This window comes from Centroberyx gerrardi, chromosome 1, assembly GCF_048128805.1.
Source record: "Centroberyx gerrardi isolate f3 chromosome 1, fCenGer3.hap1.cur.20231027, whole genome shotgun sequence".
NCBI lineage: Eukaryota > Metazoa > Chordata > Actinopteri > Beryciformes > Berycidae > Centroberyx > Centroberyx gerrardi.
Genome location: NC_135997.1, coordinates 7472606 through 7533553, shown reverse-complemented (window position 1 = coordinate 7533553; position 60948 = coordinate 7472606). Strand labels below are relative to the sequence as shown.

The 60948-nt window shown below is 41.3% G+C and overlaps 1 protein-coding gene across 1 annotated transcript; it reads left to right on the top strand.

Moving 5' to 3' along the window:
- The first annotated feature begins 1305 nt into the window (after positions 1-1305).
- uacab (uveal autoantigen with coiled-coil domains and ankyrin repeats b) lies at positions 1306-45436 on the top strand. Its single transcript, XM_071915700.2, is given in 20 exon segments — positions 1306-1474; positions 24891-25021; positions 29337-29425; positions 29618-29682; positions 31230-31287; positions 32925-32995; positions 33214-33320; positions 34295-34476; positions 34759-34796; positions 35517-35573; positions 35824-35931; positions 36518-36550; positions 36728-36820; positions 37148-37178; positions 37297-37346; positions 37802-39970; positions 39973-40521; positions 40985-41137; positions 42070-42135; positions 43153-45436. Coding segments are annotated over 20 exon segments (4170 nt in total). The 5' UTR covers positions 1306-1426; the 3' UTR covers positions 43225-45436.
- Positions 45437-60948: the final 15512 nt, after the last annotated feature.

Here is a 60948-nt window from a genome sequence, read left to right as displayed (position 1 = left end):
ATAATGCTGCAGCATAAATAAGTAATTCTCAATTTGGGACTCTAGACACCCAGGGATCCTGACAGGACTGAGATGAGATATATTAAGGAATGTAAAAAAAAAAAATATATATATATATATATATATATGTCTAACCTAATCTTTGGTATAAATGCTTTTCCAATGTAAAATAAGTTATAATAACAATTTTTGGAGCCTTTTACCTTCCACCAATCAATGACTGAGTAACAATTTCTGATCCATACTGTATATATTTGTATATGTCTTATTGGTGTGATTTATTTTGTATTGATTAAAGTGTGTTTTTAATACAGGACTCTTGGGAGCATAGAGATCCCAATAAAAAAATCAATTCAAATCCCTGTACTGTCAGCACAGGGGTAACAGGACAGGTGGTGAATTGATTTGTTGATGCAACTTCTGCATTCTATTCTATTCTATTCTATTCAACAGTCATGTGTCCTGTCCATGTGTCCTTGAGGAAGACACTTCACCCCGAATCTTCACTTACTCCCATCATTTCTGCCTTCCACACCATGCTGTTTTCTGATTGGTGGATAGTTTTTATCCTAGGTGTTTATTCTAGGTAGTAGATAGTTAAGTAAATAGTTTTTTTTATTCCAGGTGTTTATACAAGGTAATAGATGTAGATAGATGAGGTAGATAATTTTTATTCCGGGTGTTTATTGAAAGTAGTAGATAAGTAGGTCGTTGTTATTGTTTGTATTAGGTAGTTGATGTAAATAGATAAGGTAGATCATTTTAATCCAAGTGTTTATTCCAGGTAGTACAGTAGATAGTTTATACTCCAGAGGCTTATTCCAGGTAGTAGAGAGTTAGGTAGATAGTTTTTACTACAGCTGTTTATTCCAGGTACTATACACTTTGTATTCCAGGTGTTTATTCCAGGAAGTAGAGAGTTAGGTCATTTTTTACTCCAGGTATTTATTCCAGGTAGTGGATTGGTAGATAGTTTGTATATTCCATGTGTTTATTGTAAATAACGGCTACATAGTTTTTACTCCATGTATGTATTCTAGCTAATACAGAGTTTGGTAGATAGTTCTTTCCCAGGTGTTTCTTGCCCTCAGGTAGGCCTGACGTCACGCCGGGCTTTCCTGCCTTGTCCCAGGATGTCTCCAACAACTCCCAAGTACATTCAACAAGGAAGTCCCGCCCACCGTCACAGCCGATTGGTTCACAAGTAAAGTCGATCGCGCATATTGCAGTTCGATGGGCTCAGCGGGTTGTCAATCACTAAGTGGGGGACCAGAGTTTGTGGTTAGGCGTCAGGTGAAACTCAGCCAGTGCGGGGGGGGACAGATAAAACTTATTTCGCCTGAACTTTTTTCTGTGAAGTAATCACACTGTTTATGAACATTTTTCGCCATACGAGAGCGTCAACATCCCGAAACATTACGTTACAATGAAGAGTCTCAAGTATCGGCTGAAAAAGCACGAAGTTACCATCACAGTAAGTTGAATTCTGTTTTATATTTCTAAGGACTTACGTTAGTTATGGTAATAGCCGTGTATTGCACAGTTGAGCTAATGTTGCTAAACGATGCTAATGCTAGATGTTGTGTGTTAACGTCGGAGGTGTGTAAACAATAACCCTGACCTCTCGTCGTCAGCCACCGCGTTAACCGACATGTTCCCACCGCTGCTGTGGGCAGTTTGAAATTATATTGTCAGTTGAAGCACCTGCACTTCTGCGTAAACGCTTGGATATGGACTGACCGTTTATTACTGTACTACGTGAATTCAACTGTGTATGTCCTGGCCTAAAATAGAGAGTGGTTGACTGTGTTGTTCAGCGAGTCGTGAACTGAAGCATGCTCTGTAAATCAGTGCAACAAAGTGCCAGGTCCTCTCGTTGTTATCATCAGGGACACTTGGTCACTCCGGGCCTCTAAAAAATCTATCATGTGCTGTCTGAGTGATATTCTTTTGTGAACCAGCCTGCGTTTAGACACTGGTAATAACCATGCGGGGCCCTAGCACTTGGTCTGTCTTCATGTTTTGACTTGCCGGGCTTTGAATGAAATCGCCTACCACCAGCAGAGATTTGAGAAACCCCCTGTTGTCTGGATTCAACGCTCAAAGCAAATATTGGCTACCCTATAGAAGAACTATAGTTGTAGTACAATTTATAGGGCTACTATACAAATACCACATCAAAACCACAAGGTCCCATAGGAATATATTGAGATAAAAGAGAAAACAAATACTATAAGGACACAATAAACTCCGTATTGAGTACCACAGACACACTATAAGGTCCTACAGGAATGTTATAGTGATTTTTCACTAAGTCTTCATGTGTTACAGCATGACTCACTCCATATAATTACATTGCAAACAGTATTATTTGACCTGTAATGGAGGCTATCCCATAAACGTTTTAAGTAACCCAGGGTAACCTTGTCATGGGCCTAGTCTACAATTAATTCTTCATAAACCAGCTATGGGCTATGAACCTCGCTAATAGACAGCCATTACAATTCTGCACAGTTCAACATGCGGTGGGTCTTTTGGCACTGAGCTCCGTTTTCAGCTCCCAGCAATTACCATGAGAAAGGCACAAAGCCAGAGGAGCTGTCTGTCTGTTGGGTAGAGTCTCTGGCCCTCTCCAGGAGAGAGAAAAGCCTTTTAGGAATAAAATGGTTATTGTGTTTGCATAGACAGTTCTCACTCCCTCAGTCAGAAACTCAGATAGCTGTTTAAAATTCAAGCCTATTTGGCCAATAAAAAGCCTGTTTTTGTTTTTTGTTTTTTGTTTTTTTTTTGCCTTGCAGCTGTTTCTGCAAATCCGCCATTTGTTTGTAACTTAACTTTTAGATCACTTCTGGAAAGGTTCGACGTAAGCCATGCGGAGGAAACGCATGCATGACATTTACACAGGTTTGAGTGATGATTTTACGGCAGTCCCATTGAATTCCATTGTGCAGGCAGACGTCAAAGCCCTAGATACAAGCTGAGAGATGGCCACACATTGCAGTATGTAGGTAATATAAGTGTTATGATTTTAATTACAGACAGCACCTCTGGTCTAGAGGGAGCTCTGCTAAAATGAGATAAGAGAAGACATACCTTGCTTTTTTATTTTTGTGTTTTTGCTAAAGGTGAAGACCTAGTTATCAGTTCACTGCAGACTGGATCATCACCACCTGTTCAATTTAAAGTCCGCCCTGAAGTGTGTTTAAATCTAGTTCATAGAACATAATATCAGTTAAAGGGGTATTAGATTTGCCGAATTGTACATGTTTGAGATGTGAGCATCCCTTCTTCATTGACACATTATACAGTACCAGGGTGCTATGCTCAAACACTTTCCTGTTATGATGACTAATTAAGAAATAAGGTAGGCTAATACATCTACATTGTCACAGAAAGAGAGAGAGAAAGAGGGAGTGTGGGGGAATTCAAGTGAAACTTACTTTTGGCATGTGAACAAAAATTAATTCTATCCAAACCCAGTCACTTGAAGATATCTTCTTTCACTCCTTGCGCAATGTAGCTATTTTTCTTCACATTCCTTGTCTTTTTTTCCTCCTCAAGTAAGAATTTAGGGATTTACTTTTAATCTGTGAAACAAAGGTGGTCATGAACTGCTTTTTTTTAGACTCTAGCCTACTTGACAGACATTGTCTCAGAGGGATACGTTTTTATTTTATTGTATTCTATTCTTCTTCTCCCCCCTCCCAGGTTTGCTTAGTAACTTTTGGCAAGAAGTATTCATTTGTTTCAACCAACAAGGAATGCTAACTATGCTACCAAGCCATTTTAGGGTAGCTGGAAAACAAATGCTGAAAACTGGCAGACCAAAATCAAACATGCCAAGGCATTCTTTTAATACCAGCCATATATCAAACCCAGAATGAGGTCTGTTAGTTTGGCCGATGCAGCAGGCCGGGCTCCAGTTCCTCTTACCTTTTTGTGCAGAAAACGATTTGCTGTCAACACTGTTCCACTGCAAGGCTCTCTATGACAGGGATTGTTATAATTGTGGTAAACCCACCCCTCGTGGAAAGAATACAAGACTAGGTCAAAGCTGAATATTTTGTTATACTGTCGGAGGGCCAAATGTGTTTGTTTTATGGCTCGGCCAATGTTATGTCATTTCATAAAGTTTGTCAGGTTCCCAAGACTCAACTCTCAAGAGTTTTAGTTGCATTCTGCTCACTTACTCGCACATGAACAGGCAGTTCCATCATGTAATTTTGAGGAGTATTGATTCCCTATGTTTGCGTGCGCGACAGTGTATTGGAGCGTATTTTGGACTGTCAAATATCATTAAATCATCATCATATCATTAAACTTACCAGCCCAAAAGGTTAACATTTTCTCCACTGTGTGTTTGTGCGCGCGTGTTCTTGTATTTCTGTACTTATGAGGACCAAATGGCCCCACAAGGATAGAGAGATGAGGAAAATCCTCCAAAGTGATGGTATTTTGCCAGTCTTCAGTTCTTTTAGGAAGGTGTTCAGAGCTTTGGTTTAGAGTTAAGGTTAGGATTAGGTTTAGGTTAGGTTAAGGATTAAGTTTGGGCATGGGTTATGGTTGGGGTTATGGGTGAGGAATGAATGTGGTCAATGAAGGTGTAGTATAATTATTTAGGGTTAGTTTTTTGGGTTAGGGTTAAGCTATAGTTTATTCAAGTATAATTATACAAGCCTATGTATGTGTGGCGGGGACAGTGGGAGGTTGGGGTTGGTTGTTATAAAAGTCATTCAATGCCACACCTCAAACGGACTGCTGGTATTTGGGTTAATCATCAAAGACATGTTCTAGTGCTGCACACTATATGGCACAGAAACAATCGTCTATGACAGCTAACTGAAGATCTCTGATCACCGTGGCAAATTGGAATGATCAGGTTTCCTTATTATAATAATATTAATGTGAATTGTTATTGATCCCAGTAGGGAAATTCATTTTGTTTAGTGCCCCTGAGCACCCTGAACAGCACCTCTAGATTTTAGGGTCTTGCTCAGGGACTCTGCAACAGGGTGGAAGCTTTGAACCCGGGACCTCCCACTTGAAGGATGGTGTCTCTAAGCACTAGCCCTCCCTGCCACCACCCTGCTGCCATATTCATATAGTGAGGAAAATATACAGTGAAGTGTTTAGATGAGCTAGAGGGTGTAGGATGTATGCTGGCATCTTTTTGGTGCTTTATGAACTCTGCGTCTCCTTTGCAACATTAAAGTTGGAATTGCACAATTTTGCTTACGTTATCATCTATTCTATCATCGATCATCCACAGTTGCTGCAATTCTATCCATTTGAATCTAGATAGTGTGAGTTGTTTTTGATTGTCAGGCACAGTTATGCGTCTCATGGGAATTCATGTGGAAGTCATGACTTGGCTTTCAGCGATTCTGTGACTGAGCCAAGAAGGGATTGCTGATCAGATGTTAACAAAAGATAAAAGGCCACACGATCCCCAGTTTGATTGAAGACTTTGCTGGACTGTGCTCTGCTTTTTTCATTTTTGACGGAAGTTTCAGTTTAGAATTAGTTAGGCTAGTTACCAATTGTTAGATTTTGTTAAATTAAAAGGGTTATCAGCGAGTTCCTCATGTTTTTTTTAAGCGCTTATTGCTGTGGTGTTTTTGCACTGCACTTCCTTGGGATCACTTGTCAATTAAACAACACTCTTTTCTTTGTCTGCTCAGCCATGGTGGATATTGCTGCTCATGCTAACTACCTAGTTCTCCTATTAATCCAAACAAACCGCTGTTGCAGCTGCTGGAAGTGTAAAATGCATCACTTCCTGATATTTCCTGGGCAATATCTACCTGACACCAAGTGTTTAGAACAGCAAATATAAAAGCGTTCATAAACTGGTTGTATGTTATCTAACTTTTGACACTGTCCTGCCACCATGCTACACATGGTATACAAGACATTATACTGTCATGGTGGTGTGTGCGCCTTTGTGTGTGTTTGTGTGTGTGTGTTTGTGTGTGTGTGTGTGTGTGTGTGTGTGTGTGTGTGTGTGTGTAGACACACTTGTGAACACATAACTCAAGAACAATACATGATAGAAACTTCATACTGACACCACAGGTTCCCCTTATAAGAGCAGATGACCTGATTAGATTTTGGAGCACCTTGCTGCATAAATTAATCTCATCTCATCTCTGCCATCATAGTGATGATGGCAGCACATTAGGCAGCTCAAGTGCTTCTTGTTACCTTGGTTATAATGCAGAGCATCTTTTCGTTTTTAGTGACAGAAAAACACTTAATACTAATAATAATTAACCTACTGACTTGTTTGTGGTGTACTAGATAAAATGTTACAACATAATAGTTGATAAGCTGCATCTATAGGAAACAAGTGTAAAGCATTGGCTGATGACACATATTTGAATTAGGAATTCATGTCCCTCTGTCCCAAGTAATTTGTATCCTAATCATGAACAGCTACAATTACTGTAATTTATCTCAGCAGGCAGATGTGGGAGGCATTCATCATTAATTAGCCTTGGCTTCTCGGGGCAATCAAAGTCTAATTCCAAGTATTTTAATGAACTTTCTAATGTATAGGCTACTTTCACAGAAGGAATCTTTGTTGGCACATTTGCTTGTAGTGCTTGTTGTGAAGCTTAATAGTAAAGGTCATGCTGATGAATGTGCCAGCTATTTGTAATGACAGATAACAGAGAAAAGTATTTGGGCTGATGCCTCAAAACACAGCATTATGAATCAAGCCTGCTATTCTGAAAATGCCCTTGCACCAACTGCTGCCTCAAGAAGTTACGTGTCGCAGCTCATATTTTGCACCCACGTGGATGAATTTTATAATCAATATCTTGGGGGGATACTTTGTGGTTCAGTGAACTATGGTGCATAAAATTTCACAAAATCATGGGATTGACTCTTAACTCATGACCCATGTCACATGCTAGTCGCCTCTCTTCCCCTCATACATTGCTGTCTCATAAAGTAGAAATACTTGACCAATGATCCTCAAAAATAACTTTCATTTAATCCAGGTGATTGATATTAGCTAGCTTCTAAACGTCTTTTTGTGGTTTGCACGATTGGGCTTCATTTACATTGTGTACAGTGAAGGTTGGAGTGGATTTCAAACCTGATTCTAATATTTTTAAGTTTAAGTTTAAGTTGGTAAAAATAGGCCTAATACTAGGAGGCACAGTGTAATGAAAGGGTGAATCAAGGGAGAAACATTCATTAAGCTTTTGTTGTTTGTTCTGCCCTCAAGCCCTGAATGTAACACGCTGAGCAGCCTGTGTGACACATTTGAGAGTCATCTTGAGTGAATAAGGGCTAAAGGACTGTAATTTAATTCTAAATGTGATGTTATTGTTGTTGTTATTGGTGTTGCTCAGGGGGCATCAATCCTCAACCTAATATGACTCGACTTGTGTGAGGCCTACCTTTCTTCCTGCCTCTTCTTTTCTGCCCACAGTGAAACATCATATCCCTTTCTTAAGGAAGTGATTTATTTTTTCAGTTATTTATTTTCAGGACTTAAGGTTTTTGGACTTAGAACTCCCATTCATTTTTAATGGGAGGTTGCTGTATGCCTGCATTTTTCCCCCCTGCTCCTTTGTGTTCCTGATCACACCCTGTCTTTCTTTTCTCTTCTCCCCAGCGGGCATGCGCTTTATTGACGAAATGTTAGAACCTCCCTCGCCCTTGAAGTGGTGTCGTTTTACAAAATATAGAGCAGGGCTGGAAGGTGTTGATGATGGCATTTTAGGGTAGAGGGGGCGGATGGAGTTGGAAGGCATTGTTGGGAAGCAGAAACATCTCTTATTTCAGGGTTGTTTTGGACACATAAGATGGGGGTTGGTGGAGGGAGGGGGGGCATGACAGCTCCAAGCCCTCGACAATTATCTCTATCTGCTGTTTTTAGTTGTCTGTGTATTTGCTGATAAGATTCTGAACTTGCAGCAGTACCCGTAAGATATGATGAACACAAATTACAGGTTGAGGGAATTTGCTTTTACAAAACTCTGTTCAGACATTAGGTGCTGAAGTGGAGTTCTTAGTAGGGCTGCAACAATAACCACATTACTGCCATATGGTGGTATTAGGAGGCTTACCGCAGGGTTGGGAAAATTACTGCCATAAAAGGTTGTTGTTGTTGTTGTTTATTTTTCACTTTTATGTGGATGAACACAACCACAACCTCTGCTATGTGATCAGAAATAAATTAATTATGAAAACAATAATTGAAGAGTTTTGTACCAAAATCACAAGGGGTAATAGTATTGAAGTTAGGAGTCATCTAAAGACATTTGCTTATAAAATATATAGCGTTTTGTAGTGAAACCCTTCCTACTGTCTGCTACGGTGTGCTGAGGCTCTTTTACAAAGTTGCGGGCCACTGTTGCTCTTTGCGGAGGTGTGTAATGGTCTACTAGGTGTAGCCAAAATGGGGGAATAGTTTGAATGTGTTAGAATATCCTGGCTTAAGTAGGCCTTCTTGTGATGACTAGAGATAATATTGAAAGACTATTGTAAGACTGTAAGAATGTAATCAAACTGCTTTCAGTCGCAGGAGTATAATCCCTCTCTTCTAGTCTCCCCAGAAATCCTGTTAGAAAACTGTTGTTAAGCAATACACAGTCTCAACAACATCTCATATCTCAGCAAGTGGTTGAGATGGCTGTGTAGAGCTGCACAAATGGCTGCCAGAACAAAAGAGACAAAAATACACATGCGCATGCACATTTTAAAATGAGTCAATTGAATCAAAGAATTTACTTTTTTAAAACCTGCAGTTTGGATATTATGACTGCCTTAGCAGAGGATACATTGTGCTTCATTTGAGACTGCTTTCACAAAAATTCACAGAAATGGCAGTGTCATGTGAATATAATGTCTGCTGAAGCTGAACCAATATCACCAAAACTGAAATGTTATAGAAGAATGAGGGAGACGTTGTTTTTTGTTATGGGAGCTACAGGATATGAGAAAAGATCTGTTCACTGAACATGAAGACAGCGTGGATTTTTACATAAACATTACCACAGTGTGGGAACATCTCTGTTTTTACAGCCCGGGTGCTGCTGTAGCCCTGCTGGTAGCCTCAATACCTCCTGAGAAATCTTTCTCCAGCAGTTGAACAGCCTTTAAGACTCTGAGTATCGACTGCACGATATCAAGTACAAGTAACCTTCAACAAGTTTAGAGGCCAACTTGGTGAACTTGCACACCCAGCAGGCATTCCTACCCCACTGTTGCTGGAGGTGAAAAAGTTATGGAATTTAAGAAATGCCTATTTCTCCCTCCCTCTTACCAAGGTGTGTGTGTTTGTCTGTGTGCTTCTTGGTTTATGCGTTGACGTGAACTGAATGTTGGTTTTGAGTTAAGCCTAGGTCAGACTACAAGACTGTTCAACTGTACTAAACTACTGGTCTGCTTACCGTCCCATTGGGAAGCTGTTCACACTACGTGACGGGACAAAGATGGAGCCATCACACACATGGAGAAGAGGGATCACTAACCGATTTTTGTCATTCAGAAACATTTTCAGTTCACTGTAAATATAATTTTTAAATAGGTGTTCTATCATTTATTGCTACATGGTACATAAGTTTACATTTCCTATGTAATTTGAAGTGACAACATTGCAAGGATAACGATGAAGAATTTTGTATGAGACTTCTTTCACTTAATTTGTAGTTTCATACTTAATTGAATTTCCAGGCAGGTTGGCAGATTTATTCTCCCAAATAAAATTGTATAGCAACTAGGGCTGAACAATTAATCGAAATTTTATCGAAATCGCAATATGGCCTACTGCAATTTTCAAATCGCAGGAGGCGCAATATTTGTTAAAGGCAAAATGTGTGTCAAAATACCATTTTAAATTAAATATTGTCGTGCTGCAGAGATGTCCTGGCCTGCACATCATATTCTACAGAGTTAAGAAAACATCTTTGTTTGGTACAGATCCCCGCAAAAATCACACCATAATCATTTGAATACGTTTTTCAATGAAAATGAGAATAATGATGTAAAAATTATCATTCCCTCTAATATCGCAAATCATATCGCAATTGCAATATCAGTCAAAATAATCGCAATTAGATATTTTTTCAAAATCATTCAGCCCTAATAGCAACTTATCATTAGTGGAACAAGTGGAGCTGGGACTCGTACTGGTAACTATCTACATGAGTGGATGTTGTTAAACGTGACTTCTCTTCTTCTTCTCTTCAAATCGTGTAGTTTGACCCTTGCCTTTAGTGTGACAGACTCAATAGACTTGAGAGAAGTGAGAGCCATCTCGTCTTTCTACACATCAGAAACCACCTTGGCGCTCTGCCCCATGGCCGCCTCATTGAAACGCTGGAGAAGCCTTGGTTCTTACTCCCCTTTGTGTTACCACATGGAATGACAACGAAACTACTGTATTAACTCAAGAATTCTCCTCATCACCTTGCCAGCACAGCTCAAGTACTCTCTGAACAGACAGTAATCCCTTTACTGATGTTAATCTGTGTCTCCGAGATGCTTGGGAAGTGAATTAATAAATTGTTATCTCACAGAGTTTGAAGTTTGACTGTTTTAAAATACTATTTTAAAAGACTGTTCTGAGCAGAGAGAACTAAAGCAACAGCCTTAGTAAATGGGCTGCTAACTTTTAACAGGGATGTTTGTTTTGAAGATTTCAGCCAAGAAGACTGGTATAAAAGGAATTGAGCTAAAAACTAAATATTACTCCACAGATGGCCTATAAGGAACTGCAAACCAGAGGGCACAGAACCCAGGTAGTAAAAAACAAAGATCGATAATGCCATAAAAACTACACAGCAATTTGGTTGAGGTAGAAGTAACAAGGCAAAGTGCAATCTTCAGTTCTCCAAAAGGCAATTCAAATCAAGACTGTCCTGCTAAAGAAGACACCATCACAGTTTTACATTTTGTGTTTCTCCAATATATGTTTCTCCAGTTTACTCATTTCTTTTCCATTATTGAAAGATACGACCTGAGATCACCTTTGTAACCACAGTTTTGCATAGAAACGCAGCACCTATCAAAGAAATATTTGGGCCACTGTGGGAAAACAATATGTTCTTGCTTTTTGCTTTGTTGTTGCTCTCCCCATAGGCCATTACAGGTCAAAACAAGCTAAATTCTGCATTATGTCCAATGTAGCCTAAGTATCTGAAACAGTTGCCTGGTTAAAAATTCAACTAGCTTGGTCAGCAAGCCTGAAATATGTTTCCGCAGCAAGTATAAAATCTTCTAAAATCTTGCTCCACATTTATTAACCTTGTGGATTTAAGGGCAAACATTCATGTCTCTGCTTCTTCCTTGAGGAACCTGAAAGGGTAGATTTGCATTTTATCATACTATAAAGCAAGGAATCTCTGTCTGTATGTGTGTCCTTCGCATATCTCGAGAACCGTTCGTCCAAACTACGTCACACTTTGCAGGTGTATTGCTGGGGACCCAAGGACGTGCAGTGTCGAGTGTGAAGTTGTTTGGATGAGCGGTTCTCAAGAAAGCTGCAAGCAGCAATACCGGAGGCCAAACAATCGGCCCGTTCCGAACAGGCATGTTTTGAACGGGCACTGCACTAGTAATAAATAATGCAGGCTTGTACAAACTGGTTGGCTATAACTCGATGTTCTGCACAGCTTCCAAGTTTATACAGTGCTGCCACTCACCATCAGGGCTACAGGAGCACTGACGGTGACATCCTGCGGACACAGTAGTTCATACTGCTTCATCTGTCTCCACTCTACATCACTGAACTCCCCCAGAACCCCCCTGTTCCCACACAATCCTTGCTCCATATCCTTATCCAAAAACACCAGGTTGCCAGGGGTGCAACAATTGCCTGCGTTGTCTCCTTTCCAACAGATTTACCAAAAGTAACGCCTGAAGGATAGCATTTTGTCATTTCAATAGAGATGGGCCTATGGCTGCAACAAACAACATGATGCGGTAGTGCAGAATCATGACCCAAGAATAAAAAACCTCTGATTTCCACAATTCTTTCTGGATAATCAAAATAAGTACTTATGTAAATGAGATTATTATGGGAAGTTGCCAGTTATGCAATCATGTAACCGGCTTAAGCAGACTATTGCCTTACTTGCAGTATTGGCAATAGTTGCATTATTGTGCACATAAATGTAGTCAGTGATACCACCAAAATAAATAATTATTTGAAGATCTACCAGGTATTTATTTTATTGGTCAGGTCCCAATAGTTGCACTATAAACACCACAACAATCTAAACTTCATGGCTATTCTCCTAATATGAATATAGCCTTGCTCATCTGTTTAAACACATTTTAACATCTAAACTCAGCTTTTTGTTGTTTTTTTTGTTTATTATACAGTTCAAAGTAGAGAGGGGCGTCATGCCCACATGGCATGAGCCCTAGACCACTGAGCCACCAGGATGCCCTAAACTCTGCTTTTTGCTTTCAGAAAATAATGTATATTTAAACATGTTCATGAATTATAAGATTTACACAAATCTCATATCTGAGAACTTATCAATACAGTTCTTGTGTGAACAGTTTTCTGTGCAATTTCTGCACAAACTGATTCATATTTTGCTTGATACGTGAGGGCAGTGTGAACAACAATGCCAACAACAAAAGTATTTGAAAGAAAGTATTTGCAGAAATATACTGAGGCTAAGATTATTTCAAGGTTTCAGGAACAATTAAGTCTACCAGTACAGTATGATTGATGCACCAGCATTGCACTGCAAAAAGTCTCTGAAATATACAAGCATCTTGTATTTGTTTTCCTTAAGTCTGCAGTTTGTTCTACTTATAAGTGCAGTAGTTCCTGTATACATTTTAACATCAAAACTTGACTTGAATCCACTGTGATATACTGTAGGAAGTAAACTCTCAGATAAGATCATCAGAAGTTTGTTTTAGCCTGGAGGTTGTGTTGGCTGGAGAGTTGGTGGTAGCGTGACGGTCTGTGTTTTTAGGATTAACGTCTGGCTCCATGGGGATAGCCATGAGGTCATCTCAGCAGTGCTACCCGTCTGCTTTCCCATGCTGCGCCAGCTCAGGCCCACATGGAGCAGAGTGCTCGCTCTATGGAAGAGCCGGCAGGGAAGATCAGTGTGTGTGGGTGCATAATGCTTTGTGCGTGTGTCTTTGTATGTATCCTGGAGTTGTGTGAGTTAGGGGGACTCTGTGTGTGTGTTTATGTTTGTTAGTGAAGGGATTACCAATCTTGGGTGAGGTTGGCATGTAAGACGGGGGCTGGGGCTTATTGACTGACTTTGGGTGGTCTGCAGCTGACCTCAGCAACACACACACACACACACACACGCACACAGAGTCAGGCATGCTGAGCAACAGGAACCCACGCAAATACGATTCTGCTGATGGGGGACAAACCGCTGTGGAAATGGCTCAGACTAAGCTTTATCAAGCTCGACTGGGTGTGTGTGTGTGTGTCTGTGTCTGTCTCTGTGCAGACTAGTCAAGTGTCTCTCTGCTTTTGCTGAAACTTCAAGTCATAAACACTTTTTGGCGTTTTATTACTTTTGCAAAGTCATAGTGCCCTCAGTTGGACAGATGAGAGACAGTGAGAGAGAATGGAAGTGATTGAGTCAAATTAGTGACTTTGTTTTCAACACCTTTTTGCCTTCAATGTAGTCTATGGGTTGTCACTAGACAACTGAATTTGACTTATGCACACTAAATTTGTGTGTGATTCTTGAAATTGTTTACTTGTTTCAATTTCAGTTTCTCGATATTCAGTTTCAATTTACTTGGAAAAACAATTTCAAAATGATTGTTCTCTACTGTACACATTTGCAAGTTTGTAAACTGCCCTCCAGCCAATCAGGAAAGAGAGTGCTACAATTAAATCTGTTGCCCTATTTGTTTCTGATCAGCCAATCATAAGAGCATCTCTCAAGGCAAAGCAATGGCTAACGAAATTCCCCACCAACCACCATTTACCATTTACCATTTATTTACCATTCAGTAAATAGAATGACAGTAGCCCTATTCACTCTATTAGGGATGCACCAATCAGGTTTTGTGGTGCTGTGTTTTTTGGTGTTCTCTTTATTTATTTATAGTGTTCTCTTTATTGACAGTGTGATTATCTGGTGGTCACCAATCGGATGATGATGTTCTCATGGCTACATGACTGGCCTAACCGTCACAGTGTGTATCCAAACATAGTTACTACATGTCAATGTGTGCGCTTGATGACTGAGGTGCTTACTCGCCTCCTGCTGCCAGAACTACATGAAAAAGATTGAAGATTCATTGAAGCAGCATAGGCTATGCCTTCTGTCTAATACATTAAGCTGTTTCTAATCCTATAGGCTATGAAATTCATAACACATCAGAAATGAATATGTGAATTGTCAGTTTGTATTGAAAATAAAATATAGCAAATGAAAATAGCAAATTAATACAATAGTTAAGTACTCCGAAAGGAGCAAAATCGAATGACCAAGTCTCTTTCTGTGCGCTCTCCCATTAGTTGTGAAATAATAACAGCAGGGCCACTTATAGAACGGATGGGCCCATTCTCTATTAAAAAAAAAAAAAAAAGCCTTCAATTACTTGGCTAGCTGATGAAGTAGCATTGACAAGGAAGCTACAAATACCTAACAAAATAAATAATAGAAATAATAAGCCCTGGTAAGTGAAGTGTAATTAAACTGTATTTTAAGACACAAAGTGTATTGAAAACAGGATTCTGGAGGCTCTGTTAATTATTTTTTTCTAGCATGGCTCAGGTCATTTCATCCTCTGAAAGGTAAACTATGATAAAAAAAAACAAAAAAACATTGTGGCTGATCACCTGGATCCTACAAAAGACTGAAATTGGATCTCAACCCAACTTTAACTGTGGAGGAACTGTGGTCGATCCTGGACACCCTTGGCCAAATCTGGCCACACACTTTGGAATTGTTCCTGGGCTTTTAGTGTGAATTGTTCGAATGGCAAGTGAAATCATACATATTTAAGAAGCTAAATATCAAGTTTTATATGCAGATATTTACATATCTAAAGACAATCAGATACAAACTTAAAAAAAAAACAAGAGGCACAAATCATTAGATTGCATTTTGGGTGACTGTGTCTTCACATAGAGGATAGTCTGTTTCTCTCCCCCAACCACTTCAAACCCTAACTAGCCAATGAAAAGATTAAAAAAAAAAAATCAATCAGTAGGTAGAAAAATACAATCTCTGAGAAAATGGTGGTGTTCAAAAATGACATCTTGTCAACACTTGAGTCTCATAGTGAGGACTATTGATTTCTAGACATTTTTATGACATTTGTAACTTAATGTTATGTGTGCACAAATAATGTCATTTATTTTTTAATGTATTACTGTTATTGTTAGCGTTACTACTATTATTTAGATCAAGCCTAATACTGAACTTGATGTTTATTTTTTTTTCTGCTTCCTCTTCCTGCATATTTACTATAGTGTGATTTTTGTCAATGAATTGACAAATTGAAAATTTACTTAAAATTGCCTGAAATGGTTCACAGTTATTAATATCTGTGAAGACTATTTAAAAAAAGATCCATCTAAGATCCAGCATTAAGTGGATCTTGGAAGAAATCTAAGAAATTAACCATGTCAATTCCACACCATTCAGCAGTTGTTGCTAAGCGCTGAGGACCTCCAATATGGATGTCAGAAGGTGCGTCAAGAGTGCTCTGTGTAACTACTGCCATGACACATAACGGCTTTGATGGTTGCTGAGGCATTTTGTTAGCCATTGCTTGAGAGACTATCCTATTAAGCTGCATCACACCAGCCAGAGAGAGCCACAATAAGAACTATGGCGATTTTTGCCTTGCTTCTGGCATACCAGACATACCAGACATACCAGAAAACTTAGAAGAATGTCTGGAAGTCCATTTTAACCAATAGCAGTGGCAGAATTGTCCAGAGCCCTGCTGGTGGATTGCAGATATAGTTTGACTATATCTGCAATCCACTGCTTTTCTAAGGGCCCCATGTTGCTATAACCTGAAAGCTTTTGGAGAACTGAATTTGAAATTGTGACTTAGTTATCTGTTATTTCTGAACTGCATCTGGACTGATAATAAACATGTGTTGTACTTTTTTTGGTGAGAGACTTTTCCAGAAGACCTGTTTAGTCAGAGTTTGGTCATAGTCAGGAATGGGTGGAGCATTTAGCTTGTCTAAGGGACAAGTTTCCACCTGCTCTGTATCTTACTCCATTGGAATGCAGCTTTGCTGATATGGGGAATTGGCTGGCTTCCCTATCACTACAGCAGCTCATCTATGTCATTTACTGTAACTCCAACATGATTTTAGTCCACTCATCATATGTCATGTTTACATGATGGGAGTGGCGAATGCGAATGCATGCGGATGTTTTATGGAATGCATTGTATTGCATAACGCGTGGCATATATAATGACTTGGATACTTTTGTAACCTCCGACCAATAAGTGTGTAGTTACAGTGAATTAAATCTAGGTTACACCATTGAGCTACTTTTGTTTAAGACGTCCGTTAAGATTGTGGGAAAAATGGTTTCCAGGGTACACAGGGTTTCTTAAGACTAGTCTTTTTGACAGAGCCTCGAATCACATTCTTTGCCCTTTTGTAGTCTGTGTGTGATGACTTGTAAGTGCTGGCCAAACAAGCATCATCACCAACATTTGTGCCCAAGTACCAGCATGCCTTGACAGTTCCTAGTTTGACCAAATATGGACATGGAAGACAGAAGGCTCCTGTGGTGTGGTGTTTTCCCTAATGATGCCGCATCCTCTTGTTGTCTGAGATCAAAACCCCAGCTCTTTTACCAGGTACCATTGTCACAAGCATCAGCAGGTAGTGTAAACTCCACTCTATTTGTCTGCCTCTCCCTTGCTCTTTCTCCCTGTGTCTCAGTTTCTCATTGTGTTTCTGTAGCTCTGGCTGTTTTTAATAATCCCTAATCATTAGGGAACACCACGACAGTCTTTATGAGTATATTGTCATAGATAACATGCCCAGGGATCAGCTTGTGGCATTGAAAACGCAAATTGCAGTGTTTTGAAATTTTATAGAACTTCAGAAAGAACACTACCTTGAAGTCATCATAGTTTTCCTGTGTAGTGACCTTAATAGTTCCTTACTGGCTAATTGGAATTCAGCTTGTGGCTCCATGGCTCTCTGTCTGCCCTCTTTTTTTGGGGCTATCTATCACCATATCATCAGGCCAGCTGGAATAATACCAGCCATACCGGCTGCCACCTACAGCCAAAAGCAATAACCCTGCTTGTTTTTAATACTCTAACTGGGGAACATTGTTATTACAATGATGGCTAATAAAATGTGTGAGTGAGGCTGCTGACATTACAGATGAGGGCTGTTTTCTTAACCCTGCACTAAGGCTACAGAGCAAGCTGATAACCCTGAAATGCCTTCACAAAAATCCCAGAAATTTTGCCCAGAAATTGTTGTGAAATGTATTAGTTCTTTTAATTTGGCACCACACTTTTGACCTCACTACATGGGATTGGGTTTTTGCAAAACATATGTGTTTAGATTAGCTTGCTTGTTGGTCTTTGAAAAAAGTGGATTTGGGGATTTTTAGGAAATGGGAAGAGCACAAAGGAATTGCATGAGAAAATGAATGGTGAATTACAGTTTAGGGTAGAGTGAAAGTCTTTTGTTTTGGCTTTGAACCAAATGATCTTCTCTATCCCATTTATCTTTGTTGAAATTAAGTTTAAATATATGACTTCCCTCCTCCTCTCCAAAGTCATTTGTATAACCGACATTTACAGTGAAGTGAAAGGAGATCACTAGATGAGATTTATCAGTTTATTCATGTCACTCACATCTTATCTGCTCTCCCAATATAACAATGTCGCTATGAAACTGCAATATCCAATATATCCCCAGATAAATGGATTTGGAGGCTTCCTTAATTTCAGGGATAGGAAACTGTGTGCCATGGAGTGCCGAGAGTATGCAGGTTTTCATTCCAACCAAAGGCTAGCGCAGCTGATTTCACTGATTAAAACACCTTCAACCAGAGAGGAGGAACTAATCAGGAAAATCACCTGGTGTGCTCTTTGGTAGGAATGAAAACCTGCATACTCTGTCTTCCTCAGTCTTTTTACTAATTGCATAATGTTCCCTTTGAATCCCCTTTGAAGACGTTTAAATGTCCTTTATTTCTAAAACAACATTTTACCTCTGAAACAGTTCTTGAATGAGTTTGAAAAATCTGTTTAAACACATTAGGGGTAAAATCTCCTAAAACCATTGAGGATAAAGGCAGTAGAGATGAGTAAAGCATTAGCTTAACAAGGGTTTTGTCCAGATTCAGCAATAGACATTTGGATTTTCTGGATTTGATGGTAGATAAGGTTGATACAACCTTTTTCTTGAAAGAAACCAGTGTTCACCAGAAACTCAGTATATTATGGCCATCCTGATAATCCTGTGCTTCTGCCACTACGTCTTCATAGGGTAGTTGGCAGGGGTAAAGGTCGGGGTTGGGGCCACCGGAAAGCTGATCCCGTGCCCTGGTGGTGGCTGTCGGAAGTAGAAGAAAATAGCAAGGAAAAGCTTTGCCCTCTGGGCCACAGGTCATCTAAAAGAGTGTGACCCAGCAGCTGGCCAGACTAGTCTCCATTTTAGATTTATAAAGGCTCCACGAGTGAGGATATGTTGAATGGCCAACAGGGAACTACCAAAGTTCCAATTTACCTCAAGGGTTTTGCTGCAAATGCACTAATGGACCCAGACTCTACTCAAATATCTTAAAAGAAATCTATATTGGGTCATTAGCCATCTGTTGGGGTGTTTGTGTAGACTAGACTAGTTACAATTCTGGCCTCATTTTCTCTTATTGGAAGGATTTACCTCAGACGGCATACAGCAGTAAGCTCAACTATGACTATTATTGAAGTATGTTAAAAGAGAGAGTCTAGATTAGAGACACCCGTTCTTCCCCTCTTGTTCTGTGTCCTAGGATACAAATAGCATTGGGTGAAAGAGACCGGCCTTTTTTCTGTTCACCACCAGGGGGTGTGTATGTCTGTCTGAGAGGGCCGCTTGCATTGAGCCAGCTCTCTGCCCAGTGAGAGTGGTCCCTTGTTTAGCAACTATCCAGACATTTAGCTAGTGCCTTGTTTGCATACCAAAACAAGAGTGTCTCTTTCGTCCCCTGGACACTTGGCCTGAACCATCAACAGTGGCTTGTCCCACTCCAGGGGAGCTTGCAAATTAAAGCATCAATTTACCTGTGCCATAATTGACTGCAAGCTTGCTGTTTCTTGTCACTTTCTCACCTTTCCACTCCCTTCTTTTGCACCTTCGCTCATCTCTCTCTCTCTCTCTCTCTCTCTCTCTCTCCCTCCCTCCCCCTGAGGTTTCACTTACATTCTACATGCCCAGACAGTTGCACACCACTCCAATTCACAAGTCTCTGTGCACTACCCCACCTCACAAGTCCCTATATGCCCTATATCTAGGAGGCTGGAGGCTAAATAAATGACTATCCCCAACCAGAACTACAAAGGAGATATAAGGTATCGATCGAAAGCTGCCACTGCTTCCAGGAACCTAGAATTTCTCCCATCAGCTGTTATCAGCTGCTGATAACGTTTTCCATAACAACCTCTGTGTCTCCCGTTGAATCAATAATAACTGTTTTTCAGTAACAGTTATTTTAAAAGAAAGAGTTTTATATTTCACAAGAATGATGGCAGGGGAAACTCTTCCCTCTCTCAGCTATGTAACCAAAATGAAATATGTTTTGGATGGATAATCATTAACAGGATATCCCCCCTGCTTGCTTCGTGTTCAATTGTTTTCACTTAATGGATAAACAGTCTGAATAGCAGAGCAGTATGTTCCAGCGTTTGTTCTTAAATTCCCCATCTCAGTTCACAGCTGTGACTCACACATAATTTCTAGAAATCTCTGTGGCAGAGTCACTGGTATTTGAGCTTGTACTTACGGCTCTCATCACTGCTGATGCAGCTCGAGTTTTGGCTATTCGCTGCCAGGGGATATTCCACCAATAAATCAGCCCGTCAGTAAGATATTCAGATAGCATGTGGCTCTGTTAATGTCACAAGCCAATACCTAGGAAGATAAATGGAAAAATATGAACATTTGGCAGCCCTGTTTGGGCCTGTTCACAGGCCACAGGTCAAGCTTTTGTGTCAAGTGTTGAAAAGTGATATGGGTTGTCACTCAAGAGTTCATATCTCTTAGGCTGTCTTCTCACCTGTAGTTCCTCTTAATTGGTCTAGAAGTGAAATTGTTACTTTGTTGCAGTTTTGTAATATTGATGTAATAGAATAGTAATAGGTTTGCAATGAATGCTTATTTTTATAATAGTTTATTCTGACATATTCTAGTGACTAATCGATTAACCGGCTCAAGAAGAAATGGTGCCATTGCGTAATCATCGTCACGCTAGGTTATATTAACTGAAACTAACATTATCGTTATTACTACCACATTTTAGCCTATGATAGCACTGTGCTACTTGTTGAGAGATCTGCAGTGCACATTAGTCTTTTGCTTAACCATTAAGGACGTTTTCTTAACATAATAAAAATATTGCTTCAATAGTTATCTCAGACAACGAGCACCAATGCTAACACTGTGCTAACATAACGGATTTACATTTCCTGTGATCTTCCGCACTGGGATTTTTTCTTTTCAAATGCTGGAGTAGAAGCATCAAGATAGCAAGATGTGGCGAGAATAAGACTGCAAGTAAAGCAATTTTTAAAAGAGTAGGCTACACTTTGTCACTTTTGGTACTGGAGCTTTGATTCTATAGCCTGTAGGAGCTAGGGGCAGTTGTTCCAAAGCTATGGGTTAACTTTTTCAAGAACTCAAGAACTCGATTTACAGCCATAGTAAGACAAGTCGATTTTGCAGTGTGGATACTAACACATTCCTTAAAGTGTTCCCACACTTTACTGTACTTCAGTCTGTTTTGAAGGCTTGCTTGAGGGCTCATGATCATTCTCAGAAGCAGTGTGCAGCATGCATCAGCCATTTTCAAAAGACACATGAAAAGTGAGAGAGTAAGTAGGGTTAAGTATCTTTGATGACCAGTCGACAATGGGAAATACTATTCGATCATTCGACATTGTTGATAGTGTCGAATAATCATTGCTGCCCTATATAGGCTAGTAATAGGACTATACTACTATTAGGTGGTCCATTTCACTGTCACACATTTATTATAAATGCAATTCAGTACGCTATGTGATGTGCACAGTATTCATTTAATATTCATTTATTCAATTTTATTTCAGACAAAGTAAAATTTAAAAAGGGGAATGAATGAAGGAGTGGGAGAACGTCTTCAAAATCTACACTTTGCTGTTTTCCTGTCTTTAGTCAATAGTTTGGTGTTTATCACATGTGGTCACCTCATCAAAAGAGCCAAATTAAGGGGATAAACATTTCAAATCAGCTGCACTAAGAAAGTTAGGTGTGAAAGTGCCCTTCTTTCTCCCAGGGTCTCTCATCCCTAAATTTAAAGTATCAAACGAAAGGAGTTGTGAGCACTGCAAAAAGGTCTGTCCTGTCTACTGAGGACAGGTTCCAAATACCTATCCAGTTCTCCCACATCTACAAATGCCAAAGGTTGAATGTTTCATGACATGATGTAAGTCTCTTCACAGATGTCTCCTACGATCACTATCGTCCCATAGCCATAACCCTATGAAACCAAACGGATACATGCAGTTTGGCATGAAAGTCCTATCACTTCACACATTGGCAAAGAACTTGATGTTTTGGTCTTGAAGTTCGTCAGTTCACTGCTTTTAGATGGCCAGCTAGGTATTTCCTACTGGTGATTTAATCTGTCAGGGCATTAGAGACCTATTAGTCTGCCAGGGTCTGATGGCAGCTAGGATACAGACGTGTCGTGATGAGCCACAGCCTGTAGAAAGTGATAGAAAATCTGACCTGAAGATGATACGAGGCACTAGCTGAAGTATTAGTAGACACCCAGTATAAAGATGTGGACAGGTAGAGGCCTGACCTGGCTTATTGAGTGCCAGGGGATGTTTTGCTCTGTGTAAACAAGGTCAAAATGTTAGGTTGGAAAGTTTGGGAGATGTTTGCTTCAGTTGCATTCAACCTACAAATTAAATGGAATTCATCTCATGAATTGCATTTAACTCAATAGTTTAAAATAAACTTAACAGCTTTTTTGTTTGAGCAGGGTCATTTTCCGTGCTTGAAAGTGAGTGACTTATCTTGACTGGATACTACCTAGAAGAGATATGGTTGCTTCTCAGTGGCAACACTTGCATGCTAACTGCCCAATTATAAACCAGTGCATGAACAGATTTCCAAACAAACACACACACCAACACACCCGTACGCGATATTTACGTGACTGATGTACAGTATGCCCTGTGGCCAGGTCCCAGTTTGGCGCCTTTGTCTCCATGCGAGGGTGAGCAGTTTTAGTAAGTCGACACCCACTTCTTCATATGACATGTCATGTGGAGGAGGTCTTTTTGCATGTTTGTGAATATCAGCGCCGCTCTGTTAACGCCAGTCTGGCAGCGGACAGTAACCCGAGCCCACAAGGAGCTGACGCAGGGTGTGTAAATTAAACGGGTCCCCCCTCTACCTCCTCCTCCTTTCCCTCCATCTCTGTCTCTATTCCTTTTCCTCTGATGTTTTACCTAATAAAAAAGTGACAGTGACGTCTTCCATTGGAAATAGGACTAGGTAATCTTTTGCAGTGTTTACCACCTAAGTACAAGCGTAAGTGGAGAGGCAGTGTAGTGGATGTGTGTGGTGGGACTGCAGTCTCAGACAGCTGATTGTAAAAGGCTGACACCTAATCTTGCTACCGTGCAGCTAGGATCAGGGGGGGCTTTGGTGCCGCACCACCCAGTTTAGACGGATGGGTTAACAGCAGCCTTTGGCCCAGCAGCGTCCCGCAAGGGTCAGTGCCAGGACCACTTCAAATGTGCAAACCATAATCCCCCTCTGACATTAATATTTTCAGATGGAAGCAAGCAGGGAGCATGGTGGGGGATGGCAATGTAAGCAAGGTCTTTTTGGCTGGCCTTGTTTCATGCTGGCAGTGGTGATAGACACTAAAGCTATTACTCACGGTGCAGGCATCTCCAGAATGTATTCTTAGCCCCTGTCTTCCTATCAGTCACTGCAGAAAGGTTGGAGGGTCAAAAAATAAAGAGGTAACCAGTCTACAGGGCTGTCTGCACCACCGCTGTTTACCGGGGAGGGGGTGATATTTTAAACCTGGGAGAGCTCACATATTTACCCCAGTGGGCTTGACTGACCTTGCCATTTGGCGGGGCAAAGACGATTGAGTCCAGTGATAGAGCGGAGAAAAGAGAGGAGCAAGTAGCTGGCAGCTTCAATAGAAAAAGGGATAGAAAACAGATCAAGAGTCAAGAAGAGAGGAGGAAGAGAGAATCAAAACTGCATAGGAGTCAAAGACGCAACGATACAAAAGAGGACTGAGCAGAACTGAGGGTTTGAGGATAAAGGGGAGGATACAGGGAAGGACACTTTGGGGAGGAGAGAGGTAGCCAGGCTGAGCTGACTTTTCCCCAGAGGAGGAGCTGCAGTAGCCGGCCAGGGCTGGTCCCAGGGCTGGCAGGGCTGGCCCTACTGCTTCTCCACCTCCATTCCCAGCTCCTCTTGTCCTCCTCCTTCTCCTCCCTTTCGCCCTCAACCAAACTGCTGTGCAGTGATGAACTTACAGGCAGAGCCCGTGAGCGACAGGGGAATGCTCAGAAAACGCTTCCGAAACAACTTCTTCTCCTCGAGTGAGGAAAACTCCAGAGGTTAGCTCCAAAAGAGGACCTCCACTGCAGTATAAACTGTCACCCTGCTGTCCTCTCATCCAACATTTTTTGCACTCACTGGCTGAGTGCATTGAGAGGCTAAGGGGAATTTTTTATATATATTTTTCTTCATTCATTATTGTTGTTGTGAACCGGAACAGTGGCAACCTTTGCAGTAGCACTGTGCAAGGACCAGCTCCACTCACCCAAGATGAGCCGCTGGCTGAAATGCACCTCCATGTACTTTGTAGGTATTCTTTGTTTATTTTCAGCTTGTGAAACTAGCAGACCATCACCAAATGCAATTTTTATGGATAGGATTTTTTCTGTTTTTGTTCTTTCTTAGACTCAAGACTCTAAGACTCAAATTGATCGAAAGCTGTTTCTCAGTGTTAACCACATGGTAACCCAGTGAATTCTCCTAGGGGGAATATGGGAACTGATTTATTATCTCAGAACAGTTTTGTACTTGTTGTCAAGCAAGTATGCACTGCTAATTTCAGTTCTCTGTAATTTTGTAAATGCTATGGCTTGTGGTTGAATCAGAATGGAACTTTTATTTTGTGCTTGATATTGAGGAAGATTATATAACAAAGGCATGAATGTCTTCCATTCATTTTGGACCATCCAGTTTAAAGTTCCCACTCAAGTGTGTGCTGCCCAGAAGCTCATTCTTGCCTTAAGAGTGCTCTGTTCCCATGCTTTGTGTGCAAGCACTCATGGGTATCTTTAGTGCCGCTGCAGTACACCACATTCTTGGCAAAATTGATTTGAGGTCTAACTCAGTCTGTTGTTGTATTCCAAAAGGAAATGGCACTGGTAATGTCTCTATTGTTTGGTTTTGTGTCATGACTTGTGTGAGGGTGTGTGTGCTCATATTCACTATTATTTAATTTAGTAGCTAATGGAAAGAAGTGGAAATCTGATTAAAGTTTTTACCCACTGCACTGTTACACTATATCTCCAGACAGTAATAATGTCGTTTAATCACATCGAAGAATGACAATATTTTTCTTCAACTCGATCTGTTTGGTTTGAGAAACCTTAGTGTGTGCATATGTTTGACACTCCACTATCATCATTGTCAGAACACAGACTGGAACAAGTATGATGATCGGCTGATGAAGGCAGTGGAGCGCGGCGAGGTGGACAAGGTGGCCGCGGTCCTCAGCAAAAAGGGCATCATTCCCACCAAGCTGGATGTGGAGGGACGCTCTGCGTGAGTATACACACAAGTATACATAGTCTACATACACACGACGTGCAATACATGCAATGCAATATGCATACTAGTGAAACTTTTGCATGCATATATATAGGCTACTTATGTCCTCTCTTGCATGTATATAACCATGCCAGTTCTCTCTTGCTCGCTACTGTCTACTATGCTGTGTTGAATAGTTGCATATCTAAAAATACTGAGCATCTCTAATTCCAAGCATTTTAGCGGTGTCCCCAGCACACACTCCTGACCCTTTTGCCCAGATTATGCCTTTACAGATGGAGAATTCCTCTAGAATGAGGTCAGTCTTATTCAGTTTCACCTCTCACCTCCTTCAATGACATCACTGCCAAGTCTCCCTGCATGCCCCCCCAAAAGCAACCACTCCCCCTCCAAAAGATCTTCTTGCTATGGAGACCCCTGCTGAACCCCAGTTTCAGAACACTCCCTTCATCCAATAGCCCTACATATGGATCCCATTACAGTTGTGTCTCATTATGTGTCCATATTTATTTGCAGAAATTCCTCTTTTAGTGTTGATCTGCCTCTGGAGGTCAGTGTAGGAGTTGGGAGTTGGTATAAAGAACATTTGTGGTCACTCATGTCTTGACCACTTTGGCCTGGAGCTGTTTATATAGTGACCACACAGGAAATGACTCCCTGCAAATACAGATCTGACCCACTGTAGTGTTTTAACATGAAGTGATCCAGTTAGGCCCAGCTGCAGGCTATTATCAGGGTCACTTGACATGTTGAAGTACCATGTTTCATATGGGAGGATTCTTCAGTGTGAGCCGTGGATTCATTTTGAGAGTTGAGTTTTGTGGCTTTGCAAAGAGTTGGATATCCACCCTCCATAAGGTTTGATTGAAGAATGTGAAGAGTGAAGGGAAGGATGGGATATGGAGGAGCGGTAGGTGTGGAAAAAATAGGTTGGGATTTAAACCCAGTCTAAAATATGCACTGGGAATGCTGTGATGTTGCAAACTGGAACATCCAAGGCCACAATTTTTCAGGTATCTCTTATAGACCTATATTTATTTTGGTCTCACTAATGAACATACCATGATGGCCACCACCTTGGAATAGGATAAAATGTCTCTGTGTAAAAAAAGATCAACCGTTTGATCACCTTGAGCTCTATGTAAAACAAAAAAAAAAGCTGCTATGTCTGACTTGTTTTCTTCCGTGCAGGTAAATTTAACCAGATTCCAACACCAGCATTTTAGGTAGCCAGGCCCCCTCACTTTAATCCTAGATATGTGAAGAAGTTATGGGTCTGTGATCTGTGTTTCAGGTTTATTTTGACCTAGGCTTTGTTACAACGTCCAGATATGGAGCACCAGATTCCAGAAGCCAGAGTGCTGAGTATTTTCAGCAGTGTGTGAAATTCTCTCATGGCACCATTGAACAGACAAATGATTGTGCACACGTGTACACATAAATAAACACAAACAAACAAACAGACACTCTGAAAAATATATAGTCTCATAATAAAATAAGGTGCAGCCTCACCATTCAATGTTCACTTGTCATCTTCACTGTTCTGGCTCAGGGCAAATAAACCCAAATTATTTTATTATGCATTCATCAACATGTGAACTTATCTTAACACATAGGGAAGGAGGTAATTCTTTTGCCAAGTCTAGTCAAAACAAAAGTAAACCACTATACTGACTCAGCAAGTCCTCATATAGTCCAGCGGGCCACACACAGACCAACATGTGTCTGGCATTCTGGCCTCTGCTAAAGCCAGCAAAGGATGGTAGAATGATGGTCCCTTATAATCACGGCCCACTGTGGGGAAACTAATTACAAACTGTTATCCCTGAATGTATAATTTGGTGTGCCCTGGATTAGCCTCACCATGTTCAACTAATGAATTCAGCACTAAACTCTATCGAGATTTCCAGCTGAGTAAACACTTATTATTAGCTGGAGGCTAGCTAGGTAATCCCACCCACCACACATGCTCATTTGCCGTTGTGATAGCTGACAAGGGCTTAGCAGCACAAGGAAGCCACATGACAACACACCACTTGAGACACTTACTCACATGGTCCTGCATCATGAAACTATGACACTGACTAAAGATAATACTGCGCGCCCATTGTTTGTCAGGATTAGCAGTGATGAAGTTTCTGCTTAACTGTCTTTTAGAATGACAATAACAAGCAGTGAGTTCTACTGTTGGGTCTATGTGAGGTTGAGCCTGATCTTGTGACAGATATTGAAGTTTTGACTATTGCATTTTGTTAAGGTTAAGATTATAGTTTATAGGTAAAGAAAATGTTGACGTCATTGTGGAGGAAGAAAAATAACTATAAAGTGCATGTTATGGTCAGATGGTCAGTTACATGTGCCAAACTGATGTCAATACTTATCAGTTTTAGTACCAGGCAGTATTTGATGAAACTGCATGGGTACCTTGACTGTGGTGCTTTTAGAGAGACACATTATCATTCATGGCTCAGCTACCACCATATACTTTCTGGTTTACTCTCTCTGTGCACTCTCTAATAATAGCAGTCATATCCTGTAGACTGTCAACCTGAAAGCCGCCCAAGGAGCAGGTGCCAAGATAAAATGACATAGCTGAATGTGGTCTCTTCAACCCAGACTCATCGCTCTCTCACAAGTTCTCAATGTTACAATGTGATTTGTAAGGCTGTATTAATGTATACCTAAGCTTTAATGTGCATTTGCCATTTTTTTGGTTTCAGAACTTAGGTTAGCAACCTTAGCTTTGTAGGTATGTATGCATATGGGCTTTGTATCTTAGTGGATTTTAGTCTCCTCCCTTCTCCCTTACAACGATTCAGATAAAAAAGCTGTATTGTGATTTGCATTATGAAAGTCATAATGCAAATGTGATTGCACGTGTTTTTCAATCTCAAAAGTCTTTGTAGCAGTTAGTGCCATTATGTCATTCACTCACTGTGTCGTGACTTTGTTCCTATTAATCACACAAAGTCATGAGGAAATCCACTGTCCCGATTAATCTTTGCAGCTTTTTATTTTTTGTTTAGAAGCATTCCTCCAGTAACCTTCTGGAAAATCCCATGGCCCATTAACAATTGTGCTTGGTGAGTCACATCACTTATCCCCCAAATTGGATAGCTCTAGTAGCTTCCTGCCCGCTGTCTGCCCTGGGAGGTCAAGGCCCTCCACTACTCCCAAGAGAACCAGCATCTCCTGGCCATCAACACGGCTTTTAATACCCTCGCCAGTGTTGAGGTGACAGCCTAGCTGTCTCCTCGGCAGATACCTCAGGGTTAGTGCATAAACAGGTTCCTGCGGCTTGATGGGTGACACACTAAGATTGGTTTACAGACAAGTGTTTTGCAGACCTTTGGGCTAGAGGCAGCAGTGCTGCTATGGGTCAAATCAGCGAAAGGGAAAAGGACTGTTGCCAATCAAAGAAGTTATGGTTAAAGACCTGTTAGCATACAGGCGCTTAAGTATGTGCTATAGGAAGCTGCTAAATGGAGTAGTGTTTTGATAAAGGAATACATTGACTTAATGGCAAATTAATAATGAATGAGATTAATAATTGATAATGAATAAAGTAAGCATTTTGGTCTACAAGGTTGCCAATATTTATGTTGTTGAATACCGTGCAGACTAATACTTTATTTGGTGCATGGTCAAGCTTGCTTTGCATAATTTAAAAAGCACTCTAGCACACTAAATACTGAACACAGATGTGAAATTGCCACCAATATTATTCATTGTACAATAGCAAGTTGCTCCTTGAGCTTAACTGACAAAATGTCAACAGATTCACCTTCCATCCAGACAGAAAGTACTGAGAGAGAGGGAAAGTGAGAGGTGAGAGAGATGGGCAGAGACAAGCTGAGCAAAGTAGTACTATTTGTGTAACCCTGTGTGCAGGTAGTATATCATTTTCTTTATTGTGTTTAGCATCTGATAGCCTCATTCCACTTGGATACCATCTTCACCTTTGCATAGCGGGGCCAATATGAAAACACTGTGCTCAAGTACCTCTTGGACTGCCTTGGAGTAGTTACAGACTCTAAGGTTTCTGCTTATATGCTTCCAGAATGCTGATCGTGCTGATAGCAAGAAGCCAGGCATCAATTTACAGTCCTTCTCTTGTCCTTAAATTTCACCCTCGCCCCCCTTCTTCTTACACCCTATCACTTTTTCACTTGCCCTTCTCTACTTCTCGCTGTCTACTCTCCGCTGTCTCCCTCAGTCTCACGCTCTCCATCTCGTTCAGCCTCTACTCATGACCTGTCCATCTTTACTCTCCTCTCACACTTTCTCCATCTCTCTTCCTGCCTTCCAGGTTTCATCTGGCTGCAACGAGAGGACACCTGGACTGTCTCAATCTCATCCTGGGACACAGTGTTGACGTCACAGCAACTGATGCCACTGGTGAGTTAGACAGTAAACACATTTGGATAAAAAGTCTGTCTAAATAGTGGCCATTATAATTAAGTGATGCAGGCTGAGTGAAAAAAGTAATTTGATGATAATAATACACAGTGGCATTTGCTTGTACAAGTACATGTACCGGTAATTGTGAATGTACCTAATTTTCTTATTGCTGCATTTATTGGCTTTTAGGCAAAAATGCTCTTCATCTGGCTTCGAGAAATGGACAGTCTCTGTGTGTGCAGAAGCTCCTGCAGGTAAAGTGCAGTTGCCTACCCAGTGTATCTATAACACCATTTGCACCTGAATGACATTTAGTCCTGTGATGAACCATAGTGCAGAAAAAGAACATTGTTTATGAGTTTGTTCTTTGGTCTTTGGTTTTTAGGAATCACACACTTTTTTCCACTGTTTCTGATGTTCGTGTGATGTATGTGTACTCTACTGTGTGTGTGTGTGTGTGTGTGTGTGTGTGTGTGTGTGTGTGTGTGTGTGTGTGTGTGTGTGTGTGTGTGTGTGTGTGTGTGTGTTCCACAGAGCAGATATCTAACCACTGGACAGTCAGGGCAGTTTGCCTTTCAGCTCCTTTAAATAAGCCTTACCAAGTGGCTCTGGCAGCCAAGCCCACCGACTTATCGGTCAACAGTAGGCCCTGTTGAGTCACCATGCCCCGCTGGAGGATTTATGTGTTTACAATGAGAGGGCTATCTCCACTACATTGTGCCCTCATAGCGTTTTAGCCATCCTCTCACCCCCAACTCTGGTATGGCAGTGATCTAATGGAGGTGGTGCTGTCGGTGGGGGGTTGTCGGTGGTGTTGACAAGCCTTCCCTCCCGCAAACCTGCCGTCCATTCTTGGTGCCGTCATCGCGCCGGAGATAGCAGCTGGACGCCAAACCCCCACCCCCCGACTGCCGCCACCATCTCCCTCTGTCAACCCAAACCCTCGAGGTATAGGATTTCCCCCCTCTATGCTCTGCAGTCAGCGCCCAGTGCCTCTCCACCCCTCCTGCTCTCCTTGTCATTTGAGCGTGCTGCTCGTTTTTGGACCTTGTTGCTAGAGAGAGTTGGGTTTTTATAGTGGGGCCTGAGCTAGCTTGCTGGCAAGCTCACCCAGCAACATAAGGCCCCTGTTAGCATTGAGTCCTCAAAGCTTTCATAACAGGCCCTCATCGCCACAGTGGTAAAGCCATTGGTGTCTGACTGGCTGTGTAGAGAGGGATATCACAAGTGTATCAGCATAGCAGCCTAATATGACCTGCCTGTTGTTGCTTTTCAGGTTCACAGCCACGCCGACCACTGAAATTAAATCATTTTACACATTTTGCTCCACAATTATGATAGAAGTGAACCACAATCAATAAAAGCAATGAAGCCTTACATATTTTCAAATTATTCTCATAATTACCTCCGCCAAGGAGGTAATGTTTTCGCCTGCGCCTGTGTGTTTGTCCGTCTGCCCGTCTGTCTGTTAGCAGGATATCTTAAAAAGTTGGGCACAAAATTTGCACAAAACTTGGTATGAAGGTTGGTTATGGGCCAAGGAAGAACTGATAAACTTTTCATGTTGATTGGCCAAAAGGGGGTGTAGTTTTGGGCGTGGCATATCACCAAAAGGTGGTTGTCACACATGGCGGAGGTCTGTGCTCTACTGAGCACATTTTCTAGTTAGTGTTTAGAAAAGCACTGTAGATTGAGGTTCTTGGACGCACTTTGTCGACCTATCTGTCTTTCAGCACCAGTGAAATGATTATCCCATTTGACTTTGCTTAGTTGTGCCAACCTGTGCTGTGTTGTCTTTCAGCACAATTGTCCCGTTGGCAATGTGGACCTGCAGGGGAGGACAGCTCTACATGATGCTGGTGAGAACACTCTCCTCTCCTCTCCTCTCCTCTTCTCTGCCTCTTGCGCAGTTTATAGTTTAGTTCTCTTCTCTTCAGTCTCTCATCTAACAAACCTCCCCATGCAGTCCTCAAAATACGATAACCAACCCAAGAGTCTCTTCTCAGTGTCAGTGCACTCTTTCAATTGCACGCCCTGACAAGCCACTGCTGCTGTACTGTGTGATTTGTCATTGACACTTTACAGCAGGGGTTCTCAACCTTTTCTACTTCAAGGCCCACCTATTCATACTTGTAACGGGCCAGGGCCCATTTAAAAAAAAAAAAGATCCCAAATTATTTTGGCTAATCTATTCTATTCTAATAATCTAATCTAATAATCTATTCTAAGTGTATTAATGAACTACAACAACACCACTCCCTGATACAGGCGGGAGCCCTCGAATTAAATAAATACAATAAAAACAAACAGGTTCTTTAAAATTGTATGGGTGTGCCAGAAGCCAACATAAAACCATAAAAGCAGGGCATTCTCAGTCAAAAGGGATTTATTATACAAAAGTGGAGTAAAATTTATTATACAAAAGTGGAGTACAAAAAGAACTAATGATTCAATAATTGCCACAGCAAACAAGGAAGTAACCTGTCTTTAGGCCTACTCAACAAGTTACTCAACCAAGCATAATTCAAAAGAGTCGGGACCCCCGACAACAGATGTCAGTGTTTCCCACAGGCTGAAAATTTACTTTCTTTAGGGTTAATGACTTTAAATTGTCTTTACATTGTGTCCAACGGAACCCAACTGGCAGAATATGCAATGAAGTCTCTGCACTGCACTCATGTTAACTTTCTGAGCGTTGAGCAGCATTAGAATTGTCAGATTGAAAAGTATCAAGTTACTCTTTACCGTTACAACACATGCGAGTTCGGAGAAATTGTGGAATTTTATATTTTTTTACGAACGTTTTCAGAACGGGAGACGGACTATCAGGTTGAGTACAGAGCTACTGCATCGCCAAATGACAGACATGAAGTGATGCGCACATTAGACGCATTACAGAGCAATTTAGATCAATTTCTATACATTGATTAACTGTTTATGTTGTGCCGGCCGTGCCGATGTTGTGGCGCTGCCACAGTTTATGTATTGGAAACAATGGCACGACAATCTACTGGTTTATTTAAGACTAAGAGCGTATCTACGTGGTCAGGGATGAGTCCAGTGCGCAGCCTGGTGACAGTCAGTCCATCCGCTGAAACACACGCAAAAAGTGAGCTTCAACTTGAAAACATTTCGCGGCCCACTAGCGGGCACTCATGGCCCACACATGGGCCGCGGCCCAGTGGTTGAGAAACACCGCTTTACAGGATGATATATGGTGACACCAGCTGTGTTTAAATCCAGATGTTCACATACGCTGTGAAGCTATTCTTGGACACATTCCCTGACACGTGACCTATCTAAACCAATAATTCCAGCGTAATAATGAGAAACACTGTCAAACAATGGTGAAATGACCTTTTTATGATTATATTTTCTGCTTTTCTTTCTCTTATTTGAACCTAGATCCATACCAGTTCATGAGTTAATGTGCATGAGGTTTCCAATGGTAAATGGGATGAAATGACTACAGTAGTTTGTACTCCTTTCTCCACAGTCATGGCAGGCTGCTCCTCCAGCGTGAAACTCCTCTGCGACAGTGGGACTTCTGTGAATGCCAGTGATTTTGTGAGAATTGATTTCAGTTCATTTCACACAATGCATATTAATGGTCTTTTTAGAGATTTTGTCATTTCTTCACATTCATATGTAGTTGTGATTGTGGGAAAAAATCCACATCAATGGTAGTGATGAACTGCATGTCATGTCACTTGGAGCAAGACAAAAAGATATTTTCTGAATCTTATCTTGGTGCACTTGAATGAGCGTCTGTGCATGTTCTCTAGGATGGGAGGACACCTCTGGTGCTGGCAACCCAGATGTGCCATCCACGCATCTGTCAACTGCTGCTGGAGCGAGGGGCCGACATCACCATCCGTGACAAACAAAACAAGTAAGGAAACATCACTTATTATGTTGTATGTATGAGGTAGGGGTGCCAGACTTCCAGTTCCAAAAAAACGGGTATATATGAATTTGTCTTTGTTGCTTTACTTAGAAAAGGCTACTTTTGATGAAATTGGTAGATAGCTTTGGCCAATCACTGCTATTGGCGATTACCTTGCAGCATCAGGCGTGAACAGCAAAACACAGAGAAAAATGTCCTGCTCTATCTATAAAATTTATTAGAAATACCAACCAACTTCTGACAGGACGTTTACCTTGTTTCCCTTGAAAAGGGGCTATAAACCATTTAAAAACTGGAAAACCAGGTGCAAAACTCAGCAACTGGCGACAATAGAGTACAGAGAGAATGAGTGTACGAGGAAGTGAATATGTTTTAGTGTTTGCTTCAAGAATTATAATCATGCTTTTGAGGCAGAGTGAGTCAGACATGCCATTTTCACATAGATGGTTTCACAATGTGGGCAGCATATTACCATAGCCAAAACAGCGTGGAAAAACACATAATAATAATAAACTCTATTTATGTTGCACTTTGCTGAACAACCGTTAAAAAATGTTTTACAGAACAAACAAGATAAAATGAATATAAACCACAAGAGTAGGTAAAAAAAAAAAAAGGAAATCGACAGATTAGAATAAAAATGAAAAAGGACACATACAAAATTCCAGCAGGGATGAAACAGTACCTAAAAATGAACATTATAAAAAGGCTTTTCTGTTTTTCCTGTAATGTGCATGAGAAGTGATTTAAAAGATGATATTGATCTGGCTAACCTGAGCTCCTCCGGCAGGGAGTTTAATACTGCATTTCCTTTAATATGTGGTATTGAGTCTGCATCCCAACTGGCTTAAGACTGACCTGTACTTTTTTTGTGCCTACTTGTGTATGCCTGTGTGTGTTCATGTGTGTGTGTTCATGTTCATGTACTTCACTTGTGTGTCTTTGTGTGCCCCCCTCAGGACGGCTCTGATTCTGGGCTGTGAGTATGGCTGTAAGGATGCAGTGGAAGTGCTGCTGAGGAGCGGGGCCGACGTGACGGCAGTCGACAGCTTCAGCCACGACCCTTATCACTACGCCCGCCTCAACAAGAACCAGGAGCTTGTTGCCATGGTCAAAAGCTACCTCGACAAAGCCAACAGAGGTCAGATGGCAACACATTACCTTAGTGGCTAGAGATTGAACATAAAAGAATAATTTAACATTTAAACATGCTCTCTTTTTTAAATATGTTTTTACTATCCAGCCTTGATTTTCATGATAATTAGTAATTCTTTGAAGACTCTGTATATTTGCACTTGTGTGTTGTTGTCCTTGAACCAAATGTTTCATATACTACCTTTTCTGTAAAGATACCTGTATTTTTCCAACTAATGAAGGAAAGATCAAATCTGAACTTCATTGTTCATAATTTTCTTTGTCACAGAGAAAGAGGCTGCCAAGCTGGAACAGAGGAAGCGACAGGTAACCCAGCAGCATCCGCTTTATTGGCTAGCATCATCCATAAAACCTGACCACAAATGCCAAATCCTCTCTTAACCTATAGTGAAGAGCATCTCACCACCATTCTCCATACTGCTTTATATTTTAGAGGACCTCCATTTATACATGTAGCATGATGGGAATAGCAATGAACTGACATTTGGACAGCCACTTTTTCGCAATCCCTTTGTTGAAAAGGTGATGCTGCTCACAGACGTTAGGTGACATGTCAAAGCTATTTGACAGAAATGGTTCAGATAAATGCCTTAATTCTGGAGGTCACTGAATATATAAACCCCTCCTATCAGTACGCTTCCTTTCCAGTGTTGTGTTGTTACACTTTCTGCTTGAAAGCATAGACATGAGTTGAGTTTTCACCACTGACAATCAGTTTTGCACATATTGAAGCCTGTGTTCCTAGAGGTTGATTTACATATTAAGCGTTGTTGTGAATAGACCCTGAATATTCTGTATTTTTTTCCATATTGTTCCCCATTTCAAACCATTTTGCATGGCTTGGTGTTTTTATTGTAGAGTCTCTTCATTTTTTAGAGCCTGCAAGGGGCTCACTGTTTGCCACTCAGTTGCACATGACTGCCATCTAGCGATTATTAGTGAGAATTGTCCATAGACTTTCATAGCTATGGCAATTTTACATGTCTCCAAAAGGTGATAATAAAAGAGAACCTCTTCTTTCTTCAGCAGTCAGTGGAGAGGTCAGAGGCAGCTGAGGCTAACATAAGGGATCAGATCATACACGTAAGTACAATTTCGACCTCCCAATCCCACACACACACACACACATGGTTTTTCCAATCACCGACTCGGAAGCACGTCTCATGGCGCTCCATGAGTTTGCTTGAATTCACTGCACTCATAGTCCAAATCAGTTCTGTCAATCAAGACATGCACACACATCTGATAATTTGACTTTAATGAGTTTAACTTTGTAAGATTTATAGTTTTGTGTTTATGTGTGTGTGTTTGTTTGTGTGTTTGTTTGTTTTAGGACCTGGAGAGGCAGAACGAGAGCCAGCAGGAGAGTCTGAGGCAGTTCCACCAGGAGCAGAGGGCACTGCTAGACAAAGTCAACATGCTGCAACAACAGCTCACACAGGTAAACAATACAGCACCACAGCAAGAGCTGGACATAACACAGGTCCAATCAAACCTGCCGTGCGGTAGTTAGGCATACTTCTATTTTACCACTGTCTTTTTTTAGTCGCTGCACACAGTGTACGTGAAAAGTACATAACATTATTGTGGGTGCTTTTGGTGATTGTTTAGTGATGTTAAGGTTGATTTAGGGAATATATAATCATTTTCTAACCACTTGTGTTTTTGAAATTTCATTTAGAGTATATTTTTTCCCCCAAATGTTTTTACAATCTGAGCAGGCTTTTAATAAAGGTTGCTTATGTAAAAGATGCAAGAATTTACTTGCTATATTCACTTGCTATATATTAATGCTATATTCAATGAGCATATGTATATACTCAGTATTAGTTGCCAGAAATATTTCCATCCCAGTGTATTGTGTTCATAACAATATAATATGTAGCATCGCCAGGGGAACTGAGTGAGATGATAAATGAGGTGCTCTCACAAAAAGGCAGAAAAATATACAGTGCACATTTGTGAAACATCATCTATTATTAATCCTTCCATTGATTGTAGACTTTGATCTTTTTGTTCCTCTCCAGGAAAAGACAACTGTGGAAGACATTCACAAAGAGGTAAGGAAAAAAAAGCAACTGCTTGAAACCATTCTTTTTGAAGCCCTTACTTGTTAAGTGATTGTGTGTATTTGTTAGTGTATACATTATTTATTTATATATGTTAGAAAATGTCTGGATAGGCAATTGCTCTACCTTGTCTGACATATGCAATTGCTCTTCTTTTTATTGAATCAGAAGGAACAGTTGAAGCTCTTACTCTCTGCCAAAGACAGAGAGGAAGCGGCACGAGGCCCGGAGACTGTCAAGGTCCAGCTCCGCACAACCATGGTCAGTGACCTTAAAAATATCTCACTACTACTCTTGTTACTCTTGTTACTCATGTTTTTAATTTTAATTCAAACTTCATACATTCATAGATGCTTCTCAGGAAGTTTCATTGTGTTGGATTTCTGTAAAATAGGAATATAAGTGTGTAGCCCATGTCTGAATACCAACAACTTTCTCATGAACCTCTGGTCGTATCTGAAAAACCTACGCACATAACTGAAGTCAGCAAATCGGAGTGTATTTTTACATGAATGTGAGTTAAGCTCAAGAGATACAGATCTAAAGGTTTTACTAATGTAATGTGCATGAATCTCCATGTGTTTACAGGGGGACTACTCTGGACAATCTGTAATCAAAGGTGGGCTTTGTTCAGTCTCTTATTTAATTTTAAACAAATTTGGATGCCATATCTTGAATTTCACCCACAGAGAGTGAATAGGTCTAACGGTATGCTTTGTACTTTGTGTCTTTTGCAGGAAAAGAGAACATTTTGGTTAAGCAATCTCACAGCTTGGATTCTACTCAGGTAAGCTTCGCTCTGTGAAACACTATTATATGGGTTGCAGATGCCTACGGCACGCTGTTGCTGTAAGTGTTAGCCGTTGCAGTCTGGCCAGTCTGTGTCAGCGGCGGTGGGCTTATAGCAGCAACTCTCAAACAAATAAGCTGCTGAAATTCCCATCTGAAAATATTTTCTCTCTACCCCTCAGTAAAAGAGAGATTTATAATATCTGAACTTCATCAGCCATAGGAAAGAAACAGTCTGTGCAGAAAAATTTAGTCTGAAATAAAGCTGAGATGACCTTACAGGACTTTTGTGAAAGAATTACAAAACAAGAGATAGATATTCTGTCATCTCAAATGCAATGATTGGTTTTCCGTGATTTTTTTTTTTTGTATTCTCTCTATAACATGTTTAAAACTTGTCAGCACCTTTTGTGTGTATTTCTATATGTGTTTTTTTTTCTTTATTCTCTGTAGATTCTCCAGAATCCCGGTACGTCGCGTTCCCTGTCCAGACCTCTAGAGCTGAGTCAGCCCAAGGACCTAACTGGTGACTTAGATGCGCTCCGACATGAACTAGAGGCAGTGAGGAGAAAGCAGCAGGCGGCCGAGGATGAGACTGCACGGCTTCAATCTGCCCTGAACCGCAAGAATCGGGACTGCCAAGAACTGGTCCAGAGCCGAGACACCATCCAGAAACAGGCTGACCAGCAGGTTCAAGAACTAGAAGATGCTCTGGGAGACGTCCAGAAGAGGATGCTTGATTCTGAGTGCAAGGTCAAGCAGCTGCAAGCCCATGTGGTCGCAGTGAAGGAACACTTAGGAGGTCAGGCTGCTGAAGAACTCCGTGCCCAACTCCAGGATGTGAAGACCAAGTATGAAGGAGCTTCAGCCGAAGTGGGTCGTGTCCGCAACCGCCTCAAACAAAGTGAGAAGGCCTTGGAAGAGTACAAGAGCAGTGAGGGCCAGTTAGCAGCTGAGGCAGAAAGGCTAGGTCAGGAGCTGGGAGCTCTGACTGCAGAAAGAGATGAACTAGCAGAAGCCCTGTTAGAAATGGAAACCCAGTTGAAGGAGGGCCAGGCTAAACATGGCAACGTGGTACCAGCTGAGAAGTTTGACAACATGAAAAACCTGCTGACCAATGCAGTTGATGAGAAGGAACGGCAACTCGCTGAGCTGAGGGAAGACTATGATCGTGTGCTAGAGGAGGTAGCAGAGCTCCATCGGGAACTAGACAATCAATCATCCCAGGGAGGAATAGGGGCAATGTCTGCTGAGGAACAACATAGGATAAGAGCGGCTCTTGAGGAGCAAAACGCCTCGTTGAAAAGGAAGCTGGCTGATGTGACTGCCAAAAGCCAAGCACTGATTCATGAGGTCGAAGATAGCGAGGAAGAGAGGGAGATACTACGGGAGCAGCTGGATGAGCTCAACAGCAGGATCGAGGTGGACTTTGTACCCATCAAGGACCATGAGGAAACGAGTAGGAACATGGTAAAGGCCATGGAGGAGCTGGAGGACAAGCTGGTGGAAGCCAGTGAACGGTATGGCAAAGCAGAGGGACAAGTCCAGCAGCTTCAAACTGAGAGGGCCTCGCTACATGAGAACATCACCAGTCTCCAAAGCGCCCATGTAAAACACCAGTGTGAAATGGACTCCATATTGTCTCAAAATGCTGACCTGGTGAAGGAGCTGGAACTTTTGCAGAAGAGGTGTAAAGACGGAGAGAGAGAGTTTGTACAACTGTCCGCACAGAGCGAGTCTCTGAAACAGAGCATGGAGGGAGAGTATGTGCCCAGGCAGCAGCACGAGCAAGTGAAGATGGAGCTGTGTGCTACTTTGGAGAGTGTCAAGGCTGAGATGTTTAAGTTGGAGACCAAGGAAAAAGAAAGTGTGGAAGAGTTGAGGAATGTGAAAGACGGAAGTGATAAGTTGAAAGAAAAGTTGGAAAAAGTTATGTTGGAGATGAAAAAGGACTATGTAAGCCAAAAAGACCACAAAGCAATCACGGACAAGTTGAGTGCCACTGTGGTTGAGGCAGAGAGCAGAGCAAAAGAAGTGTCAGCGATGTATGTGCTAGCTCAGGACGAAACGGTAAAGCTTACCCAAGAATTGGAGGCCCAGACGAAAGAACTCGATACCATACAGGAGGCTATCCAGTCCAAGTTTATCCCACTGACAGCCATTGAGGAAAGAGAAAACTCTTACAATGCCAAATTGAAGGACTTGACAGACAAGCTGTTGGAAATGGAAGAGAAGTACAATAAAGAGAAGTCCATGGGAGAGCGCAGCAAACAGGAGAAAGAGAAACTAAAAGTTGAGATGGAGTCTGTTCAGCAAAGACTAGAAACTGCCTTTGTTACCAGTGAAAACCACAAGGAAGTGGAGGAGGACTACAAGGGCAAAATTGAGGAATTGACTCTGAAGTTGGTCAACCTAGAGCAGCAGTACAAGGAAGTGACCATTCAGAAGGCTGAACTTGAAGAGCAGAATGCCCTCTGCAACACTGAGATTCAGAACCTCCAGGAACGTCTGAAATCAGAATTGACACGGGTACAAAAGTACGAGACTGAACTTAAAACCCTCCAAGATGCCATTCATCAAGCCCAGGCTGAGTGCAAGAAGGCAAAGGAGGCTCAGCGTGAGGAGCTCAGCGTGAGGAGGCCCAGAGGGTTTGTGCCTTGGAGAAGGAGCTCCAGGGACGCCATGGGGATCAGGCCGCCCTGCTGCAACAACATGCCCAGGCCGAGGAAACCCTGGAGGCTGAAGTGGCTAAGCTCCGACTGGCACTCCGCGAAGAGGAGGAGAGTAATGCCCAGAGGGCTGAAGATGTATCTGCCCTGCAGTCTGAGCTCCTCCAGGCCACCCAGGCTCTTGAGGAGCTTCGCAATAAGGAAGACCAAATGAACCAGCTGAAGAAGGAGAAGCAGCAGCTGGAGGAGGAGGTCGTCAACCTGAGCAACAAGGTCTTGAGTTTAGCAGAACAGTGCAAGGAGCTCCATCGGGAGTCAGCCCAGGCAAGGGAGGGTGAGGACAGGGCCAGAGCAGAGATGGAGACTGTCCAGGAGAAAGGCCATGCCATCGAGAGAGAAATTAGGGAGCTGAAGGAGAGGTATGACGAGTCGCTCAGCACCATTGGTGATCTTCAGAGGAGGATTCAGACTTCGGCTGAGCAGACTGAAGTCAAAGACAAGAAGGTAGTAAACATTTATGGCATTATATTTGAATTATTAACTGATTTAGCTGTGCTCAGTAACAAAAAACATGGTTAGATGTATTGTTATTTAGACTATTTTTGGTACAGGCAATCTGTATGTTTGTTTTAGCTAAATGAACAAATAGGTATTGTTTCAAAATGAGATATCTGCCATTGAAAAGTACTGAAATATATCTATTTTATTGTTTTTAAAAATGAGTAGGGTACTTTGAGTAAATTATTTCTCAGAATGTATCCATGTACTGGGTATATGAAGATTTGGAAAGAAAATAGGGTTCTTTTCATCAGTTTCTTTCATCATAGCTTTAAATTTCTTATTGTGTGTGGTTGATGAAACAATGAAATGTGTGTATTCACATTAATGTTAACAGCTGTGTGTGTGTGTGTGTGTGTGTGTGTGTGTGTGTGTGTGTGTGTGTGTGTGTGTGTGGTTGTGTGCTCAGATCACGGAGTTGCTGACAGACGTTGAGCGACTGAAGCAGGCACTGAACGGTCTGTCCCAGCTGGCATACGCAGGCAACGCGCCCAATAAGAGACAGACGCAGCACATTGACACACTCCAAGCCCAGATCAAGAGCCTACAGCAACAGCTGGCTGTGAGTGGACACATATTACATACCCATTATTATAAGATCTAGTGTAGGAACACATGGACTCTTATATGTGCACATTTTGCTATATTCAGTTAGTTTTATGGCACAGTAAACTTCTGTAATTTGCTGAACTTTGTCTGTTTTTCCATTAGTGATTGACTGAGTGAGTGATTGAAAAACCCAGGGAGCCAATCATTAAATAAGCTCTGCATTTACATGCATTTACACAGTTTTCACAGTTACCTTAGCAACGTATTGCCCTGATAATAATCCTGCCCATCTACTCACATTAGTCTTTGTGAGGAGAACCTTGCATTGCATTTCCATAAATATATGATGGGTATTCTGGGCACTTGGCTCATCAGCTTGTTTACTGCAGAACTGAACAAAACAGTTGGAGATGTGCCTGATGTATAATGGTGACCTCACCATGTGACCCTCCTCTTCTACTTGGAAACTAGAGAAGAAATGAAGGCATCAACATCTCCATCATTGTAGTTGGGTCTTGCCAGAATCTAGATGAAACGAAAACGATGTCTCACAACTATCAGCAAACATCATTACTCAAACTTAGAATGGAATGCACGTCTTGGTCTGCACCAAGATTAAAAACTGGCCTCTGCTCCTTTGTATGAGATATTGGCCATCTTCAGGAAAAATATGGGTGCTATTTTTGTCCCGGAATTTAGGTGTAGCTGCAAGATATGTAATAATGTGGAGCCAGAATGAGTCCATTCAATACCTGTGCCGCGTCAGCATAGCATTCATAGTGTTGGCCAATACTGATGAAGACACTGAAGCAATAACCTCTGTCTCTGTCTCTTCTCCCTGTCTCTCTTTCTGTCCCCCCCCCCCCCCATCTTTCTCTCTTTACCTGTCTCTCTCCGTCTCCCTGTCTTTCTCTCTCTCTGCCTCCCTCTCTCTTCCTCTATAAGGATGCTGAGAGGCAACACAGGGAGGTAGTTTCAATTTATCGAACTCATCTTCTCAGTGCAGCGCAGGTAAGTTTATCTCATGCCCATGAATGACCTTGTCTAAAATAATTCAGTTTCTCTTTATACTTATTTTTTTCATTACCTCATTGGAGTGTTAACAACAACAATCCCCACCTTTTATAGTGTACTTATCAAAGCAGTGTTACAAAGTATTTTACAAAATAAATCAAAAAATGTAAGCAATATATAAAAATATGAAACATGACCACGTAAATTAATTATGTATTAAGTACTGTGTGTGTGTGTGTGTGTGTGTGTGTGTGTGTGTGCGTGTGTGTGCACACGTGTGAGTGAGGGACCAAGGGTGGGGGACGGATATGAAGGATGGGGGAGGGCTAAGATTATGTTGGCTAGCCATCACACCAACGTACTAACAAAATCTACACTACCAGTCAAGAGTTGGGATACATGCATTTTTCTTTCTTTTTACTATTTTTCACATTTTAGAATAATAGTAAAGACATCAAAACTATAAAATAACATAAATGGAATTATGCAGTGACCAAAAAAGTGTCAAACAAATCAAAACTATCTTATATTTTAGATTCTTTAAAGTAGCCACCCTTTGCCTTGATGGAAAGGCAAAGGCTTTGGAAATAAATTTATACATAGGCATCAACTTCACTATTTGTATTTGTCTAAAAATCAAATTTCAAGCATTTAAGCATAAGCCTTTAGATCAAAGTGGCTTTAAGATAATGAAACACATAGTACATTCAATCAGGTGTGTCCAAACTTTTAACTGGTAGTGTATATAAAAGCGTGATACTACATAACATGCTAAATACAAAGGGACAAATGCACAGCAGCCTGTAGGAACTGATGCGCAGCATGATATGTCAACAGTATGTTAATAGCACTATAGCATTAGGGGTAAGTAATTCACAAGAATGAAGTGTTTTTTCGTAGAGAGCAAAAACTGCTGAAGACACCACAGCCAGCCGCCCGCAAGTGGGCTTATACTGAGAAATATGGGACAAATGGATTAACTAGAGCCCATTGTTGTGTGTGTTTCCCTCCCAGGGCCACATGGATGAGGATGTCCAAGCCGCCTTACTACAGATCATCCGCATGAGACAGGAGTTTGTGTGTTAAAGCATCCCCCAGCAAAACACAATGCTACCTGCTGACTCAAATCCACCATTCTCACATCCCCTGCTGCAGAGTACCCCTGCTGTGGCCCCTGTGGGTGCCTCAAGTGTGTGTGTGTGTGTGTGTGTGTGTGTGGTGTGTGTGAGTGTGTGTGTGGGAGGGTGTGTGCGTGGTGCATTAACAGGCTATTCTGTAATCCCCCGTATGTCTGGCTGTACATTGGTTTCTGTAGATCTACATCCATGTGTTATGGGTGGAAGTGAAAAACTGTACATTTTAGGTGTAGATGTGTTATTTCAACACAAGTAGATATACGACTCCATTCATGGAAAAAATACATTTGAATTACATCTATCCAAGATTTACTGTATCCAACTGACCAGAGGAATGTATGATTGCTCATTTCAAAAATCATTTTGACTTGATCAGCTACCTTTTTATGCAGGATCTTTCTTCAGTGTTAGATATGTGATATGTGAGATTCCATGCATTGCTGTCAAGTCTCACTAAGAAAATTATAAATGCAAATCTCTGCATGGCTATTAGGCACATTATTATAATGATTTACAGTCTGTGGGAGTTGTTCCAAATGTAGGTCCCTTTTTTAGATTCCCCACTCTCGAGATGCTCAGCTGAAATGTGAAATGGATGTGAATATATGCAAAGACCACTTTTCACATTCCCACCTGATGGTCAGCTCTCATATGTCTCTTTGTCTTCTACAAGGTTGCCATGTCTGGGAGAATTTAGCCTCACTTGATCATTTCAGTCTCCAACACACAAGCTACCTACTTATTCAATTTCTGAGTCAAGACTCAACTCGTTTTGGGGCATTGGGCACAGTTATCATCTTCTGGAGGTCCAAACTAGCTTGCGTGTTTTCACTGTAATCCAAATACCAAAGACTTAAAGGGTCAGTTCACCCAAATTTAAAAACTACTCCTTGGCATAGCAATACAGCAGTCTAACTAAATTATTATTTCTTTTTTTATAATAATAATTCATAAACATTTTCAAGAGTAGGTAGATTTGGGGGAGCTGTCCCTTAAGTTCCTCACACAGTATGGTGAAAATGAGACTGTACATGGGGTTATGCTGGATTTGAGTCATGGGGTGTTTGGTGAATAGAAATCCCTTTGCTGTGTCCTACAGTTTGCAGTGGCGCGTCGTCCTTTTGTTGAAACCAGAGTGTCCTCTAGTGGCGAGACTTGGCAGGCCAAGTTGATAGATATTAACAAGTCTGGCTCAGGGGTAGGCAGTTGTTGTTCTTGGAAGCCAAAATATCTGTATGCTTGTACTTGGAAATTTATAATTGATGTATTACTCTCATTTGGTTTCTCTTGGTATACCATAGAGGACTCTGCTCAGATTCATTAAAAAGCATCAGGAATGCTCAGATAGTCAGAGGTATATGAAACAGCTTTACATTGTTCAGCATAAATGCACAGGGTGTTTATCTTGATCTGTTACTATCTGCAGCATTGCAGAAGTTTTACTTTAAAGACAACGCTTTGAGCTAAACCATAACCTTATATAACCTACTATGGGAAGCAGAGAACTTTGTAGCCGCTACTCTCTTAGAACGAGAGCTGCAAACCCCTGAGCCAGCTCTTTGTGACTTTTCATGGTTTATTGTGGTGGTGTTGTGATTGTCGAGCAAGTCTCTTGTGCCTTTACACTGATATATTTTTTCATAGCTTTGTACTACTTTAATTACTATACACTATGTGACGATTCTGATGATATTCAGCAGGTCTGGAGTAGAACGGCACAAAACACTTGTTCAGGGTAACATTTACTGTAGGATGCCATTTGATACGAATGGAACAGATCCCTTTATTTATGCGGATAGGCCACACTTAAGGATTAACTATTTGAAGCACTCCTGCAATGTCTTTACCTTCTAGCTAACATGCCTTAACAAGTAAGATTTCTTGCTATGTGTTCTGATATTTTGGCCAAATGCTCAGTTTACCACAAAAGATAGCTCAAACTATATATTAAACAATTTGTTATCTAGAAGTTTTGGAATAAAATTATTTTTCTTCATTTTGGATATTTCTAAATGTCTTCTCTCTCTCCCAATAACATAAATTAACTTAAATCCAGTAAGTAAAGTAATCCAGTAAATAAATCTATACCAATCTGTTTAAATTGGTTGTGTTCTTTAGCAATGATATTTGTGTTTGTGAATTAGTAATGCAAAATCAATAAAAGTGCCTAACATAGAAAACTACATTTTTGTTCAGTGTATTTTCTTATAGCTTCAGTAAAGAAAGCAGTTCTGGTGATGAAATGATACAATAAACATAGAGTTTTTTATATCAACAGTCATATGTGTGCTTTTATAGCGCTTACTTCTCTCACTCTTGCTTCTCTGGTGGGAACAGCACAGTTCATGTGGTTTCACTTTAAGTACAATCAACCCAGGAATGAGAGTGAGTGCCTCTTTGGCACACACTGCTCACTTTTATCTTTGAGCCTGTGCCTCTATTGATTTGTCTGTTGCTTTTTTCTCCTCACAAGATTTATTTTTCATTAAAGCTCTTTGTAACGGGATGCTGACATGTTTCCCTCAAGACCGAGGTCTAGGCTATTTTAGTTGCTTATCTTATTGCAGACGAATTCATGACATGCCCAGTCGTCGAGTACAGGAGAATTTTCCCTTTAAAAAGTAAAAAGCAATGTGGTTGAATTGGCATTTGCTTTTATTATAACAAACATACTTAAACTAACAAAAAAAAATGATCAGTATATCCTGCCCCCATAGCACAATGCTAAGAATGACTCAAGCATTTATTGAGAGCTTATTCATACCATCTTCTGTACACACACACATACACACACACACACATAGCATGCATGCACCCTCTAATTGATACAAGACTTGCCCTGGGTTTGATTGCTTTAAGAAAAGCCCACTGGTTTCAAGTGGCAGCCCTCCCTCCTCTCTACTCCTTCCTTGGTTTTATGATGCTGTTATTTGCGGTCTGTACTGAATAAGCTGTTCTCAGCAATGATGGCAAATACAATTCAATCTGTTGGTAGATCTTTCTTTAATCTCATTTCCAGGGTCCTAATCAGTCCCATATATCCACTTGCGGCCATTTGGTTAACCATTTTAACCCCTTACCTGCCCCCTGAGGAACCCAGCTCTCTCAAATCCATCATCTCAAGAAGGATCAGAGACTATAATTATGCTGGAATAAGTCTCTCCCCCTCCCCCTGCCTCCCATGCCTCTTGTACAAAAGCACGAGTCGTAAAACAGTTTGGGGAAGGTGGCTATATACACAGCAGATACATGCCCACTTCTCTTCCCCCCCCACCTCCCCTCCTCTGAACTGTCATGAAAACTGTTAGGTCACACAGCAGTCTGCTCCCTCGAAGGCTCCTCCTCTCTCCTCTGACCCGCAGGAGCACTGTTGCACATTGTTAGCCGTACTGCAACTCCATGGGCTCTCCTCATGCCGCGCAACATTTGCGACAACTTTTTGTTCTGATTACTCCAGACTTGGAATCTTTCTCTCAGCCTCTTCACTTAATTTGTCACCCTTTCTTTGTCTTGTAATTTTCTCTGCCGGTGTGATTATCCCCACCTGTCCTCCCACGCATCTACCATTATTTCTCCTCTATTTTCCTTCCTTTCCACTGTTCTGTCTTTCTCTCTGCCTCTCCTCCTCGCTGGTTAATTCCTCAGGTCAGGTCGGTCAAGAGGTCTTTGCCATCTTTGTTTCCCCCGGTGTGATTGCTAACCATTTCTCTGTCACTAATAGGCCATTACTCAGGCGGGCCGGCCAGCCAACCAGCGTGTGAGGCTGCAGTGGGGGCAGCGAACACGAGGCCAGGGGCCCCTCTCTTTTCATTAGTCCCTTGAGGAATTGGACTACTCTTGGCCCCGGGCCGAGACAGGCTAGGGCCCCTTTAATGTTTTTGCGGAGTTCCAAAACACTTTGTTGCCTCAATAAAGTTCATTTATGGGATAATAAGGCTCTGGAGGACACATGGTGCTGATTTGAGTTGGATGGTTTCAGCATGGCTCACATTCCCAATTCAGCTCTCTGTCTCTGCCCTTTCTCCATCTCTTTCTTTCATTTCATCTTGTTTCTTTTTCTTTCTCCTCTTCTCACCTTTCTTTTGCTCCCCGCCTCATGCCCCATTCCTCTGTCTCCCCCATCATTTATTATTCCTCGTTCTAACACTTTGGCGGTGTAACTGTCTGATCCTGGGTTGACCTGGGATTTGCACACCTGGGAATGAGTAGCAGAGAGGGGGCAGGAGGCCCTCTCATTTCCCAGGATTTATTCCAGAGCTTTGGGGAAGGGTGGTGGGGGTAGATGAGGGAAGAGGCGATCAGAGGAATGAAAACCCCAGAGCCCAAACCCTGGCAAAAGGATCAAGCTTTACGTGCCAGGACTACACCAGAGCTGCGCTCAATTGAGTGCCCCGGACATTTGCTGTATCAAAGGTGTGGAAGTACATGTATGGAATACATGCTTTGAAACAGATTCATGTACTCAAAGACGGGTTAGTCTGCCACTTCTAAACATACACACACACACACACACACACACACACACACACAGATTAGAAACAGGTCCAACCTCCGCTTCCCCTTATCCCTTTGGTTATTACACATGGGGCTTACGTGAGCGTTGGCCATCTTTCCTTGAAACCCAATAAGGACATTGTATACCACTGTACGCTAAATGGTTTCATCTGAGTTCAATGTTTTTCTTTTTCCCTCATTAGTAGTTGGTTAACCACTAATGCTTAGTGTATCTGCTCAGCTTTTTTTCCTCCCTTCATTGACTTACCAAGAAACAGATGGGCCCAAACCCCCACATCTCCCTCTCCCTTCTCACTGTCATCCTTCCCACCACTCCTTTACAATAATCTCTCGCTCTCAAACGGAAAATCGCCCCAGTTTTGCATGTCTGCTCGTGGCACAACACATGAGACTGTGTATGTGGTTTAATAGGATAAGGCTGTGGGCTGAACGTTGGGTTGCTGGTGCTTGGAAACATGGCTGAGGCCACCTCTGGCTGTTTCAATCATCTTAAAGACATTGGGTTAGGCCTGAGGGTGTTAGCTAGAGCTTGTTAGTGCGGTTGGAAAAGGCTGTGTTTGATTCCATGATGAGAACTGGATGAAAAGTTGTGAGTCTGGAAGACTCATGGCATGTCGGTTGGGATAACCAGTGCAGCCAAAAAAGACCATTGAAATGAAGGGTGCCTCAGTACTGCAGCGAAGACTTATTACATGCAAATGACTGACTGACTGTGACATATTTACTCTGGTTAAAGATATAGATAGAAAGATTGAGTGCGGTGGATGTTTAGACTTTGACTTGCTACAGCATGCGGTCGTCTAATTGGAGGAACTAACCTGTGGCTACCCCAGAGTATGGGCTGCTCCAAAAGGGAATTTCCAGTATTTCATTGTATCATCTCAACCAGCTTTAGGCAGCAGGGTGGCTTGGTGAGGAGGACGACCATCCCTCCGCCAGAGGAGCTGGGTTCAAGCCCCATGTGGGGAAGCATCCATCCTGCTGAAGTGTCCTTGAGCAAAACACAGAAGCCCTACCAGCTCCAGGTGTGCTGTTCTGTAGCTGAGCATGACCTCTGACCTCTGACCTCTCTTTAGAGCACGACAAGTGAAAATGTAATTTCCTTACAAAGATCAATTAAGTATCACATTATTACAGCCGCTTTGGTTGTCGTAGTAGGGGACAGATCCTGTGTATAAAGAGTGTGTCTCCATAAAAAAAGATCCGCAAACACATTTCCACACAAAGTTTAGGATTTACAACAGCAAACCACTACACAAACTCTGTGCCATGTGTACGCATGTTTTGTAGAAGATTTGCTCGTGGCACAACATTTTGCTCATTTAAAACACAGATGTTGGCCTCTCTTTGCACTATACTCTAGGCGTACTCATAACTGGCCTAATTTAAAGTTATTATTAACTTGTTCAAACAAAGATTCGATGATAACATTTATGGTGGGAGATGTGTGTTATAAACTAATCATAAGGTGCAATAACAAAATGGAGCAGTTGTGGTTTGATTGCAGGGTCATTATCAGAGTCAAGGTAAAGTGCAATTTCAATAATTATATAGAGAAATGTCTGGGCAACACCTCGTTCTTCTGCTGTTTATTTGAAATGGAAGCAGCCACTGACTCCAGTGTTATAATGTTGCTATAAAAATACCACTTCAACGACCAAAATAATCAAACAGGCAGGACACAATATCGTAAAAGACAGACCGCTTCACAGTGGTTAAAAACAATTTGTGAAAATGTTTTGTGAAATATGTCATAGTCGTGGTCTGCTCAGAGATCAAAGAAAGAAAGCAATGGCACCAAAAAATTTTCTTTGAGAAAGATGTGGTTGTAGTAATGAAAATGATTTCAACCTGTTGTTTTTGATATTGAAATTGATATTTTTTTAATGAAATTCTCAGCAGTCATAAGATAGAAATCACTGAAGTCCTTGAGTGTAACTCCTAGTTTTCCAAATCTTTATATTCGATTTAAGATGGCTGCTAGCTGGATAAAGCACACTCTTTTTTCTTTTCTTTTTTTTCTCTCAATATTTCTGCACTCAGAGTTAACCTCACCTACATCACTTTCACATAAGTTGCAATTTTTTATGCTTGCAGCTATGTGATTTATCTATTAACAAGAATGAGTTAAATACAAAATTTAATCCCAGCACCATAGCTCCTGCATCACATCGCTAGCTTGTCTGGGAAGCTAAGCAGGTCTGGCTGTGGTTAGTCCTTGGATGGGAGACCACCTGGTGCTGGAAGTGGTGTTGGAGGACTAGTAGGAGGTGCTCTTCCCTCTGGTCTCATGAATAATGCCCCAGGGCAGAGACAGGGACTCTATCCTGTGAGTGGGCACCGTCCTTCGGATGACACGTTAAACCGAGGTCCTGACTCTGTGGTCAATAAAGATCCCATCGGCACTCATCGCAAGAGTAGGGGTGTAACCCCGGTGCCCTGGCAAAATTCCCCAAAACAGGCCTTCCTTCCATCATGGCCACCTAATCATCCCTCGTTACCTAATTGGCTCTTTCAGTCCTCTACTCTCCACTGAGATAGCTGATGTGTGGTGAGCGTTCTGGTGCAAACTGGCTGCCGTGCATCACCCAGTTGGATGAGTTGAGTCCCCCCACCCCCGATATGTGAAGTGCTTTGAGTACTTAGGAAAGCGCTATATAAATGTAATCAATTATTATTATTAATGCTAAGCAGATGAAAATGGTGTGGACATTGACAGTATGTGGAGATGAAGCTCATCCACATGTGCACCACCTACTATGGTTGCAGCTAATAACAAGAAACATGTACTGATGGTGTATGCAGCAGAAAATTGTATAAACATTTTTTTTAATTCAGTTCCATTTCGCCTGGGAGTTGAGGCTGAGAATATGACAAATACTACACATATTAAATGCTGACACAAGTAACCTGTGTGCTTGCTTAATTGCTGCCACTATGTTACACCATATGGTGCCATCGTTTTGTTTGATATTAGCTATAATGAGTGCATCAGGAAAAAGAGTATAATGGGTGTAATGAGCACAACGGAAGAGGCACTTAAGAAATGGCATGGGGATTGACACTCAATAAATGGCAAATGTGTTGTTGGTAAATAACATGTGTGAGTAGGAGTCTTGTCCAATGGTCGTTAAAAATAATGTAGGCACACATCACTAGATAATTGGAAAGATGGTTTGTGTTTGGAGGATACATTACAAACAATATAGAAATCCTGTTTTCTACACATGAGGTGGCTTGTGATGGAGGGAGATCACCACATGAAATACCAGCTCACCATGTCATATCATTAAATTCTGACACTGGTCAAACTTGCATCTCCGCTCTTTGCCCATTTTTAATACTGTTTACTGCTTTCTAGCTGGACCCTTCCTGTGAATTAGCTGTTTGTCTTGCTTTATAGCGGGCGTGACACATGGGCTGTTAATGATGCCGAGGTTCAGGCGGTTTCATTTCCTCAGGAAAGCTGGGATATCACAACAAGTGAGGAGGGTCGAAAGGTCAAACACTCAAAGACCGTTTCCTGTCTCGGCCACGGTTTTACTTTCTGACTTCTGCACAGAAACTGACTCCATCTGAGTCCAAAGTCAACTTCATGTGCCGGGACTGGTTGTTAAGACTGGGAATAAGTTATACAAGGCTATATTGTCACACCATCTAATTAGAGACATAAAAGAAAACCCTTTTCTCTGGGCAGGAATTCACAAGATGTAAACAGGCAGTAAAACAGAGACAACATCTGTATTCATTTTTTCCTTTCTTCCGAAAAGACAGCCACATTTGGTAATCTTTAGTCAACACTGCTTATAATCAAGGACTCTTGAGGGCAAAAATGAACGTGTGGCTCGTCTGCTTTTAATGTTGCAGTGACAGAGTTGTTTTTAGCAAGGTTGTGTGTGTGGATGCACAGTGTGTGAGCATGCGTGTGTTTCAGGGGTGATAAGTCGACATCTACGTCAACTATTCTTTCTTCTGTATCTTCCATCTTCTGGAAGAGCTAATTGGAAATTTTGGGGTCTTATAGTCGATTAAAGCTGGGAACTGACTGCACCTTTAAAATCCTGCTAACAGACAGTGAAAACAAAGGTCACTTCACACTGAGCCTTCACACTGGAATCTGTCCTTCCTGATCCTGACTCACCCCAATCCTGGACATTGACCAGAATTGCTAAATCAGGCTAAGTGAGGGTAGAACCAGGGTAAAATACATATGCATAAAGTACTGTGAGCCAGCAAGAAGTTTTTTTTTATTGATTTTTTTTGTATTATTATTTCTGTTTTTCATGCTTTTTCCCAAGCAAAGCTTAGGGAAATTCCTGAAAAATCTATAAGCACATCTCTGAAATCGCAACAAAGTTGACAAATATCTACTAGTCTGTGATGAAGAAGGAATGTTGCACACTTGCCTTCATTTGCAGAATATAATGTCATTTCATTTATTCATTTATTTGACAGGGACAGTGCACATAAGAAGAGGAAAATGTGCTAGAGTGTTTTTTGTTTTTTTTTCCGTCTGTAGTCCCTGGACAGGTAAAAGCTACAAAAATAATGAGTAATAATGAGTGAGAAGCATTTGAATAGATGTGTTAATGTCGATGTAATTAGTTAACCAAATACTATTCATAGTATTCTATTATGTCACCACACAGCCATCTTGGTAGGAAAATAACAGATGATTGTAATAAATGAACAGGTGATTATAATCAAATGACAGCCACAGCCAATGAGCTGGGAATATGATGAAGCAGCATATTGGTAGGAAATGCATGTGACATCATGGGAATACTGTGAATACCTTTTAGGTGATCATGAGTGTCTTATATTGGGGATAACTAAAGATGCCTCCAGTCCAATATCACCTGTCTTACTATTCTGTAACGACTGCCTGAAAGAACAGTAGGAAAAATAAGTAAATGATGAATTGTTAATTGGCTGGCGTGATGTTCGCAGTGAACGGCATCCTCCTTTAATCCTTCACTTCTAACCTTTTGATGTGCATGCAGAAAGAGGTGAGCCAGAATTCTGATTTAATTGCTGCCCCATTTTCCCTCATTAGGCCCAGGTTGGGGGTTTAACACCCAGTGTTGTCTTAAAGCTGTCTGAAACGTCTGCTTTCATCACAGAATATTTCAGAGTGTTTGCGTTTCTCTGATCTCGGCCCTGTCGGTCTATGATTGCCCCTTTGTGTCTTTGAGCTTTGATGCAAATTCACAATGATTGGAGGTTTCCGGGATTCCAGTTTTGTAATCCCATGGGAAGTGCTCCTGTTCACCTGATCAGGGTTATTTTGACTTGATGAGCTGCAGAGCAGTGTGTGTATGAGTGTGTAAGTGTGTGTGTGTGTGTGTGTGTGTGTGTGTGTGAGTGTGTGAGAGAGAGAGAGAGAGGGAGATGGAGTTTTAGATTGTGTGCATGTGTGTAAAGTAAATCCATGGAGGTGTGTGTGTGTGTGTGTGTGTGTGTGTGTAAGCAGCTAAGAGATCTGACTTTCATGTCCTCACTTCAGAGAGAGCTGGTTTAGACCTTGCCCTTGGCAAGACCAAAGGGAAATATTTATAAATCATCTGCACAACAAATATTGAAGCTGGCCTGGATGTCAGAGCCATTGGACGGACATGCTCGCCTCCACCTCAGCCCACTGACCCACCGGGACGTCCCCGCAACCACATCCCTGACCCACTTAGCTGCCTTCTATATCACCCACACAATGCCCTATTAACATCACAAACTGCTGCTTGCTGGATCAAATGCAAACCTTCAATGAAATCCAATTCTGTGATGAAACAGCTTCACCAGCTTCACTATTTCCTCGCTGTATTGCATCTACTTTTGTTTTTGTTGCTGCTGTCTGACCCATCTGAGCATTGCTGTGACAGCCTGCCACTGTACGCTTCAAGTGTTACACCTAGAGTTCCACTTCAGCAGCGCATTAAATGACTAAAAGGTGCAGGTCGTTTTATTCGCCTAAACCTGTTGCTCTACGGCTGCCCAGCAGTAATTACCATACCGGCACACTCCCTTACATATTCACCATCTTACCCCTCATTATCTGATGCAGTCGAAAGTGCTTAAGTTATGCAAGTGGTACAGCCACCATAATCTGCATAGGTACATACTGAATTACTGCCCGGGGCAACCGGCCCGCTTGCGGCTTGAGATGGTCGTTAGAGATGGAAATGTGTATGTGGGAGGGATGGTTGTGCACTTGAGGGTGAGTAGCTGTATGTGTGGACTTTGACCTGGGTGAGGGAATATTTTATGCAGTCAATATGGAAAATATTGCAACAGTGAAGTGAACACTATTCCTGTTATATACAAGAATATTATATATACAAAATCTGGGTCAACAAAGTTTAACTTGCAACCAGCAAAAGTCCAGAGAAGAGGATGAGAGGCAAATAGAAACTGTACAATGTCTCAAATATGTTTTCATAACAAACCCCAATGTATACTGTCAGTTAAAAACGGCTATTGCACAAAATGTCAAGAGAATTACATTGACTGCTTACATAAGAATTGAATCAGCATTCATGAATGTGTCATATGGCTGCTATGAATACATTACAAATGTGTTATGTGTTCAAAATGTTTCATTCTAACATGATTCATGCCTTTTTTTTTTTTTTTTTTTTTAAGTTGCCTGAGGTTTAGTGCTCAATGTTTCAAAAATAAGCAATAGCTCTAAACTGATGCAATTTTGCGAAAGGTATATTTAATACCTTCAATATTTACAGTATATATACTTCAATATTCAATAGTGAGGTTTGTTTTCAGGACAGCACTTATTTTATGTTTAATTTTTCAAATGCTTGATATAGCTTGGAATGAAACTCCTCAACTGTGTATTGTGTTATAAATGCGTTATAAATGAACTCATATAAAGTGTTATCTGTATTATGAATAATTTTGTGTATATATTATTTTGGTATGGCTAGCTTATATATCATGTCCATATGGTTAGTGGAACAGGATTCTGTTGTTAATGAGTGAAAATGCAATTCAGTTGGTATTGTATTATAGCTGTAATGCCAGTCTCAGCCTGCAGAGGACAGCACATCACCATGTGTTCAGTGCTTGATGCAGATGGGATTCATGCTTAAAAAGCAACAAAACGAGGTGGCTCATCGCTCTAACAGTGTTAGTGCCACTCCCCTCAGAGAGGAGTGTGTTTTGATCTGGGTGGGGAGAGACAAGGGAAAGCCTTCTGCTGGCACTGCTGTAGGCACTCAATCTATTATTTATTTTTTTATTTCATCATTGTTGTGCAACACACCCTGCTTCCTCCGTGAATGATGTTTCGAAATCTATGATAATTTCAAAATTCTTCCATAATAACGGCTTCTCCTGACCTTCATTCACACAAGACAAAGTCGATAGAATCATGACAGTATTTGGGCGATACTGACATTCACGAGGGTTTTGAATAACAAGGCCACCGCTGAGATAAATACACTGAAAAATATGACTTCTGGATGCGGGGAAGGAACGGAAGGGGGTTGCGGGTAGAAGAAGAAGAAGAAGAAGAAGAAGAAAAAAAAGATCGTAGTAGAACAGAGAGAAAGAGAAGATAATTCTCCCTTCCACCAGGCCTTGTTATTGCAGCCTGTTCTGGCTGTCAGAGGACCTGTCTGAACTTTGACCTCTCCTCCAGCAGCATGAGGAAGTGGTTAGGCAGCCTCATAACAAGACCCGGAGCAGCTGAGTACTGAGAAACTGAAGCCGGGGGAGGAAGAAGTGCATGTTCCCTTTGAGTTTTTTTCTTCATTTGGCAGAGCGTTTCAGCCGCCACCACAGTTCCTGCGCCTCGCAAACGTCTCTCAGATTCTCCTCGACGATAAGGGCGCATGTTTTGTGTGTCAACCCAACCGCAGCTCCTTTTACTCAAAGAGCGAGTGACCTCATTCCCTGACCAAAACTCCACGCCATGCTCTCGTGAGAAAAACGCCCCCCCCCCCACCCCTCACCCCCCCACCCCTCACCCCAATCCCATTAATTCGACCACTCTCCGCTGACCGTGTGGGTGAAGTGTGGATGGATAAACCAGGCTCCTGCTCCGTTGCACTCTGGCAGTTTCACGCTCATAAACGCAGTCAGGGCTCAGTGGAGGCACACTCATCGTTGAACTCCCGCCCTTCCAATCCCTTCATGTTTTTTGTCCCAAATGCTCTCTCTCTCTTTCCGTCTCTCTCTCTCTCTCTCTCTCTCTCTCTCTCTCTCTCTCTCACACTCACACACACACACACACACACACACACACACACACAGAGCACTCTAGAGGGGGACATGCCAGATGTCAGTGCTCTGTCTCAGGGAGCAATTAAACTGGTTGTTAAGATGAAAGAATTTATCTGCCATTTGTTTCTCCTGCTCAAGTCTAATTGAGTGATTGTCATCTTAATTAGATTATCTCTGTTTTTTTTTTTTCCCACTGACTTTCTTGTTTCTCAATCTCTTTATTCCTTCCATTGATATTTTTTCTCTCTCAGACCTGGGCGTGATACCACCAGGTTACAAGTCTTATGGGCAACTAATACACACAAGTACTGCAGTTACTGTGCTAGATTTTTTGAGTAGTATGCTTTTAAAAGTCTGTATTTTACTTCTATTGAGATATTTTTGCTGCATTTAAATCACGTTTAAATCAAGTTTTACTCATTTAAGTTTTACTAAGTTCTACTAGAGTAGTGAGTGAAATGAGACAGTAAAACACTTACATTTAACATCCCATAACTCATGCTAGTTGGTTGATATGATTAGAAAGGGATCATCTCCACACCTATGTCTTATAATGACCCATTCATTTATTTTAAATACGTAATTTTTGTGGGGACAATTTTTAGTATTTGCTTGAGTACTTTCCAGTCAAAAGTAAAGTTCCTTTACCAAAGCGGTTTTCGAGACTTTCGAGTTTAACTCATGTAACAGTACCACTTCCTCTAGTAAAATGAATCACTGCTCTTTCCACCGCTGCTTATGGTTTAGTTTGTCCCCAGCTGACACTTGGAGAAAAAAAAAAATTCTCACCTAATGCAGCACCTGGAAATCCCCGGACATCTTGGCTTCATGTGCTTATTGTTGGTTGTTTGAAATGATATGATATCAAATATTTGCAAAATGTTTTAATTTAGTGCCAAACGCTGATGATCATTGTTTTGGGCTCTGGGTGACTTCATTATTCACCAACAGCTCATGATATCAGCCTTGGCGACGCAGGGAAGCATGTTCGTGAAATCAGACCACAATGCCTCAGCGTCCCGTCCCAAAACATCTGCTCAAATGATTGTGAGTACTCCTCAGCACCGTGCCTGGTGGAGCTGAGCGCCCAGATGTCAAGCGAGATGGAAGCAAACACGATTTGCGGGTGATGATGCTGGTGCTGCAAATGTGGCCTTGGAAGCACCTAGATGGCCATCATGATGCGTTTCCTGCACAAGCTCAGACTTTTAAAGCAGCAGTAGCATCTACACATTCATTCTACCATTGATACACAGATTTGTTGTCTTTTTTTCTCTATGCTGTTACAAATTCATCGTCTTTCTCTCCTTGTAGCCTAGAAGCAGCACTCGTTCGCAGAGTCCTACAAAGATTAGCTTATTTTTGCATTTTTGTTCTTGGTGAGGCAGCAATTGGGTAAAACCTATAAATGATTTATCCATTGGCTGTTAGCAAAGACGCTCTGCATGCTAATAAACCCTGCGATGTTTGATCTCCTCTGTACCTTGGTGCAGAAAATAGTTGATTCTGATTGAGCCGTATTTCAAAGGAGCACCTCCATTTTACGTCTATTTATCAGTGTCTAACCAGTATGTGTTTGGGTTGCTGGAAAGTTAATAAAACCTTCAGATATAAATGATGAATGGAGTTTGATGACTTTATAGGTATATGGTTATTATTACTATATGATTATTAATACAGCCTTTGTTGTAAAGGATTGGTTATAAAGGTGAATGGGTTCTTGGACTTTGTGTATGTCACTGACTGTACTGCTGTTGAGAAAGTGTTTTCCTGAAGCTGCATGAATATTTAGTGACTGGGGAGCAGTGAGGTGGGGCGTAGAGCTGGAGGGCGACGGGGTGTCAGGAGTTTGTCCTATCAGAAAAGTTATCTGGGAGCAAACCCTCCGAAAATATTTTCAGTCCTCCCTTTTTTCTGGAGGTAGGACGTAAATTATTAGAGCAGGCAGATGTTCACAGATTGAAATATGCATGAATTAGTGCATTTGGCAGCGTCTCGACCCCCACAATTTATTAGTTTTCATGATGCATGCCGGAGCAGTTGTTATCCTGGCTGTTTTACAAAGATCATAAATCTGGGCTGTCATCGGTCGAACCACGTTGGTGCAGATTATTTCACTCGTGTAATCAAGGAACTTGGGTGCAACATTACAAACGCTTCAAGGTTAACTGCCTTGGCAAGCACATAATCTAATTTCTTATAATCTCATAGGCCCCAAGCACGAGACAGGGAAGGAGAAAGGAAGGAAGGAAGGAAGGTATATTTTCTCTTCTATCCAGTTTCCATCTGCCGTTATAAATGTGTATTCTGCGGTGCAAGACAAATGCGGGTCTGTGCTTAGGCCTGACTTGAATTTTGAAAGTTCTTTTCTGTATCTGTGTGTTTCACTCTGAGCTTTTCTGTAAGTCCCTGGTCATTTTCTGCCTCTCCCTCTCTAAATTATTACCTCTGTGCTTGTCAGTGCTGCCAGTCAGGACCTGGGGAACATTGCCACAGGAACTTGTAATGGACAATCAAACCTTTCACACTCTATGAACTTTGATGGTCGTGTTACAAGGTTATTGTCACTTTGGGCCAGAATTCAAAAATAGCACACCACTGCAGGCAATGGACGGATTCATTGGTGGAAACCACATGCTTAGTGAAGCAGGTCTTTATAATTACCCACTGATACTCACACACTGCCTGCTGATGCTTTTGTAAACGCTGCTCACCGCAAGATTTAAAATGGAAAATGGATGGAAATGGAAACGATCACAGTATAGCCCAATCACTCAACACTCAGTCACATATTAGGGAAAAATAACATACAGTACAGTTAACTGTATTGGGTGGGAATGCTAAATAACATGTCTTATAAAAATCTGTGTTTATCCCCCTATCAGTGAGCGTTTGGTTGATTGTTCTTGTCATCATGTCAATACACACAACACCCACTCTATACACACACACACACACACACATGCACACACACACAAGCACGCAAACACACGCACACACTCCTACCACCCCACCCCTCCCTCCCCCTCTCAAAAATCAAACAAACATTCAGTTCCAGCCCAGTCAGATTGGCTTAATACATCCAGAAACTCCAGGGGGAAATTACTTGCAAGTTATTTTTCTTCAGCAGGGCATTGGCAGACCTCCATGACTGGTGTTTTCCCCTTAAGGGCCTCTTACCTATGAATCAGAGAAAAAAGGGAGGGATTACCATTATTAGAAATAGTAAAAGTGAAACATTACCAGTGTGAAGGAGTGCTAAGAGACTTATAAAACCATTCAGCTTTTTCACCAAGGTCACAGGTTTTTAACAGCTTGCTATTGTAGCAGAGCTTGGACAGTAGCTCAGACTGTGCCACCTCAGCTATAGTACATGTTAACACCTCTGAATCCACGTGGCAGAACACAATAAAGTTTCTGCATATAGGATTCGTCTTGTTTCAGAGCTTCGTGGGGTGTGGCTAGTGTGGCTAGGCTTGTACCTCCTGCTGTGAAAATGATCCAGAGGCACTGAGCGCCTCTGAGCCCCTCAGGACATTGTTACAGGCACTGGGTATGATATTAGCATAATAATAATTCTTGGAAAATACTGGATAAAAGGTAATAGAATCAGCCTGAATTACATTTATTAAACTGTTCTCAAGAGCATCAACACCCAGTCTTTCTTTTTTTCACTCTTCTCTTTCCAATTATAAACCATGTAATTTAAATTCCATAAATGTAACAATTAAATCCACAAAAATGTCAGATATAACAATCACTTTCACGTTCTCACATACCTATATTGAACACATTTACCTCTTTAGTTTTGCTTGTGGTTGCATTTAGATTGCATTTGTTTTATAATAAAATCTTTTTTTCCCTTCAAGGATCCTGTACAGGTGTACAAAATATTTCCACGTTCACCTGAACTACAATGACAGCAGCAGATGAGGCTAACACTTATATCAGTTGATTAACAAAGCATGAACTAGAGCATAGGCTATTGTTGTATAGCCTATGCTATAGTATTTAATATGCCAAAATAGATTATATACACTTACAATATCTACCTTTTGCTTATGTTCATAAAACATATAATTGAGCCATCATTTCCAGAAATGAAATATACAGACGCTGACGTCATGTCTAAATGTCTAAAACAAAGGAATGTTCTATAGCAATTTCTTATAACGCTTGATAATGGTCATTGTCTGGTGCAAGTTATAAAATCCTTAACACTGTCAAAATCCTTAAAGGATAAGGCTGATGTTTTTTAATGCATTGCTTACCGTCAACAAATCCTATGAAAATAACAAAATCAGCAATGATTTTGTTTTGCCAACAAGTCTCGTCCATGTAGCCGGTGCCCAATGCAGCCATATCCCAGCAGCCATAGAACTCCATTGTATTAAAAAAACGATTAAAAACGCGTCAAAGAGCCATGCCGTTGCTCTGGGCAACATATTTCATCATCACGATGCACCCGGCCAGCCGACTTTTTCCTCAAACTTAACAAGCCGGCTGTAAACACGTTTGCGATCTCAGGAAAGTAGTTCCGTAGCACCGAAAATAGTCCCCGGCGTAATAAAGAATTTGTTCCCATTTGAATTTGATTTGGTAATAACTACAACAGCCTGACTTTTCGTGGTAACAGTTAGCGATTTTTAAAATTGAAACTATATCTTTGTGAGCTGTATTTAAAGGTTTTTAGCTTACAATTAGAGCCAATGACTTCCGGGTTGACGGCTAAAAACGGTACGTGGGAAGTCAGAAAGTAACGGGAGTAGAGCAAACGCATTGTTGATTTTGTTATTTTCATAGGATTTGTTGACAGTAAGCAATGCATTCAAAAACACCGGCCTTATCCTTTAACACTGACCCAAACAAGTAAATTACAGATACTATTTGTGGAAAAAATGCCTGAAGAATACAAGCTAAAAGA